This window comes from Pituophis catenifer, unplaced genomic scaffold (genome assembly GCF_029215685.1).
Source record: "Pituophis catenifer annectens isolate HBS135680 unplaced genomic scaffold, rPitCat1.0.hap2 SCAF_3, whole genome shotgun sequence".
Taxonomy (NCBI): domain Eukaryota; kingdom Metazoa; phylum Chordata; class Lepidosauria; order Squamata; family Colubridae; genus Pituophis; species Pituophis catenifer.
In genome coordinates, this window is record NW_027256883.1 from 179,001,483 (window position 1) to 179,073,571 (window position 72,089).

A 72,089-nucleotide genomic window follows, 5' to 3' on the forward strand; every position below is an offset into this window, starting at 1 on the left:
CGGACCACCCCCACCCTATTGGCCTTCCAAAAAGCGGTAAAGACCTGGCTTTTCTGGCAGGTCTGGGGCTGTTTATCTCGCTGTTGTGATCTTGTGAGATCCGGCCATGAATGGTGTGAATGGGTTTAATGTTTTAATTTTTAAATGTTTTTATAATGGTTTTTTTTTAAAATACATTGTAAACCGCCCTGAGTCTCCAGAGAAAGGCGGCATATAAATTGAACTAATAATAATAATAATAATTAATAAATAATATTCATTAGCTTCTTCACTGATGATGTTACCTAGTCAGGTAATGAAATGACTGCAAGCAAACATCCAACCTTAGAGAGCATCTGTGACGTTCAGTTCTACCTTGAACTACGAATATTCTCTTCTATTGAAAAATACATTTATTTAGAGGATAATCAAAATCCACTGGAATCTGAAGGATGTACCCATTTTTTCTGTTTAGTCAATCTACTGATAAAAATTAACACTGCTAATACCAATCAAACTTCTTCAATCAGAAGAAACATTTTGTAGTAGCCAAATAGTAATTAGGAAAATAATTGCTTTTAAAAATTTCATTGTAGTAAAATATACCAAACAAACAAGAGCAAAGATAGAAAATAAAAAATAGAGAAACAAATAAATTGAAAAAAAGAAAAGAAAAAACATACTAATTATTATTATTATTATTATTATTATTATTATTATTATTATTATTATTATTTTATTTCTATACCGCCCTTCTCCCGAAGGACTCAGGGCGGTGTACAGCCTATTTAAAAACACAAAACAAAACAACGATTAAAATTTAAAATCATTAAATAGATTAGGCTCCAATTAAAATCCCAGAAATTTAAAATACCCCAATTTAAAATTATTATGTTGATAGACCGGCCTGGCGGAACAACAGGGTCTTCAGTGCGCAGCGAAACACCCGGAGGTCGGAGATCTTACGTATTTCCGGGGGCAGTTCATTCCACAGGGCTGGGGCTCCCACAGAGAAGGCCCTCCCCCTGGGTGTCGCCAGCCGACATAACTTGGCCGATGGCACCCTGAGGAGACCCTCTCTGTGGGAGCGGACTGGTCGGTGGGAGGCTATTGGTGGCAGAAGTCGGTCTCGAAGGTACTCAAGTCCTATGCCATGGAGCGCTTTAAAGGTGGTAACCAACACCTTGAATCGCACCCGGAAGACCACTGGAAGCCAGTGCAGCTCGCGCAGGAGGGGTGTCACGTGGGCGCAACGAGTTGCACCCATAACCACCCGCGCGGCCGCATTCTGGACCAGTTGGAGCCTTCTGGTCTTCTTTCTAATGAGTAATTATCAATTTATATTTTTCCCTAACCTCTTAATCTCATATTTAATCCCCAAATCCCAAAATTATAATGTCAGTGTTTTCTTCCTTCAGCAAAAATTCCATTTAAGGATTCCAGTCTTTTAAAAAAGACTGCATTTTTTCTGATTTTTTTTTTTCTCAGGCCAAAGTGGTCAAATTCACCTTTTCTTCAAGTTCAATTAATTTTGTGATATAGTCTTCCACTTGTAATACATTACTTGGACTTAATGGATTTTACTTGCTTCAATGTATGGAATAGTTTACATCCAAGAAGTTGGATGTTATAAAGAAGTTATAAAACAAAGTTTACTACAAAACAAAAAAAACTTTTTTTCTCTTTTATTAACAAAAATTTTAAAAGAATAACTAAGAGAGCAAAATAAGGAAATAATGACCAATATAGAAATTAGAAGCATTAATGCTACATACTAATTTTTAAATTCTAAGCCTTAAATTTTAAATTAATTCTACATCAATATATGCATGCAAGTAGTTCTCAAATTGCAACAGCAATTGGGACCAGAATTTCTCTCATTAAGCAATGCAATTTTAAATTTAGCTTAGCAATGACAATCTCTACAATCCCTGGGGCCATTGTTAAGAGAGGAACGTGAGTCATTAAGCAAGCACTTTGGGTGGCTGCTATTGCTCTGTGGGGGAAGATGCATGATGAGGCATGGTTTGAGTTTAGAGGGGCTGGGAGAAAGTGTATGGGGGGGGGATCTTACCTAAGTAACTTGTGACTTTCCCTGACAGTTTCCCCATTTACTTTGCTTGTGAGAAGCTGGCAAAGAAGGCTTTAAATTGTGATTATATGACCATGAGATGCTACAGCTCTTGTAAGTGCAAAATGGTTGCCAAGGACCCAGATTGCAATAATGTGACCCCAGGGGCATAGGCATGGCCAGGACATGGAGAACTAGTAATACCACCACTCATTCAGTGGCATCATAACTTTAAAAGTCATTGAGTGATTGATCATTAACTGTGTAATACCTGTAGTCTTACCTCAGGGGTGAAATCTAAAATTTGTTACTACCGGTTCTGTGGGCGTAGCTTGGTGGTGGTGGGGTAACGTGACTGGGTAGGCATGGCCAACTTTTTTTTTTTACTTTTAAAAGCATTTTTTCTACAATCTTAAGAGGTTGCAGAAAAAATGCTTTTAGAAGCTTCTGATGATCAGGCAAGTCAGCTGGGATCGCCATAGGCTTTTAAAGGCATTTTTTTTCCTACAACCACTTCAGCTGAAGGGGTTGCAGAAAAAAATGCTTTTAAAAGCCTCTGATGATCCCAGCTGAGCCGCGCGATCATCAGAGGCTTTTTTTTTTTACTTTTAAAAGCATTTTTTCTACAACCTCTTCGGCCGAAAAAATGCTTTTAAAATAAAAAAAAAAAGCCTCTGATGATCGCGCGGCTCAGCTGGGCATGGGGGGAGCGCAGGGATTTTTGCTACCGGTTCTCCGAACCACCCGCCGCTATTGCTACCAGATCAGGTGATCCGGTCTGAACCGGGAGCATTTCACCCCGTCTTACCTACTTTAAACCCAACTGTGGGTCGAGGGAAGAAACTGACAAAGATGTCACATGCTCTCTGTGTGGGTCTCTTCTACTCTCCCTGTTTCGTGGCTGTGTGTGAATTTGTGGCTCTTATGTGTTTACTGAAAAATCGCTCCTCATAAGATCTGTTTGCAGAGAAAACCGTGGAGAACTTTTTGAGGACATTTGTACAAAAGTGCCCTCAAAACAGTACAAAAAAGAGGACTTGCCCAGGGTGTGTGTTTCAGCATTTTACCCTTGGAACTCCGGACTAAACAAAGTCAAATTTTTAATGATTTATGCTTTAACTGTTTCTTAAGGAGGATTCCCTTTTGTATATCATATCTAAGTTTGGGCTTTGTCATTTACAGTTTGTTATCAAAGAACACCTGTTCTTTGGTAACAAACTGTAAATGGCAAAGCCCAAACTTAGATACTTGTGAGTGATGTGCAGAAACAGACCTGGTCTAGCTTTGCTTTTCCTGGAAAGCTGGCCTGATGAAACAGCAAAAATAAAATGGCTAATTTGTTGTTTTTTGAATATGATTTTCTAGCAATAAGGAATCCTGAAGGCTTCTTGTTTCAGATGTAATTTTGTTTTGTCCTCTAGATGTCAAATGCAATGAGCCAAATAATTGCCTTAAAGGAGAAAGGGCTGCCCCGCATAGCACGGCTCCTGCAATCCAATAATGCTGAAGTTGTCCGATCTGGAACATCTTTACTGAGCAACATGTCTCGACATTCTATTCTCCACAAAACCATGGGTAGGCGTTATTTTCTATTTCATGGGGCTCTTGATATATCATTCCTATCATCTCTTCCTTCCAAAATGCAAAAACCCTTATGTTACAGATAATTAAGATGTTGAAATTTTATAAATATATCTTTTTGTGGAGACTTTTATTTTTAAAAAAATCAACTCTAATTAAATAGGTATCACATTTCCTGTTTTATAATAATGCTTCAATAGTTGAAATTTACCTCAACCTGTTAACTTTCTTCAACCTGTAATCTTGTTATTGGGCTACAACTCCCAGAGTTCCTCAAGCACACTGGCTGGGAATGTTGGGTGTTGCAAATTTGACACATAATGAGCAACATGAAACGATAGACTTCTTTAGTAGCTTCCCTTGTTGTCCATATTAATAGTTGCTCTATCATTTATTCAACAGTATTATGGGGTTCAAGATTAAATGAGTTGTGAAATGGAAACACAAAGGAGGGAAGGCTGACTGACTGATACTTCTGGGCTGTGCTACTTTTCACATGAAGTGATGTTGCTTCATTTTTATGGGCTAAATATATTTTATCAGGAAACCTACACAAATTTCATCACTACCCAATGCTGATATGCTGGAGTCCTTTTTACATTATAATTTTACATTCAGAAAAACTAGACTCTCTTCATAAATATCTGAGAGTAGTTAATTTTTCTCCTAATCTTAGCCTGAGTAGCTCTTCTGAGAGAGTTTTATTCCATTCTTTATTTAAAGATGGCCTCTTTCTGCCTCTTTAGCTCACCAGGTGCTTCCAGATGTGACTCGCCTTCTAGCCCTCCAGGCTCCAGGTTCTAGCAACTATGGAGACATTATGACATCAGCTTGCTATGCCCTGAGGAACTTAATCATGTACAACCCACAGATGGCTAAGCCCTACTTGACTGGCAGTTTGATAAATAATGTAGTAGGCCTGTGCCGGAATGGGTGAGTAATAATATGCAACTGGGGGCACATAAACAATGATACTACGCAATGTTGACATGTGGTGTGACTCAGTAGTGGGTTTCAATATAGTTTGCTACCGGTTCACTTGCGTGTACGCAAAGCTTCTGTATTTGATCCTGGGCGATCCAGTAGCAACCAGGGGTGAAATGCTCCTGGTTCAGACCGGCTCGGGTGAGTAGGTAATGATGATGGCCGGTGGTTCGGCGAACCAGTAGCAATGGCAGCTGGAGGCTCCGCCCACCCGCCCACCCGCCCCATTCCCTGGACTCGGGGAATGCACCATTCCCGGACTCCTACTGCTCACCTTTCTCCCGCGGCTGGCTGTCAGGGAAGGCAAGCACCCAAAGGTAGCAAGTCGTTCACTCTCCTTCTTGAATGAGCTGCTCTGGTCCACACGCCGGCTGCGCAAGCACACACACAACCTGCCGCTGAATTAAGTAAATGATGTGCGCTTGTGCAGCCGGCGCGTGGACCAGAATGGCTCATTCAAGAAGGAGAGTGAGTGACTCTGGTACTTTCGGGTGCTTGCCTTCCCTGACAGCCAGCTGCGGGAGAAAGGTGAGCAGTAGGAGTCCGGGGAATGGGGCGGGTGGGCGGAGCTGCGGGAGAAAGAAATTTAAAAAGTTTTCCTACTGGGTTCTGTGGGCTTGGCTTGGTGGAACGGGGTCTTGTGACTGAGTGGGTATGGCTGTGAGTGACATTGAGTTGGCCACACCCATTCAGTCACAGGACCCCCCCCACCAAGCCACACCCACAGAACCAGTAGGGAAAAATTTTAGATTTCACCCCTGGTAGCAACCCACCACTGGTGTGTGTTAGAAATATTTAACACTTATTGTATGATTTTTGTCTATATAACATATCCATTTTAAGCCATTTTACTCAATAAATACTATATATTTTACATACAACAGGATTGATTGAATAGCCTTATCTGTACCGTCTTCCCACATACTCCTCTAGGATTGAAGAATGAGGTTGACTATAGCTATGCAACCTACAACCACAAGATAGACCAGAAAATGTATCAGTGGTGCATTTGTTAAGTGAGGCGTCACATGACTGAACCATGCCCTATTTTGCTGTGGTTGTCACAGCAAATTGTTAGGGTCATTAAGCGAAATAACACAATCTTCCCTGCCAGCTTCCTCTTGACTTTGCTTGTCAAAAGTAACAGTAACAGTAACAGAGTTGAAAGGTACCTTGACGGTCATCTAGTCCCACCCCTTGCTCACGCAGGAGACCTATACTAGGGATTCAAACCACCGAACTGCTGAGCTTTCTGATTGACAAGCTCAGCGTCTTAGCCACTGAGCCATCTAGCCAGGCAATTTATGAAGCAAATTTATGAAGCAATTTATAAAGCAAAAAAAGCCAGGTGGGAAGGTTGCAAATGGAAATCAGGGATGTGTGACAGTTGAAAATGTATGACAGTTGACAAGCACATGAATCACAATTACATGACTGCAAGGACAATGCAATGGTCATAGGTTTGAGTTCTGGTCATAAAGAGAATTGATATGCATAATCAAGAGAATTGATATTCTTAAAAACTGCATGAAATGAAGCACCTATCTCCCATTAATCCAGGCTTCATTGACATAAGATGATTCCACCAACATTTTAAAAATATCTTCTTCTCATAACTGCTCCATTCAGATCTTAGCTGGCATTCATATCTGCCAGCTAATTTAAACATACCTCAATAATTTTGAAAAGATGAAACCCTGAAAATGCATAATATATTTTAGATAGGAGAAGGAAAAGGAGAGGGAGGGGGAGAGGGAGGGAGGGAGGGAGAGGGAGAGAGAGAGAGAAAGAGGTGTCTGTTTGTGGGTGTGTATTATAGTTCTGCTTTTTTTTAATTACAGATCTTATCCCAAAGCAGCTGAAGCAGCTCGAATGCTGCTATCTGATATTTGGTCAAACAGGGAACTCCAATCTGTACTAAAACAGGTAAAGTATGAAGATGGCGTCTTTTCCCACTTCTTATAAAACAATCCAGCATACCATGCACTTTAATAAGTAAGGTTACTATGTAGTGTGCACTGTGAGAAATAGTAAAAGATAAATTATAAGACTGTTTTTGAAAGCAGGAGAACTGGGATTTTTAAAGTTCAGAATTATGGTTTTTCATCTAAGATGTCAAGATTTAATGCAGCCTCAAAATTCACCATTCATATGTACAATATGTTGGATTATAGTAAGTGTAACACATTTTCTAGAGAGCCAAGAGTTTAGCTCTTTCTCTGGAGATGTCGTGGGAGGGAGCAGACGTGGATTTCAGCAGGTTCTGACCAGTTCTGGAGAACCGATAGTGGAAATTTTGAGTAGTTCAGAGAACCGGTAGTAAAAATTCTGACTGGCCCCACCCCCATCTATTCTCTGCCTCCCGAGTCCCAGCTGATTGGGAGGAAATGAGGATTTTGCAGTAACCTTCCTCTGGATTGAGGAGGGAATGGAGATTTTACAGTATCCTTCCCCTGGAGTGGGGTGGGAATGGAGATTTTACAGTATCTTTCCCCTGCCACGCCCACCAAGCCATGCCCACCAAGCCATGTCACGCCCACCAAGCCACACCCACAGAACCGGTAGTAAAAAATGTTGAAATCCACTACTGGGAGGGAGCGAGCAGAAGAAGAAAGATAAGTAAGTAGTAGGTTTCATTTACAGGTCCATGAATACACGACTGCTTCAGAAACACATGTAGTCTTATCTCCCTGGGAAAAGATAAAATAAGCAAATTTTAAAAAAGAAACTATAGTTACAAAAGTATAATATAGTCAATTAAAGAAAATAATTGCAGAAATACAGTTCTTTGATGTATTTTGAAATTTCACAAGCTGCTTGAATATTTATATATGATCTCTATCAGGGGTCTCCAACCTTGGCAACTTTAAGACTTGTGGACTTCAATTCCAAGAATTCCTCAGCCAGCAAAACTGGGAGTTGAAGTCCACAAGTCTTAAAGTTGCCAAGGTTGGAGACCCCTGATCTATATAGCCTAGTGACTGTAAAATCTTTGGTTCAACCTCAGGTTTCCTTTGAATGTAACAAGTGACCTGAAAAAATATTTGTAGAGAACCCTTTTCAATATACCACACTAAAGATACATCTAAGTATTTAACTTATTTTAATTATGTTTAATAAAAAATATTTTCTCTTGATTTTATCTGTTTTTTTACCTTCCTTCCATGGCTCATTCTGCAGCAAGGATATGACAAGAATATGATGGGATCTTTAACAGGAAGCACTTTCAGGACTTTGTCTTCCAGATTCTAAGAGACTTTGCATATTTGGATTGCAGGTAAATGATTATATCTGCTTTTTCAAAGTTAGAAAAAAAAGTCATATTTCCTACAGTTCAAACCATAATTATAGCAATATAAGAACAATTTCAAATGTTAGATATGGGGCTGCACTTTCTCTGAAAAGGAACTGATTTTAAATTTGGTCACTACGATACTGGTACAGAGGACATGGACTATGTATACCAGAGTTGTGGAAACCACACCCCTTAACAAACCATTGGTTTGCTTAACAACTATGGTGTTCACTTAACAACCCCTGAGAGTGCATTAGGACTGTCACAAAAAAGGCGTAAAATTGGCAGGGGTGGTATTCACTTACCTTCACTACTGGTTTACAAATGTGAGCGCACATGTGCAGAGCATCAAAAACGGGACATGATGATGTCAGGGCGGGTGCGTGGAGCTTCCCTCAGCTGCCACTACTGATTTGCTCAAACTGGATAGAACCGGCTGAATACTACCACTGAAAATTGGGTCAATCTTGTCTGTGAGTTGATGTACAATGGTCATGAGTTACAACCATGATGGGAAGACTCCATTATGGTCATAACTTGAGAACTACCTGTACCTAGCAGCATTTTTTTTGGGTAACTCCCAGAGTTCTTATAGTAAGTAGGCCCAAAGTGGGAAAATTTAAAAGACAAAGTAGATACTTTAAGCCTTTCAATTGCTTAAGGCACCCATATAAATCCTCCCTGATAACTCCTGACATGCCAGGCAAAGCCTGATGCAGCCCTTAAGCCATTAGAAGTTGCACGCCCCTACTATAGACTAATTTTGCATTAACTCCCACGTTGTTTCCAAATCTAAATTAACATATTTTCTCTATAAATCCCAATATTATTTTCTCCTGGAATAATTTAATGGCTACCTGATCCCACACACTCCTATCTCTGTTACCGCTTTTTAAGGCGGTCTTCTTGGTCTTAAGAATGGATGGCAATGTAGGACAAGGACCTTCTTGTGGGACAGTGGCACTGTCTGGTACTTTCTTTCTGAAGCCTCCAAAGGACTTTTTGTTTCTCTTCTTTGAACTGATTTCCACATTACTTCTTTCTCAAACCTTTTAATAAGACACAGGCTATAATATTTCATTACTATATCATTAACAGTGATATAGCATCTTTCAGAAAAATTGTGTCAATCCTTTACATAAATGTTCAATTTAAATCCTAATATATATAAACCCAATATTTAGATACCGCAAATGTACAAAAGGTGCATAAATGTATGACTTTTATGCACAACTATAAGGAATAAGCAGAATAGGATACAGCCTTGTTAGCAGATGAAAACTACTCCGGTTTCTATTGGCAGAGTTTTCACAATTGCAACATTTAACTGCAAAACATATCATAAGAAGCAACTTTATACAAAACAGGAGATAGATAAAAAAACATCATTACTAGCATATTGTGTCAAAAATTGTAACATCCTAACAATGCAGAGCTTGATCTGCCCAGAAAACATAAATCAATTGATTATATAGAAGATTGGTATTGAATACAAACCTATTCTTAATGGGATGGAAGTAACAGTAAGAAGCTGGTTGGAAGCATAAAAGGAGGAGAATAACTGGATACTTGGCTATAGATAATTTGGTATGAGCAGCTTGGTTCTACTGCAAGGGTGGTAGCTGCCAGATAAGGCCCCCAACTGGATGAGTTCCAATTTCCTTTTTAGCCACTAGCACACACCCCCCCCCCAAATATACAGAATGAAATTTCCTGCAGTGGAAAATGGAGCTGAATATGTGATTTAAGCATCCAGTAATCATCCCCTCTATTAAAATGTTTAAATAATTTCCCATCCACCAAACATCAAAAGAAAGGAAAAAAATAGCCAAAAATCCTACCCTATCAAGATTTTGCCCATTGCTCTGATGGGCAAAAGAATGAGAAAAATAGCATTCTTAGTTGCAAAAAATAAGCAGTGTTTATTTACAGCCCCAATATCTAAGGCAAGAGCTAGAGGATAAAATGGAAATTGTTCCATTGATCCTTACCTCCAAGGTGTTCTAGGATGCATTAAAAGGAGATAATAGATCTCAAGCAATCAGTGTGGGAGTGTGGGGAGCCTTGAAATGATTATATTTGAAAATATTTTCCTTTTCTTTTTCAGAGCATGTAACTGGTTCCTGTCTGGAGTCTTCAATCCTCAAGGAATTAGTTAGGATGTTAAAAGACTTACAGTATTTTGAAAGTTCAACTAAGTTGTAAAATTATGAATGAAAATTGTATTGTCTGAAATAAGTATCTTAAAATGTTTTAATGAATATTTTAAATATATTTTTCTCTTCTGTTAAATTGGGAGAGTGGTTCTTAATGTTATGTATAAGCCAATTTACCAAAAATTGGGATTTATCATTTTGAATGACATTCATAACAATTGAGACATCTACTTCCCTAACCAATGTCAAGTCAATATATTAGGAAATGCTAGGGAAATAGTGCCTAACTGCAGCTTAATTCATTAAAAAAAAGCATGATTTTTTTTATAAGTGTGTACATTTTTAGATAGCATTTGGGTAGACAGACTACTCCTAATTTTGGATCTCTAGATATTGCTGGATGACCATTCTCATCATCCAAGATCAATAAAACTGCTTTGAATGATGAGGGCCCTTGGGCTATTTGGGAATATTTTCCATAGAGTTCAGTGGGATTTACTGCAATATAAATGCCTATAGAATGGCATCCTAAGGCCATTTTTGTACAGCCATAGGTCTAGCAGTATATCTTACTGGTGAACATCAGATAGCATTTTTATTCACTCCCATTTCAACTAATTTCTGTAAAATTAATAACACCTAACATGTTTATTTCATTTTCAATAGCGATTATACATATATTTAGTGATACATTATTCCTTTTTATTGCTGAATTTCCATTCCCTCAATGCCTCAATAAGGGAACCCTCCACTAGTATTGTCATTACAACCACCATATTTCCGAGAAGTATAATACCCAAACTAGAGAATACCAGATAGAGGAAGCCTGTCCAAATTTTGTTTTCATGGGTTCTCTTCTGCATTCATTCATTTCTCTGCTTTGCTTTCATATTTCCCGATTATTGCTAGGCTTTTTTTTCCTGTAGATCATTTAGATGTCAAGAAGCAAATTCACATAAGAGAAGTTTTTCCTGAAGAGTTTCTTAATCTTTGTTTTTGTACTATATATGAACAGAGTTCCTTCTACAGTTTTGGAAAAAAAACAAACCTAGAATTCTCAAGATAATACCTTACTGTATTTATCCATAACTACAGACTTCTGTATGATTCTCAGGTAGTATGTCTCACAAAAATGTATCTTTCCTTTTTAAAAAATAAACTTGTGCCTGAATGTGCCTGCCAAGATTATAAACTCAGAAAGAAGATAAGAGAGGTTTAAGAGATTAACAGATTAACAGAGTTGGAAAGGACTTTATAGGTCATCTAGTCCAACCCCCCACTCAAGCAGGAGACCCTATACCATTTCTGACAAATGGCAGTCCAATCTTTTCTTGAAAGTCTCAAGTGATGAAACTCCCACAACTTCCAAAGGCAACTTCTGTTCCATTGGTTGATTGTTCTCACTGTCAGAAAGTTCCTTCTCATTTCTAGGTTGAATCTCTCCTTGGTCAGTTTCCATCCATTATTCCTTCTCTGGCCTTCAGGTGCTTTGGAAAACAGTTTGACTCCTCCTCTCTGTGGCAGCCCCTCAAATATTGGAAGACTGCTATCATGACTCCCCTGGTCCTTCTCTTCACTAGACTAGCCATGCCCAGTTCATGTAACTGTTCTTCATATATTTTAGTCTCCAGTCCCCTAATCATCCTGGTTGCTCTCCTCTGCACTTTTTCTAGAGTCTCAACATCTTTTTTATAGTGTGGTGACCAAACCTGGATGCTGTACCCTAGTTGTGGTCTTACTAGGGCTTTATAGAATGGTATTAGTACCTCACTTGATCTTGGTTGTATCCCTCTATTAATGCAATTTAGGATTGCATTGGCTTTTTTAGCTGCCGCTGCACACTGCTGGTTCATATTTAGGTGATTGTCCACTAAGACTCCAAGATCCCTCTCACAGTCACTGCTATTAAATCTGATTTCCCTCAGTTTATATGTGTGCTTTTGATTTTTCTTACCTAATTTTACTTTTCTCTACACTGAATTTCATTTTGTTAGATAGGGCCCAGTGTTCAAGTCTTTCAAGATCCATCTGGATCTTGAGCCTATTTTCTAGAGTGTAAGCTATTCCTGCCAATTTAGTATCATCTGCAAATTTGGTGAGTTCCCCTTCTATTCCCTCATCTAAGTTGTTTATAAAGATATTGAAGAGTCCTGGGCCTCAGATGGAACCTTGTGGCACCCCACTGCTTACTTCTTTCCATGTAGATTTAGATCCATTAAGGACTACTCGTTGAGTACGGTTTGTCAGCCAGTTGCGAATCCATCCGGTGGTGAAGCTATCTATCCCACTTTTTTCTAGCTTACAAAGAAGTAGGTTGTGGTCTACTTTGTTGAATGCCTTGCTGAAGTCTAAGTATATTATGTCGACAGTATTTCACTGGTCTACTAATTTAGTCACTACATTGAAGAATGAAATAAGATTGGTTTGGCATGATCTGTTTTTAACAAACCATGCTGACTGCTAGTTATTACTTTACTCATTTCTAGGAGTTGGCAGATTTGTTTTTTTATTATCTTTTCCAGTATCTTCCTGAGTATTGATGTTAGGCTGATTGGTCTGTAGTTTCCTGGGTCTGTTTTTTCCCCCTTTTTTGAAGATGGGAACCACATCAGCTCTTTTCCAGTCCTCTGGTAGTTCCCCTGTGCGCCAGGATTTTTGAAAGATGAGGTGCAATGGTTCTGAGATGACATCTGCCAGTTCCCTTAGAACTCTGGGATGTAATCCATCAGGTCCTGGTGATTTGTATTCCTCAAGATCAGACAGGTGTTCTCTTACTATTTTTTTGCTTATTTTAACTTTTATTTCCAGGCTTTTTTTTTACCGTTATGTTTTTGGTAGTTTGGGCTATAGTTTCTTTTTTCATGATCTTATCCTTTCAGTGTTTTAAATGGAAGCCTAATGAAATTATGTTTTAATAAGTTATTAGACAAATGGACAAGATTTTGTTACATTGCAATATTTCCATTAGTTCATCTTGCCCAATTAACAGTGGATATGGAAGGAAAATGGTTGCATTTCTTTTAGTTTTTAATAATGCAACCATTAGGAATGTCCTATGTTTTCCAAATAATATTTCAGTCTTTCGTCCTCATGAAGACATTCCATAAGAGATAAAGAGATAATGCATAATCCAGTGATATGATATTATTGTCCTATGACTTGTTGTTATAAATCTTTATTCAGAAACGAATGTAAGAACATTAATAAGTATTTCCCCAAAAATAAGACCCTGTCTTATATTTTTTTGAACCCAGAAATAAGAACTTGGCCTTATTGCCATGTGCTCAAAAGCCCGATTGGGCTTATTATCAGGGCATGTCTTATTTTGGGGGAAACAGGGTAGAGCCCTATCTACCCTGTTAGTTTGCTATTCTTATACTGGCCTATCAGATATTGATTGGAACCCCACAATTGGGACATGAGCCCAAGATTGCCATTTTATAAATGTTCTTCAGCAGTTGATATATAAAAGTACTGTGATACTTAAAATAACACATAAGCTTTATGACTAACTGTTGTTCATAACCTTTTATTTGTTATATCTATGAACTGATTTATTTCTTTTCAAAAATATTGAACTCACAGTCATCAACACCGGGCCTTAAGATAGCAGATTCTGTAGTTTCTCTGTATGCTGCTTTCTTTTATTTCTTGGGATTTTCCACAATTCAGCATACAATAATTTTCCTTATCAAAGCAACTTAAAATAACTGAAAAGGATGTTAGAATCCAGTGAACTTCAACTCAGGAAAATAAGTTAACTATATCCAGAGCATTTTCTGCTAAGTCACTTCTAGAAAAGCCTCTTTGGAGGGAAAAGGAGTTCTCCTGAACAATACAGGATGGAACAGAGGAGTTATTAGAAAACTGAACTTTGTCCAAATTTTAAAAAGCTAAAGAAATGCATTCTGAATAGAAAGCTGGAGCAAAGAACACAGTGATGAAGTTTGGGAAAGGAAGATCAGGTGATGAGAAGGCTGCTAAGTTGAGAGGAAGGAGACTGAGATAGGTATAAAAATGGATAAATAATGGTGCCTTGGAACTGCAAAGGTGAAGGATGGGAAAATTTACATGTCGGTTTGAAATAACCAATTAAATCTTTTGACAGCAGATATCTGTGTTGACTGTATTCAGTTTTAATGAGATCAATCAACAGTAATTACTTACATTGATACAAATAACCAGCACCAAATTTAGAGACCCAGGTTCCTTCGGGGCCATGGAGTGAATATGACTACTACAACAACAACTCTTGAAATAAGAACTACCCAAATGTATAATGTTATTTTAGCAGATCCTGGGAACTTTAAATGGTGGTGCTGAAGGTTGTCTCAAAGCACAGTGAGGTGTCCTGGATCATGTCTGAGGCAATGCTGGTTTTGGTAAGGAATGACAGCACTTCATGTCAATGAACTGATAATAGGCCTCCTGGCACTTTCTTATATATGAACATACAATTAGATATCCACACATCAGATTGGTCAACAAGGTTCTAAATAACATTATTTAGAAACCCTAACAACATTAAGAATAATATTGGGATCTAAAATTGATTTGCAACTTGATTAATTTGATTAATTTGATTCTTTTAGTCAAATGATGAAATTAGTAGGAACTATCAAGTATCCATTGCTACTTCTAGAACAAATTTGATAGTTCTTTAATTCATATGATAAGACATGTTACATCACCAACTGCAATATTTAGGACAACCTTCCATGATGGCTTAATTAATTCTGTAATGTATAGTGAAAAGAATTTGAAGAGTATGAGAAAGGGGCTTGATACACGGAAACAATTATATCAAAAGCTTTATTTTGTACATACCATTGAGTCTTTTTCCCACTTTTGTATGCAGTTAAAAACATACATCTGCTGTATATGTAATTTGTGACTGGGCAAAATTGTTTATGGAGACAGACCAAACATAACCTTTGGCCTGGCTGCATAAAAGCCAAATGTAAGAAGTAATAATGGCATAGGATTTGACTAATTGTAAATAAATTAGTTGTTGTTATAGAAAAAGCATCTATTTTTCTCAACAGGGCTTGCTTTGTTTTAAGCCTCATAAAAAGCCAATAAAATGATGTATTGAATGTCCAGTGCATCATTTCAGAAGACTTGTGTACACAAGCAAAATTTTTGCTAGCATTATTTTTAGTTGTAATATTAGCAGTCCTTTTTCTAACATCTATGCAAAGCTGTAAAATATATGTGCAAGAATCCCATACTACCATTGTTGTTTTTCCTGTACTATATGTGTATTTGCTTCATTGGAACATCTAAAGTTAATAAAGTACTGAAAGTCTCTTAATTTTTCACTTTGACTGTTTCTTACTTCTGCCATGAAATATATAGATAAATAAAACACTTTGGGTATGTAATATTTGGTTTTAAAAAATTCATTTTAATATGAACAGCATCCAATTTTTATTAAAATCCAATGTAATTTCCAAAAATATATGTCTGCAAAGTCAATGAGAAAATGAAAAACAAATATTGGTCCTTTCATCAGAAGAACATTTTACAAGAAATCTCCACATAATTTTCTTCTATCATTACCCATTACCCTAATTTCTTATATTAAATCAATCTAGTTCAGGTTTATTGAAGTAATTTGTTCAGCAAGTTTGCCTTAACTAATATTCTGTCAAATTTTTAACTAAATCTCTACAGCAGGATACTTCCGTATTTTGAATTTGGAGATAAATCCTAATCTTTTTCATGAAATTCTGTAGTATTGTAGGGAAGTTTCTATAGTCACCAAATGGCTACATGGTCATAAAGCACTAATTAACAGCAAAATCCTTCTACCCCACCTTTTCTTCTGTCCCAGCCAGGATGCTCCTGACTATCTAAACTAAGTGAGCTCTCTCCCAAGCAAAATACTGGGCTACTGTCATCTCCCATTAGTAATTTTCTATGACTGTTTATGATACCTAAATCTAGTTGTACCCATATTATAGAGGTTGCCACTTTGCCACTTGCTAAAGTTTTTTTTTTTTTTTAATAGAACTTTCTCATTCGTAGCCATGTCAAAGTGTTTCAAAAACGTATAATCCATTCTCTAAAGGTTGTGGACTTGACCTGGACTACATCAGTGACGTTCATACTGTTGATTCTGTTAAGAAAAGTTTAAGTGATGGCATGAAGAAGATAGACTACACATTGCATCCCGACTCATAATTTTAGTTTATGAAGGAATTTTATTGACAGTTGTCAAGTTTGTGCCTAGAAAATGAGAGCTCACCTTGAAATATATGATTTAATTGCTGGTTTCATCCAATTGCCTATATTTCTTGCTATAATATATCATTTGTTTTTTACTTAGCACATTACGTGCATCTAACTATATGGATTGCAAACCGTGGTTTATGGATGAGCATCTTCTGCAAATCCAGCCAGTTAAATGTTTATTCAATAATGCTGGTTCATAGCACTTTTCAAACCAAGGTTCACTTTTGGCTTTAGAATAGCATTCAAGAGGCTGAACTCTAGAAAAATTGATGGGACCATCATAAAGAAGGAGATGAGTCTAGGAATAAGCTTTATTTGAATTAATGTTATTCAATAAAATTCAATAAAATTATTATCAATGTAGGTAATGTTTTCCCCTTTGATTAATTTAAATATTACAGATTAATTGTACAGTAACTTTTGCAGATACTTTGGGGTTGAATCCTAGGATTTGAGAGTCAGTATGAATTTCTGGGCCTCAGATTGCCCATCTATGTTTTAAAGTATGGCTAAACCAATCATGGCTTAGCACAATGCATTGCCCCAAATATCCCAGTTAAGAAATGGGAACTACTGGCCTACCAATTTCTGTAATTTCTTAGGATTGATGCAGCCTAGAACTGTGATTTCTTTTTTTGGCAGCTGCAGCATACTGCTGACTCATACTTAAGTAGTGATCCACTAGGACACCTAGATCCCTCTCACAGTTAGTACTGTTGAGCCAGGTACCTCCTACTCTATACCTATGCATTTGATTTTTCCTGTGCAAGTATAGGATCTTACTTCTATCAACAGAGAAGTGCATCTTATTGGTTGGGGCCCAATGTTCAAGTCTGTCAAGATCCTTCTGAATCTTGAGTCTATCTTCCAAAGGGTTGGCAATTCCACCCATATGGTATCATCTGCAAATTTAATGAGTTCCTATGTGAATTCCTTACCACTGCTTTTTGTTTCAAGAATCTATGCTGGATCAACTTCTCACCAGAAGGTATTCATTTTTCATAGACTAAAGGCTTAAATCCAACTTTGTCTGTTCTTTTGGATATATTCAAACATTATCCAAAGCTGTTTCTTGTGTGACACAGTACTACTCAGAAAAGGGGAATGCCCTGGATTGAGAGAATTGTAAATATTAATTGTGCACATACATTTGGATAGGGAGCGGTGTCAGGATTTTAGATATACAGTGATAAGAAAGTGCTGTGTTAGCATCTTTTGGAAATATTTCTTATTTTTCTTACCAAACTGGCTTACAGACAACAGTTGCTTGTGGAGACATGACAAGGAACATAGATATATATATATGTAAATATAAATTATTGCATGACATGAAGAATTTACCATTCCTATCAGCTGCCCGGCATTTGCTCTAGATTGCATCTGGTTTCACTCCAAGGAAGGGATAATTAGATTGATGCTACACCAAAGCTTGGAACCTGTAACTGCATGCATTTTGTGACAATGCATATCCCAGGAGATAGTCATAATTTTAGTGTGTGTGAATGTAAGAAAGAGTGTCAGGCAATTTTTTTTCTGTTAAGAGTCCTGCTTCCTGGCTCTATAAACATCCATGGTTACAATTGTACTTGGTTCCATATATATTTATTTCATATTGTTTTAATTGTTTTTAATTAATTAAAATTAATTATGGGGATTATGGGAGCGAGGGATTGCTCCCATGTGACACCTCTCCTGCATGAGCTGCATTGGCTTCCAGTGGTCTTCTGGGTGCGCTTCAAGGTGTTGGTTACCACCTTTAAAGCGCTCCATGGCATAGGACCTGGGTATTTGCGGGACCGCCTTCTGCCGCCGATAGCCTCCCACCGACCAGTACGCTCCCACAGAGAGGGACTCCTCAGGGTGCCGTCGGCCAGGCAATGTCGGCTGGTGACCCCCAGGGGGAGGGCCTTCTCTGTGGCAGCCCCCGCCCTCTGGAACGATTTGCCCCCGGAGATAAGAAGGATATCGGATCTTCGGGTCTTTCGCCGTGCCCTGAAAACTCTTCTTTTCCAGCAAGCAGGGCTGGCGTGAACCCCGCCCCCCTTTTTTAGTTTTTAATGGTTATTAATTGTTTAGTTTTAATTTGTTAATGGGTTTTAATTCACACTGTTTTAATTCGGGCCAAAGTATATAATTCTTTTAATTAATTTTAAATTTTGTATTGTTATGTATTTTAGTTTTGGCTGTGCACCGCCCTGAGTCCACTAGGAGAAGGGCGGTATATAAATTGAATAAATAAATAAATAAATAAATAAATTGTTTTTATGTTTTATGATGTATACTGCCCAAAGTCACTTGTTGAGATGGTCATCTATAAAAATCAAACAACTAAATATATTCATATTTTTTTCATATGAGAGTCCTGTACTAAGAGAATACAATAGAAATCTTAGCAAATTAGTTCACTGCCCTGCAGGAAATAAAATAAAACAGAATTGATTTTCATCTTCTTTGCTGTTACAGATTATATCATCCACCCATCCACCCCCAAACACTTCATATACAACTATAGGTATTGTTTTTAAGAAGGCATTACAAAGTTAGCCCTATAATTTAGCAGTGGGATTTGTTTGCTCACTTCATTGTGTGTGTGTGTGTGTGTGTGTGTGTGTGTGTGTGTGTGTGAGAGAGAGAGAGAGAGAGAGAGAGAGAGAGAGAGAGAGAGAGAGAGAGAGAGAGAGAGCAAAATGGGACAACTTGCCATGGCTAACTCACTACAGCCATCTCACCATGGCCATTTCCCTGAGGCCAACTTACCATGGCTATCTCGTCATGGCCAAATTGCCACAGGACAACTTGCCATGGCCAACATGCTGCGGGATAACTCAATAAAATAAATGTTATCCGTCACTGGTTTTTTTGATATTATTTCCATTGACAAAAATGGAAATACTGGAGAAGATACAGTGGCGGATAACATTTATTCCATTTGAGCTATCCCACTTGGATTATCCCATAGCAAGTTGTCCCATGGCAAATTGGCCATGATGAGTTAGCCATAGCAGGATGGCTGCACCAAGTTGGCCATGGTGAGTTGTCCTAGACCATGGGGGGTGGGCAGGAGTTGCTGAAGCTGTAGCCCCTTGGATTCTGTATGAATGCTGTATCACTGTATTCCCACCCTACCATCCATAGAAGAAAGCCCACTTACTAGTGTTGATATTGTCAGCGTCTCAGCGCTGACATAGAAAAGGGAGGATGAAGCCTGAACTTTTGCCTACTAACTCCCTTTGAAGATTCGGTCTCCTTGGAGATGAGGAGGGGGGAAACATTCCTGTGAACTGACGGGAAAAGGAATCAGGAGAGTGACTTGGAAGATAGCCAATGAGAAGCAGAGAATTGGGGATCGGAAGGGAGGGATTGGGGGGCAAAGGTCAGTATTGACCGCGAAGAGCCAGGATCCGGTTGCTGTGCTTGAATAAAGAGAAAATTTCTTTAAAGATTGGCACTTTGGAAGTTTATTTATTTTGAGATAGCATCGAAACCTGACAGATATACTTACTATTCACTCATCAGGCCAATGATCTTTGGCTCAAGTAACAAAATGGCAGGCGTTCATCCAAGGTGAGAATATTTTTGCATCATATACAGGAAGACACAAAATTAGAAAGTAGAATTTACCAAATTAGTCAATTTTAGAATCATGGTATCATTGAATTGGAAGGACCTCCCCCCCATACCCGCATATACACACATTCATTTTTTCTTTTTATATTACCAAGCTAAATAAAAATGCCTGCTTTAAAAGAGGAATACTTCTTTCTATCATAACTTAGCTTTAATTCTTCCTCCAGATAATGAGATATTATTAACTGGTTTAAGCACTAGACGTGGAAGTTTTAATCTTTTCCCAGTGCACTTAGCACGGACAATATGTGAAATTCCAGATGTTATTGAATGGTGACTCCCATTATTATTGCTGCACACACTGATGAAAACCAGAATTCATGACCTTGTGGACTTGTGCTGCCTTGCTCCCCACACACACACGCACCTACAGTAAGACGTCTACAGGTGTTTATTCAAACAGATCTCAGAAGCATCCCCTTGTGCAGGTCCAGATTCCAAGCTCAGCATGGCAAGAGTCCCTGGGCAACCAAGTCCAATGGGCACAAACAAAGTCCAGGAAAGCAGTCCATAATTCAAACTGTCAGGATACATGGCACAAGTACACTAGGCACAGAACTGGGCATGTTACTCCAACACTTCAGGGTGGGATTAAGTAGGCAATGCTGTTGCAGTCCTTCATGAGAGGTGAGATTGCTTCCTCATGAGTAGTCCAGCTGACTGGCATTGTGCCTGTTGTCTCTATGCTCTGTGTGTCCTTGCTACTAGGCAGCAGTTGCTCCCATTCCTAGCCTGGAGCCTCCTGTCCAACTTGCTGCAGCTGTGGCTCACCTCACTCAACCTCAGCCAGTTGCTCATCTGATTGACCCAGCTGAGGCTGCTCTATCAGGCTAGCACTTTCTAAGTCCCAATCCTGACCATTATTTGGCTCTACAGTTTTCCTCTCCAGACACAAGCTCATCCTCCTCTTCTGAACTCAAGTCTGGAGGTGGGTCTGGTGGTGGATCCATGGCAGGGCCATATGTTACCCATTCCTGTACTAAAATAATATAGTGATAATAATATAATAATAACCTCTTCAAGCTTGTTAAACTATGGTTTAAACCACATTTTATGTAAGTGAATGTAAGGATAATAATGGATAATATGTTTGATTTATATTGTAAAGATTTTTCCTCAGCCATGATTTTTTAAATATCTTAATGGAATTAAATTCATTTTAGTTTCAACTTCCCTCAACTTCTATCCCATTGTTTAGAGATATTGCTACACACAGTCTGTAATGAGTCCTCTAAACTTTGATCTGTTCATTCAGCTATCCAGTTCTAGGAAATCCAGTAAGATTTAGATAGAACACTAATAAGATAGTACTAGGAATAAAGTTTGGTTGAAATATTGCAATATCTAACTGGACATCTATATCAGGAGTCCCCAATCCCTGGTCTTTGGCTCAGTGCAGGGCCACAGTCCAAAGGGCTCAGAGGTGGGTTTCAGCAGGTTCTGACCAGTTCTGGAGAACCGGTAGCAGAAGTTTTGAGTAGTTTGGAGAACTGGTAGTAAAAATTCTGACTGGTCCTGCCCCCATCTATTCTCTGCCTCCCAAGTTTATTTATTTATTTATTTATTGGTTTGATTTATATACCGCCCTTCTCCGGAGACTCAGGGCAACTTACAATGCATTAAGCAATAGCCTTCATACCTTTGTATATACCTGCTTAGTAGGGCTTTCCCCTCCCCCAAGTGGTGTTCTTTTTTATACAAAGTCAGCTTATTGCCCCCACAAACTGGGTCCTCATTTTACCTACCTCAAAAGGATGGAAGGCTGAGTCAACCTTGAGCCTGGTGAGAATTGAACTTGCAGTAATTGCAGGCAGCTGGTGTTACTTAAGAGTGCTTTAGTCTGCTGCACCACCAAAGCTCCACCAAGTCCCAGCTGATCAGGAGGAAATGGGGATTTCGCAGTATCCTTCCCCTGGAGTGGGGTGGGAATGGAGATTTTACGGTATCCTTCCCCTGCCACGCCCACCAAGCCATGCCACACCCACCAAGCCACATCCACAGAACCGGTAGTAAAAAATTTTGAAACCCACCACTGATTGGACAGCTTGCACATGAGGGCAAGCACATGAAGTTCCATTTGTGCATGTGCGCACAAAACCATCCCATCCCTCCCCACTGCACTTGCTGGTCTGCAGAGCTGGAAAAGTTGGGGACTGCTGGATTACATGGCACCCTTTATTATATAAAGGGTCAGCTATGAAAAGAAAGATATGGTGATTTGAGAATATGACATACAAGTTACAACTGTCAGTCACAAACCAGGAAATATATAAAAAATCATTGCCGGCAGTCCTGGCAAATGTTAAAGGCCCCTAATGTGTTATATTCCACAGTTCTAGCTTTAGTGACTATCTACCATGATAGTTTTTAAATTTCAAACATATTGGGAATAAATTCCAATAAAGAGATTCATAACACCCATATTTGCACTGAAGTGAGGACTTATTCAGGGAGAAAACATGTATGAAATGCAACATTTTGGGTTGCATATACAAGCCTTAAGAATAAAAAATAAACAAAAGAGTTTTGGGTTGGATGTTGGTGGTTGTCTAAGACCTTGAGAAGAACTAGTTGTAAAAATATAGGAATGTTGAAGTCTGCAATCAAAAAGTGACAAAACTGCACACCAGTGACATGATATGGCTCAGTATTTGCAAAGCAGGGTTGATAACAGCAACTCAAAAATATTTGCTTAACACATGGGTTTTAACCTTAGTGTATTTCTGGCAATGTAAACAATAAGAAAAGATAAGTCATGAGTATTCTTTAGAGATGCTGACCAAAAAGCAATACAGCTATGTTTATACAAGGGACAAGAATTAGAAATTACTCTGTGGACTTTCCATTGTGATCTGAATTATTAACAAGCTGTAACAAGATTTTAATACACCTTTATAAACTTGACTAAGATAAGGCATGCTCTAACAATGGAAGGGAATTTTCTGGGGATCATAAACAGACATCAAAAGAGCTGCCTACTGTAGAAATGCTTTATTTCTGTACATTATTTTTTTAAAAAATTTGATTTATATGCCGTCCTTCTCCGGAGACTCAGGGCGGCTTACAATGCGTTAAGCAATAGCCTTCATACTTTTGTATATTTATACAAAGTCAGCTTATTGCCCCCACAAACTGGGTCCTCATTTTACCTACCTTAGAAAGGATGGAAGGCTGAGTCAACCTTGAGCCTGGTGAGATTCGAACTTACAGTAATTGGTGGTGTTAATCACAATGCTTTTAGTCTGCTGAGCTACCAGGCCCTGTTCTTATGCCAACAATAGTGAGAGTTCTGTACGTCTTCTGCAAATTTTTTACAAAATACCAAACTTTAGGAAAACTGAAAGTGTGATTGCTGACATATCTCATGTTAAGCCCCCTTCTTCAATGAAATTAGGTCATTATAACTACAGCTATTTATTGTCTTTCTAAGGGCAAAAATTTATTTTTTAACCTCAAGTCCCAGTACACTACCTTGCTTTTACTCTGAATTAATGTTGCATTGTTTGCACAATTATGAATATGTCTGGGTTTTTCAAGTAGAAAATATGACCTAAATTTGTGTGACAGCAAAATGCTTCAAATAATTTCTAGCACAGTGGGAACCAAAAGGGGAAAAAAGGGTTAAAGAATTATATGGGTGGGACAGATAATTGCTACTACACTCCCCAAAGTGATGACATCATGTGGCGGGATATTGTTGAACAAAAGACACACCTGTGTGGTTTTTTTTATGTCCCTGAAACTAGTCCTGTAGAACCCTACAGAAGGTTTAATGATCTTATTGTGGTTAACTGGCATGGGAAAAGGAGAGAGAGAAAAAATGAGGGCTTTGCTTAGGCCTTGGCACAGATATAGATCTGGAATGACTCACAAACTAGGCTTCAATCACACAGAATGTGGGAAAGCAAGGCAAGTGATAGATTGAGGGCTTTAGCATTGATTAAGTCAGCATTTATTCATTTCAGTGGAATTGTGCTTGTTTATACAGGATTAAACCTTAAGTCTGACAATGAAAGGGTATCATAGGAAATACATCAGAAGGCATGATCAAACTATGTTCTTCAGCTCTCCGAAATATACTGAGAGACTTCAATATTCAGCAGTATAACAATTGACATAACTTATTTGTTTCCCTCCTCATTATGGAAAAATTTGCCTGCATACCTTATTGCTTATTTGCAGTAATATACTGAGAGTGTTTAAAATGCCAGATTGATCTTGGAGGTGTGGGGTAACTTGAATTAAGAGATAAGCAGTGCAACTATTCCTGAGGGCTCTTACATTGAAATATTAGGTTTGTGGTTTAAATCCAGAAGGCAACAATTATGAGGTGTCCTTATCTGCTTTTGCTACTGCACCTTCTGGGAAAATGCATGATTTAGTAACATCTTGCCTAAAGTACTATAGCATATAAAATATATATAGTATAGTATAGTATAGTATAGTATAGTATAGTATAGTATAGTATAGTATACTATACTATACTATACTATACTATACTATACTATACTATACTATACTATATAGTATATTTATATATAGTATATTTATATATAGTATATTTAGTATATAGTATATTAACTTTTACCAATTGAAAACCATGCTAGACAAATCATTTGCTATGTGTTGTAAATATTATATAGCACCAATTTTCACCCAAAACTTCTTGTGTTAGTCATTTTCTATACAGTCCTTAAATTGCATAAGGGCAGGAATTCTAGAAGACTATTTCCCTCATTATGAATCTCTCTATATTATCTAGATACTACTAAAACTCATCATGACCATTAGCTGGATGAAACAGTGCATCATAGGGCAACAATTTTTGAACCAATTTCTGGGGTTGGTTCAAATGGGCTAACTTATACAATAGGTCCCAAATCCAGGACCTATGACTCCTTAGGGAATTAAATTTGAGAAGTTGTGCCTGCTTCAGATTAATCAATAAACAACCCAAGAAATAAATTGCAAGAAATTACTTAATGTAATGTTACTGCTTCTTCAGGAAGAACATCTATCAGTCTTAACCAGTGGTGGGATTCAAATAATTTTAACAACCGGTTCTCTGCCCTAATGATTTCTTCCAACAACCAGTTTGCCAAACTGCTCAGAAAGTTAACAACTGGTTCTCCCGAAGTGGCTGAATCCCACCACTGGTCTTAACGCCATTCCTAAAATGAAGATATTTATTACATTATTCTTTCCTGATTGATATGCAAGTGGGAAAAAAAAACCTAATTTCACGAAGCATCACAAACATACCTACTGAGAATTCTATACGTACAAAAGAGAAGAAATGAATAGTTAAAATGGACAATTTATAGACCTTGATGCCTGTAATTTAGCCTGTGTTACATTTTACCTAAGATATTACTGTACTTAAATGCATTATTATAAGTTAATCAAGATCAATATTTGATTCGTTTGGTTGTAATGTAAAAATACCTTCAGGCTAGTTGAGTTTCAGCATTGACAAGTGTGGTTTTCACTTGTGAGGTTAACTATTAGAGAAGTGTTCTACTGTTGCTGCAGCCTGCAGTCAAATGCAATTCTTCAGCACCGTCTTGCTGCCATATGTACACTGTTACACAAGTGTGGGTAGCACATTGTGGAGAATGTAATGAGCCACTGATGAATGGATAAAGAACCAGCCAACCCATCATTTGCTGAAAAGAAAAAAGGTGGGTAAAGTTGTTCTTTTTCTGTGATGTTTATTCCTTTGTTATGCCTCTTTTTTTAAAAAAAATGTATATTGTCATTCCCTGGGCCTGCATATCAGTGGTCGGTTTCTACTGGTTTGCCCCAGTTCAGGTGAACCGGTAGCAGCGGCAGGGGGAGGCTCCATGGATGCTCTGTGCATGCATAGAAGGTTCTGCATATGCGCACGCTCACAGTTCCGAACCGGTAGCAAAGGTAAGTGAAACCCACTGCTGCTGCATATGTATAAAATGAAATAATACTGCTGTTTTTATCTGCTCCTGATTTATGGGAACTTGCTGGGTTTACTTTGATGCCTACATTCACACAGCAAATTTTAGTTCCAACAATATAACAGCATTTGTCTGTGGAGCTTTTGCTGATTTAAGTTTAGATTCAGGGTCTTATTTGTGATATTAAAGAATTACAGTAGAAAACTAGTGAGTTTTAGGAAAAGGTTGGCAGTAATTTGGGCCTAGCCACTTACTCTGAGGTTTCTCCTTAAGCCTGTCTGTGAATTCATGCCACACCTTCTCCTAGAAAATCTCTGGCCATTTTTGTCATCAGCAACAGCTCCTTATGGGAAGGCAGAGATGATTCAGAGGCACCCTAGAAGACAAAAATCATCATATGAGAAAAATTTGTTTCATGCAGCTCAGGAACAAGCAAAACTTGCCTTGCATTCATCATAAAGAAACCACCAATTTTACTGATTTCACACAGGTTCTTACTTGTCTCTTATACTGTCTTGTTGGAGGTGTGTATGTGGCTGATCCCCTGCAGAAATTCTGTTGTGTCAAGCAACCATATAGATCCATCACTCTACAGCAGAGATGTGAAACTCAAGGCCCTCAGGCCAGATCCAGCCCACAGGGTGTTTAGATCTGGCCTGCAGGGCGGCCCTGGAAACAGCGAAGGACCAGCCCACAGTGCCGAAATGGAGCTGCAGACAATTGATCCCTCGAGCCCTGCCCAGGCCACCACAGGTGCCCTCGACATGAGTGACGTCGAACTGGCCATGCCCACCTGGCCACACCCACCCAGTCCCCCCAGGTCAAACACAACCCTGATACGAGGGTTGAAATTGAATTTGACACCCCTGCTCTACAGTATTTCCTTTGAGGAAAGCAAGAGAGTAACAAATATTAAGCCAAATAAAGACATGAGATGGAAAAGAAAACATATTAATATAATGAAATTAAAACTGGTTTGCACAAACCTCATTCTCTGTACCTGATGCAGTTTAAGTTGATAGTTATAATCTTTAAAGTCTCTGCAGTTTGAAGGTCCTGGTTATTTTTAAGACCATATATTTATAGAACATAGAATAATAAAGATGGAAAGGACCTTGGAGATCTTTTAGTCCAATCCCCTGCTCAAGCAGGAGACCCTATACAGTTTCAGATAAAAGGTTGTCCAGTCTCTTTTTGAAAGCCTCCAGGGGTGGATCACCCATAATTTTTGAAGGCAAGCTGGTTGATTGATTTCATCATTAGGAATTTTCTCCTTAGTTCTAAGGTTGCTTCTCTCCTTGGTTTCCATCCATTGTTTCTTGTCCAAATTCCAAATAGAAGCTTGTTACCCAAGTCAATGCGTGCCAATATGTGTACCAAAAGTTCTTATTTTCCAGCAACTTGGATCTTTGTAATCCCTATTTTCACTACAGTGCATTTGTACTCTTTATACAAACTAATTTCCATAAAAGCACAGTTATTCATGACTGTGGAACCATATACTATTTACCCTTGCCTGTATTAAAAAGTCCTCCATCAATTTTTCCATCTTTTGTAAATGTTCTAACAAGTTCTACTAATTCATTTATTTTCTCAATCACCATTTTCATTCACCTCATTTTCTCTATTCAATACAATTGCCTTGATCTTTGTCACATTAATTTTCAGACTCATATTCCTTATATGGTCTCTAATATTCACTCCCATTCATTCAGATTCTCAGCCAATGACTCAGGCATGACTCTATTTGTATATATTCACAATCCTGCAATATCACCTTGAGCATTCCTTATCTATTTATACATATTAAACAAGCAACAGGACATCACACATTCTTAACTTACTCCCTGCTCAGGGTTGAAGCATTTGCTAAGAATTCTATTCTCAGCAAATGCTTTACTTCCTTTTTATAACACATTTATTTCATCTAGTAACCAATCTTCATATTTGTAAAAAAAAATAAATATTAGAAGTTAGATCTATTTACTTTATCATGTTTGCTGTAAAGCTACTAGATATGCGGTACAATAAACCTTAGTTCTCATAATCAGAGCAAAAGTCTTAGCTGTGTATCCCCTGCCTGGTATAAAGCTACTTTCCACATTTTGCTTCTTGACAGTCCTCATAGGCTTACAATCAAAATTCTGCCAAGCACCGTAATAAACACACTTAATAAATTAGTCCCACTGTAGCTTTACATTCACTCTTGAAAGGAAGAACCATAATTTGTATTTTTCCATTCTGTCAGACAAATTCTGTCTTTACATAGATGGTAAAATCTCACAGCCATTCCATAAGATTATCCATCACTGAGGCCTTCAAATGGCAGCTAAATGGCGGTAAAATAAAGAAAATGTACACTACATTAGCAGTCTTAATCATACCTATGCATATATAGCATTCCTCGTTAACAGTAAAGAGCATACTGGTCTGTTTGAGCCAGTGGTGGATTGCCCCCAGTTTGGACCGGTTTGCAAGAACCGGTAGTAAAACCAGTGGGAGGCTCCACCCACCGACCAGGAAGTTTCTGCGCATGCGGTCCCGTGTGCGTGGTCCCGTTGCAGACCGGTAATAAAGGTAAGTAGAACCCACCCCTGGTTTGAGCACAGTTTGACTAAACTGGCAAAGGCAGAACCAAAACTCAATTTTATCCCACCATTCTGCTAATTTATTCAAGATAGTATAGGAGAAGAAGGGGCAGAGTGTGGGGGCAGAGTCAAGAGAGGAATCAGCCTGGAGTCGTTAAATAACAATCCAAGTCCAATCCCAAGAATATATTTTGCACTATTGCTTGCATCCCTGTAACTGAGAGATATATGCAGTGTACTGAAACATGCTCAATTCTAAGCATCATACTATTTACATTAGCATTAATGTAGAATAGTCTTCCTCTTTTATATGGATTGTAACAGTAACATGGATCTATTGCAATAGTATATATATTGTATATATATAGTATATATATTTTTATATAAGCTCATGTGTTTTGTTTTTATAATGTTTTTATTATTTGACTATATTGTTTGGATTTTAGTTGGGCTGAAGTTTTTGCAGTTTGTTTAGGAGTAATGGCAGAGTTATCTATTTCCAATGTGTAAATACACCATCAACAAATATGCCATCTACTGGCATTAATTCTAGATCTGATCATAACTATTTGACACGGTTGGATTTCACAACAAGTGATTCTATAATCTTTACTGATCTGCTAACAGCAAATTTGTTCTGATTTTGCCAATGAAAGATTATTTTTCTCTGTAGGTAAATACATATAAACACACATAGCAATGGTGTTCACAGCAAACCACAACAATGCCAAAATAATGCCAAATGCAGGAATGACTTTACATAAAAGCCATAATTATGCCCTTGTTTGTTGCCATCTAATACAAGTACATAAGTCATGACACTGACATAATGATGCCATTTCATGTACTCCGCCTTTTGCCACCCCCACCCTTGGACATCTATGTTCCTTGATTATGATTTGGAGTAGTGAATCTTTTATGGTTTTGGCTTATGCTTTTTAATGTGTAATAATTTCTCCTAGGTATTGAGAGAATTGTGAGTTTTATTCATATTTCTCACTAATCAAGGAAAAGCCTTTTGACTAGGAAGCCTTCTCAATGATTTTATGACATCTTGTCAGCTATATTTCAACCCTCTATTGTGTACAAGTGGAATCAAGATATCATCTCCTTCCGTAGGAATTTTCAGCTCTTTCCAGATTGTGCCAATCAAAACTCACACACCCAACACTTCATGTTCAGGCTTGATCCTAAAGCAGGCAATGACCCAATAGTTTTCATGAATTCTAGGAGAAAGTGTTAGTTATATACAACCTGAGTAAAGAATATGTTGACCCTCTAGATGTTGCTGAGCAATTCATTTGCCTTATTAGCTAGAACTTCAGGAAACTGTCCTTCAACACACAGGTTTCCTCTCCTTAATTAGTTTTATTATTCCTGAAAGCAGTTTTGATCCTCCTTGTATTAATATTTGCATAGCTGTAAGAAGGAAAGGAATTTTAAATAGTGTTTAGATTTTTAAATCACATATGGATCTTGTAAAGAGGTGCCAATTATTGTTGTTAAGTAAGGACTACTTACAGTCCAAATATATACCAACTGAAAATATGGAAGACCATAGCACCAGAAAGTACATGTATGTTTGACCATAAATTATAAGAGGAACTAGTGGGTTTGTATGGACATACCAAATGTATTCAGTAATGCCACCTTATAAGGCTTTGAAAAATAGTATTTCACTCTCATTGTCTCACTCTCACCTTTTTTTATATTGTTATGCAGAAAAATAAAATAATAAAAAAAATACTGCTGCTACAGTTGCTGCATCTGAAGCCTACATAAGGATAAATGGAGAGTTTTCATATAGGCAATAAATCTTGAGCTGGCTTTTTCAGAGATGCCTGAGCTAGGCACAAAAACTGCACTTCTTGCATTTTGTAGAGTTTCATAAAACAGAGGCAAGAGGCAACATGAAAGTACATGACTCAAAAACTAATCTTTTGACTTTAAATGGTTTCAGTGCAGCCTTTCCTTTACATGGCACTTGGCATTAGTTAAGTGAGCTACTTTTTTCTGATTTGTGATCGGGCAAGGCAATAACTGATTCTGAGAATCAAAATAGTTAATAATCAGGATGTACCAATGCTTCTAAACACAAGTCACAACAAAGCCAATAAGATGGTTCTCACTGAAACAGAAATATAGAATCATAGGGCTGGAAGAGACCTTGGAGATCTTCTAGTCAAACCCCATGCTCAAGGCAGGAGATCTTATACCATCCTGGACAAAGGGATGTCCAGTCTTTTCTTGAAAACTTCCAGTGATTGAGCACCCACAACTTCAGTAGGCAAGCTGTTCCATTGTTTAATTATTCTCACTGTCACAAAATTTCTCTTTAATTCCAGGTTGAATCGCTCTTTAATGAGCTTCCACCCATTGCTTCTTGTCCTGCCCTCTCTTTCCCCTTTTCCTCCTACCCCCTCTTCTCTGTGACCACTCCTCAAGTACTGGAAGACAGCTATCATGTCATCCCTAATCTTTCTCTTTGTTAGGCTAGACATACCTAGTTCCCTTAACAGTTCATTCTATGATTTAGCCTCCAGTCCCCTAATTATCTTTGTTGCTCATCTCGGTATTCGTTCTAGAGTCTCGGCATCTTTTTTGTATCATAGTGACCAGAACTAGATACAATATTCCAAGCATGACCTCACTAGTGCAGTATGGAGCAGTGCAATCATTTTTTGATCTTGATGCTTCTGATCTTGATGCGTCCTTCTGTTAATGCATCCTAGGACCACTGCGTTGACTTTTTTGGCAGCTGCAACAGACTGCTGGCTCATACTTAAATGGTGGCCCACTAGAACACCTCAAGCTTTGTGTGTCCCTACCCCTCAACTTTGAGATAGCATCCACTTTCTCAGCAGCTTGATCTCACCAATTCAAAAATGTTCTCTAAATAATGCCATCTAAATAAAATTATTTTCCAAGGCAGCCAAGGAAAATGCATCATAGAACAAATTAAGCTGGAATTCTCATTCAAATCTCTAATGATCAGACTAATGATCAGTTATATCTTGGACATCATCTGAAGACCCTGTTCCTTTGAGAAGTCCACAGTGTTTGGAAAAGTTAAAAGAAAAAGACAACTGGCAGAAACAAGGTGAAATGAACTGATTACAACAATTGTAAATCCACCATTGAGAGACCTAGGCCAAAATGGAGAGAGATCATTCTGGATATTACTTATGTCTGTTGTTATACTGTGATGACCTAATCAATTAATCATAACTCTTCAGAAATCTATTGGTTTTATTTTATATAAGACTGAAGGAAAAATATTTTCAGTATAAAGAATTGCCTTTAAACTCCATGATATTTCTTGATAACAAAATTTTAGAAAATTTTGTCCTGGTTGCTTTAATCAGAGAATTGAAGACATTATTTGATATTCTTTATGAGAGTGGTTCTAAAAATATGAATATCTAGATTTATATTTAACTCCCCCCACCCAACATTCATATTATTCATATGGCAACAGATAATTAAAGCAAAAAAGGCTCTACCAGTCAAGAGTAATTCACTGTACAATAAATTCACTTTGATAGAATGATACTAACATAATACAGTTTTGTGCCTTGTTGAATTAAACAGGCAAGAGTATATTTTTTTTAAAAAAATAGAGAAATGTTCATCCATAAACCAGAATTACTCACATTAAACTCTAAAAAGAATCAAAATAAGTTAAATTCTTTATTATTGCCTAGATTCCACTATTTTTAACACACTTAATGATAAGAAATACATTTCCCTCCATCTACCTGGCAGCCTTTCTATCTGGAAACATGAAATATTGCTCTATTAGAGCTTCAGATTGCCTAGGCCTGCAAAGCTTACTACGTCACATTCTGGGCTTTTCTTCCAACCCTGCCTGGATAAGCCAGCTTGTCAGGCATAGCAGGAAAAATGTGAGGTTTAACTTAGTTGTAATGTGTGCAATAATTTAGCAACCAGTTCTTAGAAACCAAACGGAACCAGCTATGTAACACACCTGGGAAGATCACTGTGACAAATGTCTGAAACTCATTTAAAATTAGTTTTAATAAAGAAACTTCACTCAGGCTGGTGGTTGGTTTGCTGCACTAAATGAATTCACTTTGATTTTTGTATCAAAGGAGACGATTACCTCCTTAATCAAAGGCATGAATAAGAGCATGCTGCCAGGACTAGTACCTTCTGCATTGCCAATATTTCTGCAAAAGATTCTGAATCTGAAGGACCAGCAACAAGTTCAAAAGGAAAATATAGTCACCAGGACCAGTTTTGAGAACGGTTATTTCCTTCTCTTATAGTCTTCAAATCACTAAACGCCATTTTCAATTTTTAGTTATCCAGACAACACTGGAATTAAAGCAAATTAACAAAACAATAAATACAAAAAGATATACAATAAAAACAGTAATTGTGCCAGAAGCCAAGACAAAAAAATATTAAAAATCCTGCCCAATTTATTAGAGATTACAGGATCAAACTCGTCTCAAGTAACTAAGTATGATTGTGAATCAGGCACCTTAACCAGGTCAGACCAGTTAGAGTGCAACTATGAATGAATCTTAGTGACTTTATCCACTTGATGCCTAAAATATTCTTAAATATCGTCATTTAATATGTAAGACAAGAAGAGCAACTTTGCAGCAATCAGGGCTGCATTTCTTTTAATTAGTCCCAAGGACTATGGTGATCAAAACAATTGTTGCACATAAATTGCAGGGCTCGGTCACTTGTTTTGGGAGGGAATTGAAAGATTTGATTCATTTTGTTACTCTTTTGCTATTTGAGAACAAACACAATTTGGGAAGCTTTTATTTTGAAAAGCAATAAGAGATGCCTTCTTATTTAGCAGTTTAATCTCTGCTTCTCTGGGGAGCACAGCACATATACAGCATTACACATAGCAGATTCTCAATCTTAACTGATGACTCTGTATTAGCAATTTATTTTTGAAAATGATTGTACTAGGCCAGGAGGTAGTCTGGATTGGTATTGCTGGATGAAACAGTGCCAGGATCTTGGCATCAACAGGCACAATAGAGAGCAAGATGAGATTATGGTAGGGAGAGGTAGAAGCAGATGTCAAAGCTCCACCTTGTGTTAAACAGAGGAAAATGTTTGACAGTAGCTTTTTGCTGCTTTTTTTTTTTTACTTCCAAGTTTTAGTTTGGCTACCAAGGACTAGTTTAGCTGATCTCAAAGCTAAAGAAGGTCAGATTTTGTTAGTACTTGCATACATATTAGTCTGAGACATAAAACAAAACAAAATTTCCCCTACAGGAAAATAGTGGCAACCTGCTTCCATATTTTTTTGTGAAGAAGAATGCAAAAACAGCAAAGAAAAATCATAGAGTCATAGGGATGGAAGGGACTTTGGTGGTCTTGTAGTCCAACTCGATGCCCAAGGCAGAAGTCCTTATACCACCCTGGACTGATTGGTTGTCCAATATGAAAAGATTGGTTGGCCAATCTTTTCTTGAAAAACCTCCAGCAATAATCACCCACAATTCTGGAAGGCAAGGTGTCCAAATGAATTGGACAGCAAGGCAAGGTGTCCAATTCATTCTCACCGTCAGGGAAATTCCTCGTTATTTCCACAATTCCCACTTATTTCCAGTTTATTTTAATCCATTTAGTCACCAAGAGTTGAACTCAGTTTTTTCCAATAATTTTATTAAATAATTTTAACAATAGAAAAAGATAAAACAAAAAAAAATTGAAAAGAAAAGTAGAAAAATTGAAAGTGCAAAAAGAAAGAAAAAAGAAAGAAAAGAATAATTAAGAGACTTTCAATCTTCTTTACAGCAAGTGTATGCAAACGTGGTAATTTCCCATCCCCTTAAAGTTAAAATATATAGATCACTTCTTCCTATCATGTTAGATTTAATTATCTTTCAAAAACTAATTTTTGTCCTTTATTTTGCTCATTTAACCTTTATTATGCAAATAGCACCATTTAATGCACGTTCTTTCACATTCAGGTGAAAAATGTAGAAATTGAATTATCTTTTTAAAATAAACATATATACCACTTTTCAAATTTGCCCTTTATTTGTTCTCAAGAAAATTTGGTCACTGTTAGTATATGCTATCAGAAATGATTTTTGGAATATTCTAAGATGGTTTTAAATCAGCAAGTGCTTACTTTAAAACAATGCAAAAATCATACTGCATATCTGCAATGCTATTCCAACTGACTGTACATTGGACCCAAATCAGTGCCTCCTACATCTGAAAAGTTGTCAAGAAATAAAGAGTATAAATTTGTAATATGATGCTGATGATGTTCTGGAAGAAAAGTGCTTGTATGACCAGCTCATTTGGACCTCAAGAAGATGTGAGAACTTTGCCAATTGGTTGGTTTCAACTTCTTCTCTGAACAAACTCCAGCAAATGCCAGAAGTGTTGAAGTTTTCCATGAAAACTGAGATGTTGTGGCATTTACTCATTTCCAAATCTTATTTCTTCTCACTGTCCCACTATTCCTTGCCTTTTGTTATTTCTAATTCTTCTGATCAATTTGCAATCTTCAATCTATCACAAAAGCGTACCTTACTTCAATTACAGTTTCTGAAATTCAGGATAATAAACATTATCTTATATTAATTTCCCTAGAGAAGAAACTTTGGTCATTTCCATACCAGCTCTCACTTCTGCTTATGACCAGAGGTGTTATTTATCAGGTTCTGACCAGTTCTGGAGAATCGGTAGTGGAAATTTTGAGTAGTTTGGAGAACCGGTAAATACCATCTCTGACTGGCCCCACTCCCATCTATTCTCTGCCTCCTGAGTCCTAGCTGATCGGGAGGAAATGGGGATTTTGCAGTAACCTTCCCCTGGACTGGGGAGGGAATGGAGATTTTACAGTATCCTTCCCCTGGAGCGGAGTGGGAATGGAGATTTTACAGTATCCCTCCCCTGCCATGCCCACCAAGTCACACCCACCAAGCCACGCCCACAGAACCAGTAGTAAAAAATTTTGAATTCCACCACTGCTTATGACCTCAAAGTACTAAGCATAAGCGACAGAAGTACGAGCCAATTGGTGCTCCCATCAGCCAATCAGTAGGAAAATGCAAAAATGTCATTCCATTAGTTCTCTCTTCCATAGTTTCGCCTGTTTTTGAAATTATACCCCAGGTGATCACATAAAAGAACAAGATAATAAATTGCTAATGTGTCCCTCATCTATGTTTTTAACTACTAAACCTTTTTTATTATTTTGCAAACAAACAAATAAAAAGCCTGAAGGATTGTTACAAGAGGAATCAAACTGGCTGCAAAGCGCAATTCACCCACTTCTATTTAAAAACCATTATGAATATGTGTTGTGAAGCCAAAGGACAGCATATTGTCACTTTTATCACATGCTTTTCACAATTATGTCAGGCGTGGGCTTTTTGCTTATTTGTTGTTGCACTTGTTTACTACAAAGACAAACATGGGGGAACACAGCCAGGATTGCTCCAGGTTTTGACTGTTCACAGTTCCTTGTGAGTCTTCCTGGGTACATAGAGGTGAGACAAAGTGAATCGGGGAGAAGTTGGCAAAGTAGTTTTATCTGCTTTCTCCTTTTCTTCAGAGGAATCTAGTTAGCTCCAAAGCCCTTATCTTAATATGGTCAAATGATTAATCAATACATTAATTGCTGTTGCTGCTGCTATTGAAAACAGTAAATTGTTGCTTAGGAAGCAATTGCCTTGAAAATTCCTTGAACTTCCTAAACTGAAGGTGTGTGGGGGTGTGTATGTGTGGGTGTGTCTTGGAGGGAAGTACTGGAGTTCAGAATCCAGTGGGTGACATGGTCCAGAACTTCTATGACATATAGCTTGGAGATGCCACATGTAACCTGGAGAACATGTCATACATGTTATAAAGCACCATATGGATAGAGAGTGTTGCATAAGAACAATCAGCTTTCAAATCTGGGTGATCTCTAAAATAAGATTCTTGACAGGATAAACGGACTTCTTCCAATAACAAAATCATTAATAGCAATAAGATTCCAAGTTGGAATGACTTTTTTAAAGGTACATTCTCTTAGCAATATATGAAGAATTCCAGGATTAAAAGAGGTCTGTTCCTTTCTATTTAAGATTAAAATTTTAAAATTTACTGTGTAAAATTACACAGTAAAAAGCAAATGATAAAATTAGGCAAAGAAAATAATTACAGCTTTTTGAGTTGCTTTATTTACAGACACAAATGTATTAACTTGAGTGACAGGTAATCTGTCCATTTCCATCGTGCAGTGCTGGAGCTGTGCAGTTATAGAGTGAGGCCTTTAGAAAGCAGATTGTTCTGGAAAATCTAGACAAGTTGGTGCAGTTATCTGGACCACACAGACTGGGAGAGTGGATCAAATGTATTGAATGGCTGTCTTCAGAGTCTCGACAGGATACACATTTCACTTCCATCGGCCACCAACCACAGGCTTTCCACGGGCAGCCTTGGAGCTATTGTGAAAGGAAAAAAACAAATGAGGAATTTCTGTGGAGTTTTTTTTGTGATTTTTTTTTTTTGCAAATGTCTCAACAAAGCAAAGGGGAGTAGGGAGAAATGGTCTGGATCTACTTTTGCTTTGAACAAAGGGGCATGAAGAGAGGCTTTTCACCAGTGGTGAAATGTAAAATTTGTTACTACCAGTTCTGTGGGTGTGGCTTGATGGGGAGGGGGTAATGTGACTGGGTGGGCGTGGCCAACTTTTTTTTTTTACTTTTAAAAGCATTTTTTCTACAACCTTAAGAGGTTGTAGAAAAAATGCTTTTAAAAGCCTCTGATGATCACAGCTGAGCCACACGATCATCAGAGGCTTTTTTTTACTTTTAAAAGCATTTTTTCCACTTAAGAGGTTGTAGAAAAAATGCTTTTAAAAATAATAAAAAAAAGCCTCTGATGATCGCGCGGCTCAGATGGGCATGGGGGGGCAGGGATTTTTGCTACCAGTTCTCTGAACCATCCGGCGCCATCACTACTGGATCAGGCGATCCGGTCCAAAATGAGAGCATTTCACCCCTGCTTTTCACAAGATTTTTTTTTTTTTTTTTGAGCTCTCAGCAGAATCCTTTCAGAGACCTTGCCCAGCCCAAGCTAACCAATCTGGTACTCAGAGGGCTCACAAATGTCTCTGAAGGAAGAGCAAGGCAAGTGCTTAGTAAAAACACATCATGTTTAATGCATAATAAGGTAAGAGTTGTGTGCTAAGGAAGTGGAACCCTAAGGGGAAAATCAGCTTGTGCCTTAAAAGCCATAACTATACCCAAGACTTCAAGATGATTCTCATTCTCTAATGAGCCTTGGGAACTATAATTTTATGAGGGAAGTGGGGCTAATTAATTTTCAGCATTTTCACCAAATACAATTCTACACTACATTTATGGTTTGTTTGTTTTTTACAGGAAGATGTTAAAAATGCTTCAGCGTGGATTAATCTGTTCTTTTTGCTAAAATTGTGAGGAATGTACGCTAAAAAGTATTTTCTTTTAAAATGAGTATGAGATTAAAGGAAGCTTGTGCCAGTAGACATTATATATAATGTGGCCTTGCAATGAATGTTTATACTCAATTGCAAATCTGTAAATTTTTGCTTTCCACAGTATTTTTCCACTTGTTTCTGATTAAGCTAGAAAATAGGTTGTTTCTTCCAAATAAATCAATACTCAATAGTTGGATGAAAGGCCAAATAGGACTAAGATTATCAATGTTGAATTCTTTTCAGGTTTAAGTCAAAAGGAGACTAGAGGGAGGTAAGATAAAATAGTTTATTGTTTATGATGATGATTAATTTATTTTAATTCTGGTTTTCATAAGGTATGGTACTCTACAATTATTTCTTTACTTATTTGTACATTTATTAAAATATTTATTTCTTACCATAAAAAAACATACAAGCTAGTAAATAACAAGTTGACATGGCGATTATCTGTGTGATCACTACCAGTTTTACAGAATAATTTCATTTTGATAAAAGATAGCAGAGGAAACAATGTATCTTTTATTAGCTCTCCTCTTGAAAGTATTTATTAAGTCCTCTCAAATTAAATTGGAAAAAGGTGGGATATTGGCAAAATTAGAGAATAACTGTAATTAATCTCCCATTATTCCAGGTTATTAAGAAGAATAAGTAAAAATATAAAAGAAGTAGTGATATAAAATATTTTTCTCCCTAATTTTGTCTGGATTGATGCTTCAGCAAACAATTAGTAACTTCATATACAGCCATGGGAAGTCTTACTAAGTGTTGTTGCGGAGAAAAAGAGGAGGATGTTTAGTGCCTTGAGTTACTTATAAAGTAATAAAATGAGATTAAAAAAACTAATGAATAAACTTTTATCACAAGTCAACTGTTCACCAAATTGAGGTCCACATATCTTAGAGCTGCCAAATTTGAGGTACACTAGTATAAATTGACATATGTAACTGTTTGCCTATGTATATACTCCTCAGTGAGTTGTGTAACCCTGGGATCTGAAAATGGTGCCCAGCTATACCATAGTCCTTGCTACTGAGGATTATGGGAATTGGTCCTGAATACCTAGAGAATGCCAGGTTGAGAAAGAATACTAAATGGAATTTTGCCTATCCAGTTTTAACACTGAGCATTCCCTTAAGTGGACTGTTCTGTAAACAAAATTGCATGGTGTTTTGGACATAGGCCATGCATGAGCCATTCGGAAAACATTTTAAAGAGCAAGAATGCAATGTCGCTGAAGCAAGCTAGAGATACCATCCAGCTTTAGATGGGCTGTGACAAACCAACTAGGAAATTTATAAACATTTGGTTTAATTCTTTATCCTCTCTGTCTAGCCAATACATTTGTCTTGTTTCTCTGAAAGGGCAACAGCTGTTCCTAAATTTGAGGGCAGATTAAGAATGATATTTATTACCCTGAAAAGATTCACAGAGATTTCCCAGATTACCATTATTATTCATTTTTGCTAGTCCCTATAACCTCATCTTTTATTGACCTGACAAAATTATCATTTCCTCCACTTTCTATAGTAGCCCAGGCTCCCTATTATCAGCCTCCAGAGCATCCTCCGATCATGCTACCAAATTTGGAAGGTAGAGAGGAAATATCAGTGTTTAATGGCACAAAACCCCTGACACTTCCCTGATTATCCAGGAATAAAACTGAAATCAGAGCATAAGAAGCATTGCACAAAACCTAAGTTGGCCATCAATAGAGATAGATAAGAAATCAGGATTTGCTGTGAAACCAATGATAACATAGAGTGATGCTTAAAGCCATTCCTTTAAGTATTTTCACAATGCAAACTAGCACAGCAGATCAATACACCCCAAAGGGCACAACATGCTACTTACCCTTTCCTGAAATAAATGAGGAGACAAAAGAAGAAATATAGTTTAGTAGTGCTCAGTAGATTAGTCTAACCAATAAGTTTTATCTGATGAATCTAAAATCCAAGACATTCCTAATCAAGATGCCATTTGTTTCTGGGTTGAAATAGGAATCTGGAACTATTCCAGTCTACAAACAGCTATATTTTTTGCTCACATCAATAAGAGAAGCAGGATCCATATAAAGATAAAAAGTATCAAGAGCTTCCACTTGGTGTAGACTGACTCCTACAATCCATGCATATAACACCAAGGCATTTTTAGCCTCTTTGTGCCTTTATTCTCATCTCTGAACTGATAGGCATAGCCAAGGAAAATGGAAAGATACCAATGTTGGCTGATAGTTCATAATTGAGTAGAATAGTTCTGACACATCAGATAAGACACAGAATGTTCTGGGTCTCAGAAAATGAATTATATGATCCATAGGTGAGGAATGGTTTCCACTTCAAAGCTGAATTTTGACAAAACACATACTGTGGTAAAACTGAACTGAAACAAGCCATGCCACAGAAAAGTATTAGAAATGCATCTTAATTAATGCACCTTTCTTGTACTTAGTAAGGAGGTGCACTGAAAGAATGAGAAGAATGAGGTTCTATGAGAAAGTAATGATGCTCAGAGATGAAAAGAAAAAGGTGGTGCAAAGGAACTTAGTGAAAACTGCAGCTGGAGAAGGAAAATTAGAAATGAACATGAAGAAATAGAGAAAAATGTGGGAGCTACAAATTAGATTGGGATGGGAAAGAATAAAACAACCTTAACCAACATGTCTCTTCTCAGATGTGTTTGACTATAATGTCTGTGATAGCTTAGAACAGGGGTGTCAAACTCAAAGCCTGTAGGCTGGATCCAGCCCACGGGGTGCTTAGATCTGGCCCATGGAGCTGCCCTGGAAACAGCAAAGGATTGGCCTGTGGTGCCGCTACCAGCACAAACAGAGCTCGGGAGGGCCACTGATGGCAGAGGGTTGCAGGAGGCCGTTGCAGGTGAAAACGGAACTCGGGAGCCCAATTTCACTGGCGGAGCACTCGGACCACACAGGCACCCCCAACATGAGTGACATTGAGCTGGCCATGTCCCCCTACCTCCAGAGGTCAAATACAACCCTGATGCTGCCCTCAGTGAAATCAAGTTTGACACCCCTAGTTTAGAATTTTGAGAGTTATAATCCAACTTTATTGGAGAATACTAAATTGTCTGGGAGTGGATCTAGTCAGCTAATTGGGAAAGATCCACTAATGGCAAAGGTAGGATATTGTTGCTGACCCATAAAAAATTGTCTCATACATCATTGCAGTGGGAGCCTTCTTGATATCACTCTGTTTCATAAAATTTTTTAATGTCTCTCCTACACCCAATATGTAGAATAAATAGTAATAGGAAAACAAAATTTATAAAAATGGTAGACAGAAGAGAAAGTGAGAAAGCTCAATTGAAATAAGTGACAAAGAAATTAAATAAGAAAAACAATAAAAAAGTAGCAGTGAATGATATAAGTTGCCAATAGTAGAAGTGCTTCATTCAAGACACCTGAACACCAAGTTACAGAAGGTGTTGTCTTCATTCATTAGCCTTGGGTAGCAATAACAGAAAAGGCAAGAAATGAAGAGCAAAGGATTAATAGAAATGAATGAAGCAGAACAGGAAAAGAAAAAAAAAGACAAAAAGGAGAGCACACATTAAAGTTGGAAAGATTTGTGAAGTGCAAAGAAAAAAAAAGAGATAAATGTGGAAGATCTACTGGGACTGCTTGATGCTATGAAACATGGTAGACCTTTTACTACATGTTCTGAGTACTTACACCTTTTGATGATCACTAATGCGGTTCCGTAGAACATTAATCTGGAAGAAAAATAAATAGGTAATGATGTTTCAAGAAGAAGAAAGCCTGAGAGCTACTGTGTCAGCACAGTATGAAGCAGCAGTGAAATCTGGCTGGATTTATCCAGCTCGTGTAAACTGGTAGCGCCGAAGGCAGGAGGTTCCGTCCACCCACCTGGACGTCATTACATCCTGTTTTTGACCCTCTGCGCATGTGCAGAAGAGGCGCATGCGCTCACATTCCTGAACCAGTAGCGAAGGTAGTGCATTTCACCACTGGTATGAAGCCAAGAAAAGAACATAGACCAAAGACATTATCCCCAATAGTCAGGAAGGCCGTAGGCGGTAGCAGATGTCAAAGTGAGAACCAGAAACATATTTGGTTGGTGTATGTTTATTTACCTCCATCCTTATTTCCTTTTTTTTGGTTATATCAGTATAACTTTTTCTTACAATATGCCTTCTTTCAATGAAGAGGAGATTTAAATTCAGTTGCCTGCTCTACTATATCTCTGAGGGCTTCATTTTTCAGATTGCTTCTCCGACGTGTTCCCATTGAGTTCTTTTCTAGCAACAGAATGGCATGTGAATATTCTCCTTTCAGGTGTGCTCTGCTATTTGTGGCAGGATCTGCATTTCTTGAAACTGTACTTTCTTTAGCACAGCTCCACAATATTCTCCATTTTGAACATTATGCATTTTCTCTGTACAAACATGTCCTGTTCATGGAGTTCACTCAAAGCATTCATAAAAATGGGAGGAATACTAATAATACCATAAAACTACGTTGCATTACTACGTGGGTAATTGAAATGTCAGCCAGTCATAATTTATGTTGATTAATTTTCAGAATTCCAAAAAGAAGAAATCGCAAAGCAACTAAAGATACATATACAACATGAACAAACAGTTTAATGTTAGTTAACCTACAACATTTCTAATAATTTGTGATACATAATGAAGTTAACAGGAAAGGATCTTGGAACGTTCATTGCCAAAAGCAAAAGAATCACAATACTTCTATTTAGGAGAAGGATCAAAGGTTGGAGTAAAAGAAAGGGAGAACTGGAAAAGCAATATTTGTTTAGTTAGGTTAGGCTGCTTAGTTGCTGCTGCTTCTGGTACAGGGTTCCAATTAGAAAAGAAAGCTTCCAAAATATTTTTCATGTCCATAGCCCTGTCGATGGCTGAAAAGACAAAAGACTGCTTGACCTCACAGGACTTAAATTTGATTATAGGAATCATTGCAAACCAAGCAGGCAAACATGCCAAAGAACAACGAAGTTATCTGAAAAGGCATTGATAGCATCCAGACTTCACAGGACAATTGAGGACACTATTGAGAGCAGCGAGTTGCATACATATCTCCACACCATATATGATGTTTCCAGGAAACAGGCTATACTTACTACTTGCTTAACTCATCACAGCGTGCAGTAAGTATGGAAATCTGGTTAGGGTTAGAGAAAGGAGAATATTATAGCCTTTCATGGATAAATCCACCTTTTTTTAAACTTTCACCATCTGAACCTCTGGAGAATTCAGCCATTTCAAACTATTGATTAGTTCCTATCTTGGTGTCTCTCCTGAATTATTATTGCAGTTTGCTACCTAGTTTCTTAACTCTGCTTTCTGTGTTCTGGATTAAGTCCAGAATTGCATGGTCTCTATAGGCTTGGATCTCTCCCAATTCACCCCTTTTTTGCCAATTCTTAAAGTGGCTGAATATATGGGTGTTGTCAGACCTAGAAGCAGTGGTGGGATTCAGCCAGTTCGCACCACTTCGGGAGAACCGGTTGTTAGCTTTCTGAGCAGTTTAGTGAATTGGTTATTGGAAGAAATAATTAGGGCAGAGAACCGGTTGTTAAATTATTTGAAACCCACCACTGCCTAGAAGCCATCATTCTACCTTTGTGCCTTCAGGCTGCAGGCCTGCCACAAGCCTACTGTGGGAAGTTGGGAGGGGGGATAGTATAGAATGAAGAAGATATGTAGCCAAAATAAAATTCTTTATAGAAAGTCAAGGCCAAGATGCCCTGCAGCTGTGCTGAGAAGAAGAGGAGGATATCTTCTGTTCCGGACTGTATATGATTGGATGTGTGGTGAACATGTGGGTGAGGGGCAAGGACTTGAGCTTTCTTTTGGGTGTGGAAAACCCGGAAGCTCTCAGATTCGGGTTTTCCCAGATGTGTCAATATGACATCTCTAATAAAAGTTAGCGTTGAGGAATTTCAAGGCTCGGAATTTGATTTCGTTGGGGATGTTACTTGGAACTCTGACAGATGTGTTAGTAGTTTAAACTGCTGGTGCTGACTTTCCATATCCATAAGAATGCCACTCAATCATAATTCATATTCCCACAGACTGGACTCACTTATGCAATCAGGATTACTTAATTTTTTCTTATCTTAGAATAGGCACCCCCCATTTCAAAGCTTTCTTCCATCTAGCTCTTACTCTTTAGAATTTACTCCATCTTAAGCAATGCAATTTTTAGAGGCCTTTAAATATTTAATATATTTAAATATTTTAAGGCTTTTATGAAGCTAGAAGAACTTTTCAGGACAGTACTTGTCAGTGATTTAAATTATGACACTACTGGGATTAGGTATTGATTATATTAACACTGGTTTATGCCATGCTGTGTTTTTATTGCTTTTTTGTTTAGATCACAGATAGTATAGGTGAATATCAAATGAAAATACTATTAATAAAAAAGTATGAAACTTGTATGCACCTGATTCTCAATGGCTCAAACAAGTAAATTACAATTAAACATTTTTTAAAAGTGGTGAGCAATTTTTATTGACAATGAAGTGAAGGGTTTCATTCTCCTTCACCAAAGGCTGAATGAAGAGCTCATTACTTCTATAAACATTAAAACATTTGCAAAGGAAATATTAAAAGAAAGATAGGGATGGTGATCCTGAGAAACAGATCTTAAATATTCAGTTTGATACCTGAATAACACCAGTATCCATGAGGAGAAGGAGAAAGATAGCTGATCATAAATGTTAACAGCAAATTCATTTTTTGAATGTAAATTCTGATGTAGACAAAATGGATCTATGTATGCAGAAGATAGAAGTCCCATGAGATTTGTAGAAAACCTCACATTTGCAAAATGGGACTTCAGACTTGCAAGATTCTGTTAATGGAGCTTTACAATGTATTTGTTTCCGTTTGGTCTGCCTGGGAAAGCTGACGTCCATTTTGCAAGTCTGAAGGTTCAAATCTCCTACTGCCACTTTTACAGCCTGAAAAGCTAGGGAGGGTTTCTTCTCCACCTCTTTCCCTGCCCATTGCGCAGTGTGGGCTAGGCCTTATCTTATCTTACTGTTATCTAAGCAGCATTTTTTACCCCATTTCTCAAGGTCTTTCTCCTATTCCTATGCCTAAAATATCCTTTGCTAACCTGGGGTGCACACATACATTGGGAATACAAATCTTAGAATTCCCCTTGCCAATTGAGAAATTCTGATAATTGTAGTCCAAGCACAAATAAAACTCTTCAGGTCAGGGAAAGCAGGTTTAAACTGTTACTTGAAGCACAGAAGTAACTTCACTCTTCAGTACTGACTTATGATGTTGGTTCCAAATGGAAATAAATCTAGATTGTCATTTAGATGGTCATGACAGATTACTCATGCCTATCTGTTCTTGTTTGGGGGGGAAATAGGTCATTTTGCAGTGAAAATAAAGGGGAAAAAAAGCAAATACCAAGATTGTGTTGAAAGCTTGTCCATTTTCATTTTCAGTAGTGACTTCAGTGCAAAGAAAATATTACTAGAACACCCAAATGAGGAAAATATTCAACTTTCTCTGAGATCAATCATCAACATGATTCCTTCAGTCCATTCTGCTTCAGTCCACCCACTTCCTGATTGATATTTCTTGATCACAGAAATATGAATAATACCAGCCAATGAAGGATTTTGTCATTAACAGTATTTCATGAAGGCATGACACAATAATATTCCTCAAAGCAAGGGAAGCTAATTGAGTATAAAAGCAATTCTTATTCTTCCTGGATCAGTTGCACAGGTGATCCCAGCCAATTAGGGATCATGTACTTAAAAGAATAACTATCTTCCCATTTAGCTCCCTTGTGATAATTACAGAGAGGAATGGAAACACTGCTCTACTTGTTGGCGGATTGCTTTGTGGTTTCAAAGCAGTTATAAAAACTTTTGCACTATACAAATGACAGTACTGAATCACAGGCCTGTATTCAGCTGTACAACAAGTTTTACTGAGACATCCGCAATCATTTACGGACAGCTCATTTCCAGGTCAAATGGAAAAATTCTTTGAGCAGATAACTATCCCAAGATAACTTTTATGGATGCATAGCTTGCATTTGTGTCCTATAGAATTTGTACATTGTTAACAGCGCAGTACACTATTCATGACTACAGATCTTTTAATAATGCATGCTGCTACATTGACATAACTTGACTTCAATTATGAAAATATTCTCAAAAAATTAAAAAAAAAATTCTACAAAGCTCCCAAAAGATCCAATATATTTCCTTTAATTTCACTCGGTCTTAGTAAGAAGTAGCATTTGATTACCCTATACCAGTGATGGGGAACCTTTTCGGCACCGAGTGCCCAAACTGGAATGCGCTGGAGCGCCGGAAACCCAAAGACCAGTTGGCTGGCGCACATGCGCGCACTGGCCACCTAGTCTTCAGGTTTCCAATGCACACATGTGCACCAGCCAGCTGGTCTTTGCACAAGCCGGAGCGCCGGAAACCCGAAGATCAGGTGGCCAGTGCGCATGGCGGAAACCCGAAGACCAGGTGGCTGGTGCATAGGAAGACCAGCTGACTGGTGCACATGCATGCACTGGAAACCAGAAGAGCAGCTGGCGACAGTGCACGTGCCCACAGAGAGGGTTCTCCATGCCCCCTCTGGCACGCATGCCATAGGTTCGCCATCACAGCCCTATACAGAAGCCAGAGCTGTAAAGAGATTGATATCGATGTTTAGACTTACCTCGTATTTCTGCCTTTTGAACTTTTCCTGTAAATCAAATTTCTCAGCCTCGAGTTCATGAATGCTCTGCCACAGTTCCTTGGCCTTTTCCCTGATTTGAGAAGACATGACATTAATAAAGATACTAGTCATGTTAGTTCTAAATTAAGTGAAATATATAATGGGAGCATGTTGCTCTAGAGCAGCCTTTCCCAATCTGATGCATGAACTATAGCTAGCATGACCATTCACCATAGCAGAAGGGACGATGGAGATTGTATTGCGTTCTAATTTAATGAGTTTATATGCTGACCGGTTTTTCAGAATTTAGCCTTTTGATAAGTAGGGAACAGCTTGAACAAACCAGTGTAGCAATATCTAAGATGGTAAACAGTATCCAGTGGTTGGTTCCTTGGGATAACCTTGTAAGAAGCACATGCCTCCTCACATTTTCTGGCCCATATGAAAGTCCAGCCCTGTAGAGGAAAACCTGACCACCTCTCTTTTTCTCCTTTTTCATTGGTCTACACCGGGGTGAAATCTATTTAATTTCCCAACCGGTTCAAAAGTGCACATGCCGCACGTCATGTGCGTGCTTGGACCCTCTGGGAATGCGCAAACCCTTCTGCGCATGCACAGAGAATAAAAAACAGGTTACTTCCTGGTTAAAACCGGGCAGGTAGGCGGAGCCTCGCGTTGCCATCGCTACCAGTTCTCTGAACCACCGGCCACCATCACTACCGGTTCAGCCGAACTGGTCCGAACTGGGAGCATTTCACCCCTGGTTTACACATCTGGTTTTGTTCAAGCTCTGGAAATCACAACTCCAGAAAGCCCATGTAAACCATAAAATAATTGTAGAAGGATTCATATAAAAGTCCACTTAAATCTTGAGCTCTGATGCACTTTCCAAACAGTAGACTAATTTGTACTACCTCTTTAAGATGATTAGAATTATTCCCTCCCCTTAATTATTATGGAAAGGACACTAAAACAAACAATCAAAAATAGGAAAAGACTGAAGAGAGAAAAAAATGAGAATCTCTCCTTTCTGTAATGTGGTCCACCCTTGGCAGGACACAGCGTTTTCTAAAACCCTCAACCAGTCTCTTGAAGTTGTGTATTTTTTCTATGTGATCTTTGCACCCTCTAGTGGTCTGTTGTTGTTGTTTTTGTTGTTTAGCTCAGATGCCAGCAATAGTGTACATTCTTCGGCCTGACGCCCAACCAGTCATCATTACAATTATGTAGCACCTATTTAAGATATAATCCTGCTGGTATCTCTTAAGGCAAATTGTGGGCAGTCAAACTGACAATTCTGTTTAACGAACTGTAAACATGTCAAAACCCTGATAAATTACCTGATGAGAAAAACATTAGTATATACCAGAGATCTTCAACTTTGGCAGCTTTAAGACTTGTGGACTTCAACTCCCAGAATTCTACAGCTGGCTGGAGAATTGAATCTGGATATACTAACACTGATTTAGGAAAAACTAAAGAGTCTCTTGGCTTGAGCTTGACTTCTGGTGGACTTTATGAATACATCCCTATTGTTTTCATAGCAACTACACAGAAGTAGTTTGCTACTGTTTTCTTCCCAGATTTTTTTTTTTTTTACTTCCCAGTGTAAAACTCTGCCCTGGACTTCCCTGATGATCTCAATCTAAATACTAACAAGGTTTGATCCAATTCAGCTTTATTAAAAATCAAAGTTGTTTGGCTACTGCCATTTGCTTAGGGATCTCTAATATATATTAACATTTTAACACCAGCTTGGCTTTGTACTTTGCCCACATTGGAGTTACATTTGCCACATGGCAGTTAACCAATTTCTGGAAGACCATAGATTCCTCACCCCTTTTCAGAGACTGAGTGTATGTTTACTTTTATTGTGCTTCTAGAGCAGGGATGTCAAACTGGCAGATGCATCACATGCAGACCCATCCCAGTTCCACGAAGGGAAAAAACATTGTGATACGTCACGTGACAGCCATGTGTTGCTGCAAGTTTGATAACTATGCTCTAGAGTATTTCTTACACCATTTGTTCCCCAATATTCTCCCGCTATGCAAAACTGCTTGGTATGCATGGATATAACCAAAGTAAATAGGATTTACAATTATTTATCTTGGAACTAGAAAATGGTTCAGCATCAGCTCTTTTTTGGTTGTAACAGGATCATGCCATCCTCTGAGAGAGTGACATTAGTGACAGAAATTAGGCTACATTTGCTTTGTGCCCGACCATACATCATATCTAAGAAATAGAAGGAATAGCAAGTAAAATCCAGTCTCATTTCTTGCTTTCTATTCCTGAAGAAAAGAAGACCCTCCAGCAATGTCTTCTGGCTAAGGCAGAGGTCTTCAAACTTGGCAGCTTTAAGACTTGTGGACTTCAACTCCCAGAATTCTCCAGCCAGCATAGCTTAAAGCTGCCAAGTTTGAAGATGTTGTGACCCCAACTCCCGAGCCTGTCCTAACAGAGGAAGAGGACTCAGACGGTGATGGAGAGGAACTGACAAGGCCTCCCTCTCCAGGACCCGCCTTTCTGGCAATGCCTCAGGTTCCATCCGAAGGCCAGGAGGAACAGCCTGGGAAGTGCCAGGAGGAAGGCATATCGGAGCACCAATTGATAGGGAGCGAGGATGATGAATCCTGGCTTGATCCCAGGCAGCGTCGGAGGGAGAAGCGTGCGCAGCAACGGAAGAGGCGTTGGAGGGCCAGAGTTGAGTTGAGTTACGGAGCCACGCCCCACCAGGAATAAAAGTGGGTGGGATTGCTCTTCAGGCTTTGTGACGGACAAAGTTAAACCCTGAAAGTCACATCGTGATCTCTGAAATTCAGCTTGGATATATTTTGGACTGAACATTGACTAAACTCTTGCTCGTGGATAATTTGTTGCTCCTGGAACGGACTGAAGATAAGTCCTCTTCTGCTTTATGGGAGTGAAAACGGTCTTGGCAGGCATTCGGCAGTTTGCTGCCAAAACCTTGGTCTGCCAAGAATTCTAATCTGTTTACCTAATAAAATATTGGCAGGCATGCTTGGTATTACATTTGCCTGTGTGAGGAAGGGGGACAGAACAGAAGACCTCTGGACTAAGGAATGAGCTCCCCTCTCACCTCAACTTGTCTTCATTCAAATGATCAATATTCAGGGGTTTACGACGCTCAGTGAGGATCTTTTTCTTCTTTTCCCGCTCTGTTTGTTTCTTCCCACTTTTCTTCTCTGTCTAAAGAAATCAATTCATGAGTGACATCAGTGGCTGTCAAGTTCAACCAAATTGCTTCTCTCCAGTGGTGAATCTGAGAAGTCACATATGCATTAAGTGGCCATTTCATGGGCAAAATGTTATGTGCATGTGGATTAAAAGTAAAAATAAAAAAGTTTCAAAGGGCACTGCAATTATGAAATTATTTTTATACATTAGTGCAGATCTTTCTAAGAGCAGAGGGAAGATGTTGAGTTCAAAATTTGTGAATTCAGCCTTCACTTGTTTGACAAAGCAAAGCAGTTCCTCCGAGCAGGTCTTTTGTTTGAAGGACTAGGCAAATCAAATCCAGTTCAAAAGTTTTAAAAAGAAGAATAAAATAATTGGGGAGGAGAGGCTTTGAATTTGTAGTTAGAAACTGGATAATTAGAATGTGGACAGCAAACAGCTCAGATTGCATCACCTTAAACTAAGATATAATGTAAAGGTAAAAGTTCCCCTCGCACATATGTGCTAGTCGTTCCCGACTCGAGGGGGTGGTGCTCATCTCCACTTCAAAGCTGAAGAGCCACTGCTGTCCGATGGTCTCCATGGTCATGTGGCCGGCATGACTAAACGCCAAAGGCACATGAAACGCTGTTACCTTCCCACCAAAGGTGGTCCCTATTTTTCTACTTGCATTCTTTTTTACATGCTTTCGAACTGCTAGGTTGGCAGAAGCTGGGACAAGTAACAGGAGTTCACCGTTATGCACTAGGGATTCGAACCACTGAACTGCTGACCTTTCGATCGACAAGCTCAGCATCTTAGCCACTGAGCCACTGTGTCCCTTAAGATATAATGTACATCTGTTTAAATGACAAGTATTTGTGAAATGTGTCTTCATCCATATAATTTAATGTATACACAGTTTATACAACTTTTTTTTTTGCAATGGAGTCACCTGTTACAACAGTCATATACCCACCTTCTGAAGGTAGCCTCCAAAATGAAGCATGTTGGAGAAAGCTTTTTTCTTCCTCTCATCCTCTTCAGCCCGCTTCCTAGCTTCTTCCTCCTCTTTTCGAGCTCTCTCTTCCTACCAAGAAAGGAGATGTGTCTTTCAGAAGGATAGAGAATGTACAATAAAGTCAAATGTTTACCCAGTAGATGCCACTAAGAAGACAATAGCAGATAAATGCAGTCTAATTCTTGCCATAAAGTTTGCCAGAACAGTGATAATTCTGAATTAGTTCTTGTTTAAGTTGTTCAACTGCACCAAAAGACAATTAAAAAAAGATTTAATAGTTAACAATGGCTTTTCTCTCTGTGAATCGAACAGCATTAGGTTTAAGATTCCAGTTCCCAGACAAGAATTAAAGAATCAGACTGGATGTACAGAACTCTTACAGAACCAAATATAAATATATAAATGGGACAACAATTGTCATGTATTTTCAATAGTGCAAAAGCTATCAGTTATAATGTTTGCATGTATAGACAGTAATTGGTCAATTATTACCAACTGATGAAATTTAGCACTTTATATTTATAAATATAGCAATTTATATTGTCAGGCATCTAGCACCATCTTGTCCTCTGAATTAAAAAAAAATCAAATCAATAGCGTATCATTTGGCATTTAATCATATCATTATATAATAACTATGGGACAATAATTTTATCAAAGCCAATGGTCGCCTCCCAAAACAGTTCAGCTTGATGTTGAGTTAAACATTAATGTGAAAACATTGGCGAGTCAATGTGAATGGAATATTAAGCATTAACCCAGAATATTTGCTATGACTGATATTATTGATGAGTATTGACCAATGACTATTATTAAAGAGTGAGAAAAGGAAGTTACTTCACTAGTAATGCTTAGGAAAGTACACCATAAATGTTAGATAGACTCACAGCCAGACGGGCCTGGCGTTCCTTCTCTCGCTCACTACGGATCCGTTGTTGTTCAGCTCGTTCAGCTCGCCGCTGCTCCTATATAAAGCAAGCTTAATTTTTAATATATCTTCCTGAACAAAGACTAGTGGCCCAATCAATTAGGATTTATGTTAAAATTTGATGTTGTCAATGGAGAAGGGACAAGAACTGTTGACACCTGAAGTACAATTTCGTTAGTTTAACTGAAGTAGCATAGAAGTTATTGTTGTACATAAATCAAGAAATTAATTGTGAAACATTTCTCCTAACAATAAAGATGGTATATTATAACGAGTGTCTTAAATGTGCTTACTAGGGACATAAATTTCTCTACGAATATTATTTCTTACTAAAAATGAATAGAATTGCTTTAGCAATAAAGATCTGCAATTTTATTTCCCCTTTAATACAGCAGTCCCCAACTTTTCTGATCCATGGACCGGCAGTGGTGGCAGTGATGTGGGGGGAAGGGATGGTTCAGTGATGAAATCCAAATTTTTTTACTACCAGTTCTGTGGGCGTGGCTTGGTGGGCATGGCTTGGGCATGGCAGGAGAAGGATACTGCAAAATCTCCATTCTCACCCCACTCCAGGGAAGGATACCCCACTCTGGGGCCAGCCAGAGGTGGTATTTGCTGATTCTACAAACTATTCAAAATTTCCGCTATCGGTTCTCCAGAACCTGTCAGAACCTGCTAGATTTCACCCCTGGGATGGTTTCACACATACACCCACCCTTGCACAAATGAAGCTTTGTGTACTCGCACACTCGCCTGCCGCTTGTGCGGTCCAGTTCCCAGTCATTCCCTATTAAGAAGAATTGCTTAGCATTGCCTAGAATTACATATTGTTATAATCATCGATTCACAAGCTGTCAATAAACCCAGTCTTGATGCTACATACGAACAACTGCAAAATCAGTGACTTTGATAAAACAGTTAAATCATTAGAGGGTTAGGAGAATTGGGTCTGACCATAAAGAGTGTCTAAATAAAAAGTATGCCATTATGACATACAATTCTGTCCTTGAGGAAGATCAGCTCTTCTTCTTCCTTCTTTCGATTCTCAAAATGAGCCTCAATTAGAGTTTGTAATTCATTCAGATCTTTTTCCATTCGTTTCCGGTGAATATCCTGCAGGGCAACAAAAGCGTAAGCAAGATTTGGCACTGTTCTCTCAAAGACCTTTAGTGGTAAGAAAGAACTAGTTTGGGCCAAGGCAATGGCCTAAGAATACGCACATCAAAGTCTACTCTCTCTCCATCAGGGATCTTTGGAGGGACCAGATTAGGCATGAACAATCTGAAATTAGAGGGAAAAAAACAGAGTAAAATACAGATCATACAATACCTGACTTTGAAGTCATTCCATACTTTGAATTCACTCCATCTCTTCCTGCATACCTACAAATTCATTGATTTTGATTGCATTTCTCACATCATTGGGCCAAATTGGTGTTGAGGAGTTTTATCTCCAAATTGAAATAAAATTATCGAAGACAATATAAGTGAAACTCACACATTGTAATATTCGTTTTATATTGTGTCTGCACATAAGGAAATGCATTCATTGTCACTTTTGCAGGTAAAAAAATATTTAATCTAGAAAATAGCATACCACGAACTAGGTGAATATCTGTATAACCTACATATTGCTTGTTACAGCTCATTTTTATTTTTTATTTTGGGGAAGTCTTCAATTATATAATTCTCTTAACTATAAACTACATGAAACAGTTTAGGTCATGTGATGTTTATCTAATTGTATGACATTGATATAGCTCTTTCTGTAAACAAAAATGATTAAAAGTTACAAAATTTAGAGTAATTGCATTGTTTCTTAAAACCTCTGTTGTATTTACTGGTAGGTTTTTTTAAAAATGTTTTTAACATCTTTCTTTAGCTGTGAAAAAATAATTGCACAGTGCTATTTAAAGGGCATTATCTTCCTAAAATAATTCCTAAGATAATTCCTAAGAGGTCTGTAAGGGGCATGCATAAGAGCACCAGCGTGCCTACCGTCCCTGTCCTAATATTCCTTTTTACTTACTCTTTTCATGTATTCAAATTATGTTTATACTTTGACCTGTTATTTTATATATGCTTGACAAATAAACCTTATGATCTTATGCTTTAACCAAATGTGTCCATTACTAAAATATTTCTTAAAAACAGAAAAGTCTCAGTATCACATTCAGAATGTTAAAGGAATAAAACTCATATTTTCAAATGCAAATCTAGAAAAGGGCTAAAAGTATAGTAGCTGATCTCCAAACTCCCCACGCATATTGTATTTTTATTATTTTTTTAAAAAATAATATTTATGGTCACTATTTCATTAGTGTGGGTTATTTATTTAAACTGATTGCCAATGTCACTGTAATTCCAATTTAATTTTGAGTGGGGGGGGGGAAAGGAAGCACCAAATAGAACGTCACAATGGTTGCCAGGTATAACATGGCTCCACCTGTCATTGCAGTTTTATTTTTCTTTACCCAATTTAGATGAAGTATTGAGCAGCTGTAATAACTTCAGATCTGGCATTGGAATACTATCCTTATGAGGGTTTCATTTAAGGCTGAAAGCCGCAACTGCTTTCCATCTGTCTCATCCCTTCTGTAGCTGACATTTTTAAAAATTCTAGATAACTTCCAGAACTATCAAAAAAAATCATGTATTTTCTGTTATGGAATTCATTTTTTAAAAAAAAGTTTATTAGCAATATAATCCTATGTAATTTTACTGAAAATAAAATAAGACACTTTTCCAAAATATATAAAATAATACAAATAAGAAAATATAACAGCAAAGAATTGCATGCAATTTTGGGTTTTAGTAAGTTGTTAGCTTTTCTGTAGTAAAACATTGGTATATATATATAAATTTTTTATCAATGGTATTGAAAAGTATGGGAAACAGCATTATCTGAAAAGTTGATGCAGAACTGAGTCATGAAGAATCATTTAATTGAAGGTAAATGTTATTCACATTTAGTCTCAATTTTTATTTGTATCAGAACAATTCCTAATAATTCCTCCTAGTCCTAATAGAATACCTCTATCTATACATTTTTAAAAATAAAAATATGTTTAGTATGATGTTGTGTTTCATATTTTAAAATAGCCTACTTCCTTTCATTTTCTTTCATTTATCTTGACTCTTTTTTTGTTCTTTTTTTGTTTTATTTTCAATGTTTTATTGAACACTGTATTTTTAAACAACATAATTATTTATATAAAATACTTACATAAAAGAAAAGTAATGTAAAGTATTATGTAAAGTATTTTACATAAAAGAAAAAAAATCTACTGTTTTCGATGGAATTTATTCCCAGTTAGTACATAAGCCAACAACAGAAATATAAGGGCTTCTTCCAAAGTAGAGAATTGCAACTAATTTTTATGTGCATGCCGATAGGAGAATTAGGTTGAAGTCTGTGTTTATATTTTTGAATATAAAGGACAATCACAATTTCATAGAACAAATACATTCATAGGAATTTAAGGTAGCTGGCCTGAGCATTTATCAAACTTCTGAAGTCTAAGTGCAACCAGAACCCTGGCTGTAGGAATAAATGACTCATCTGATGACTAGAGAGAGTAAAAAACTAGCATGGAGGGATAGTTGATATCCTGACCTTAGGAGATGAAACTCACATCATTCCAGTGTTTAATGGTTAGGGTTAATTTGATCTAAAGTCTATCAACTCACAGATATATTGAGAATGCAAATGAAGGTCCTGCCATTTGTAGCAGGAATTAGACAAGGTGATAAAAGAATTGCAAGATTGCAAGAAGGTGCACAGAATATGAAGCTAAAAAGACTTAGTAGCTTAGCTGGTGCAGACAGCTGTTGATGCTGCAATGACATCTCGATAATGGAGGATCCCAAGACAGCTGCTGCATGCAGAGAACTCTGGGATCTCCTTGTATCAGGTTGCTCCAAAGCTTAGTTAATCACCAGAGGATTTCAGGTCTAAAGGACTGTGAAATGGATTGGTTGCAGCTATACTATAAATGGGGCAATCTATGCTAAATAGGACAGATTAAAGCATCTGAGTGACATGCAGCTAAGAGAAAGCAGGCTAAGAGACAACAGGGATAGAACAGCTGATATTTATGGCTTCCAACTTCAGTCATCATGTCTATGTCTCCGTTCTGTTTTTGTCTGGGTTTTGTGCTCTGGTACAGTGCTAAGAGGAGAACTAATTAAACAATCAAACCTTAGAAACCATCTCTCCTTATTTTCTATTTTCCTTATAGGCCAACTATTCCCTGAGGAGCAATGAAGCGGTTGTATGGATGGCACATTAGTTTCAGCAAAAGATTTGAGTCCAGCCCCTACCTGAGTATTGGTCTCAGCTGAGCATGAGGATAGCCATGTTAGCTGTCCTACATGCATTGATTATGGGGGTGTCCTTGTCTGGCTGTCCCACATGTCTTGATATAAGGGGTTCCCAGAGTCTTGTGATTTGCTGCAGCATCTGGCTGCATAAATAGCCACATCAGTAGCCACTGCAACCCTCTTGTGAATCATTATTCGCTCAAAAGGTTACCTATAGAATGGAAGACCTGCTGCCACTACATAAAAAGTGCACAGAAGACAACAGTTCCAGTATAATTTTTTTTCCATTTTTTGCTTTTTAAAAAAATTTATGAAAGAAAAAAAAAGAACCAATGGGGAAACATGGGCAGGTTATACATGAGACATAATGGCATCTCATCTAAATCTATAAAATTCATTGAACGTGGCAAGGCAATTGTATGACAAAAATGTAGTCTAGAAACATGTTCTATTTTAATGTATTTATGGTAACATAACACTCAAGGCATATGTACTTACTTGGGTTTGGGCTTTGATTCCCCTGCAATAAAAACAAATACAAAACTATCAAACATCATAAATACCATGCTATTTCTTTTGTGGATAAACAGTATCATACAAAAATGCAGAGAGGGACTAAGAAATGCTAAGCAAAATGAATTAAAGTCTATTAGTATAGTGTTAAGAAACACACACACCCCATTTTTTTCCTCTCCCCAACACCCATTTATTAATTCAAGTTCTTTATTGTTTACTCTTCTTCATATTTCAGGTCAAAATTTTCTATATGCCTAATCATTACTGGGTGAGTTCATGGATATTGACCTCCACTCCCATCATGACTTTGATGAGGTGAGGCTTTCACTAACTGTTAAGGTGGTCTCTGTCTCAGTAAAGAGAAGGAGCAGACTAGTTATCAGCCTTAACTAGAATCATGTAACTAGCAACGTTCCCCACTAACTGTAAAGGATATTGGTCTGTTTTGCCATATTTTGGCTAGTATACCACAATCAAATTTTACCCCAAGCTTGCTGAAGCTACTGTATGCATACTAAGATTTCTGATCTAGAGGCCAACTTAATGTTGCATCCCAACTAGAAGATTACCAGTTTAAAAAATAAACAATAAAAACCATGTTTCCAACTTCCATTGATTTTTAGTATTTGTTATACTTAGACTTATATACTCCTTCACAGTGCTTTACAGCTCTCTCTAACCAGTTTACAGAGTCAGCATATTGAATCCAAAAATCTGGGTCCTCATTTTAACTACCTCGGAAGGATGGAACGCTGAGTCAACCTTGAGCTGGTGAGACTCGAACTGCTGAACTGCTTGCAGTCAGCAGTCAGCAGAATTAGCCTGCAATACTGCAGTCTAACCACAGTGCCACCACAGCTCATATCAATGGTTCTAATTAGTGCATTATCTGCCAATGTTCAGATTGCCTTTTTCTCATTTTTGAAGTTAATCATATAGTTTGTTTGTTTTATATTTATACTCCTCTCCTCCTTTTCAAACAAGATGCTTCTTTAAGCAATGTTCGGATGTTATTGTATACCAAACTAATTCTTGGTGAATAGAATGGGTGTTTGATTCCTGATTTCCTTAAATGTAGATGCTTATTTAGTTTTTGCCTTACTCTCTCAGGTTGAGAATTGAGCTTTATTATTAAATCAAATGGTTTTCCATCCATTACTGAACACAACTGTGCATCTTTTAATATCTTTAAAATCACTGAACCACAAATTTTATACAGTATATTTCAATAGTAAATGTGCAATAATTGTATTCTGGAGTGTACTGGAATGTCTTTTAAAAATGAAATAGACAGCAAGGCCACCTTTCCTTCATGACCAAAAACAAACAAACAAAAAGTCCCATCATAAGCTATGCTACATCATCACTTATTCTATCCTATTTCCCAACATATTTTAAACTAAACTCATTCTCTTGGTCCTCTTTATCCATGGATGCTAAACAAGCCTAATATGACATATCAGCTAATCTTTATTCAGCCTAAGCTAATATAAGAGCTCTGAGAATTTCAGCCAATCACTCATTCAGACTGTTATGACGGACAGGTATTTCCTATTTACTTACCTTCTTCATGTTCTTTAGCTTGCTCTTCAGGTTCTATTTTAAAAGAGGAGCAAAGAACTTGATTAGCACTGTAGCACATTGCTACACCACCACTCCCTGTGGATGCATTTTATTGCTCATAAGCTATGCCTGAAATCATTCCTAGGATGCTTTGCAGTTCATCCACTCATTCCTGGGAAAGCTCACATTACTGACATTCTAGTTTGTTTGATAATCAGAGTCAGTAGCATCTCCTTTCCTAATTTATTGTAACATCAAAACTGGACTAGATAGATTATAATGTCATGAGCCCCTACAAATATAGATATACCATCAAAGTGACTTTCAATTAATAAAATGCTACTTTTCAAAAACATTTCAAAGTATTCGTGAAAGTAATAGTGTTCCCTTTCTCAAACCTACTTATAAACAAAGAGAAAATAACACATAGTCAGCATAGAACATTAGATATATAGTTTGTCTTTTTATGTTGTGGATATCCATACGTCTTTCTGTTTTAGATATAATAATTTATATATTTATTCATTTGTCAAGCATATATAAGATAACAGATAAAGTATAAACATGATTTTAAATATGTGAAAAGGATACGAATAAAAAGGGACATTAGGACATTATTATTATTATATTATATTATATTATATTATATATATATATATATTATATAATATATATATATATATATAATATATTATATATATAACATATATATAATATTTAGCCAGGAAGAACCTGGCTAAAGAGAAATACATATACATATACATATACATATACATATACATATACATATACATATACATATACATATACATATACATATACATAATCATTAGGAATTGCTAGTTTCAACAAAACCTTGATTTTTCTAAATTCGCATTATGCTTCTATGCATACGTGAAGAGACCTGGGGTGGGGAAAGGGTATCTGCTAATGAATGTTTTCCCTTTCACTAAGCACAAATTACTTTCTTCTGTTTCTGAGCTTTCTTGTAATACCCATGAAACATAAACCAGTAGAAGTAGGGACATTAACGATTTACATATAACTGTGAGGCTTTATAAAAGTGTAGCTATAGATCTCATACATCTCTGCATTGTAAAAGAGCTTACTGTCATACCCATAACCCCCACCCCCAAAAAAGTATCACCCAAAACTAGTTTAGCAGAATATCACTGCATGCCTTCTGCTATGGCTTCTTCTGCATCTTCCTTGATTTCTTCCACTTGTTCTTCTTCTTCTTCTACAAAATGAAACACCAGAATAACCACCAAATGCAAGTATACAGAGATGAACCAATAATTTTTTTAAAAAAAAATTAGTGTTGGGCTATGGAAGGTGGGTGAAAGAAGAGGAAGAGCTGAAAAAGAGCAGAGTTCAAAAAAAAAAAAAGAGTGGGGAAACAGCAGTCCTGTGGTTATGTGTGACATTTAGCTGAATTTGATGAGGTCTTTCCTTGGTCTAATTTCAAAAACTGTTTTCAAGCAAGCAATTCAGACCTCTGAGAAAAGCAATATGTTCAGTATGAGGAAAAAAGAAAAGAAGGTGTTAGAAACAGAGAAGAGAGAAAAAGACAGGAGGATGTTGAAAAGGGGTGACAATTTGCCTCTGGTTCTACCTATCACTGATTTGTGATTCCAGTAACTCCTAAAGAAACCCAGCCCTCTCCAAAATGCCCATTAGTTACATTTTGATTCAATGATAAATATCTTTCATGATGATTAAGGAAAGGAGGTAGAATTCTGGGATGAACTGAGATCTCAATAAGTCATTCTTTAAATATCTAGTCCCTTACTTAGTACAGGATCCACTATAGCATCTATAACTGATGTCTATCCAGCCTGTCTGAAAATCTCCAAAGAAGGAAAACTCCACAGAAGAACTCCAGAGAAGGAGAACTTCGTGTAGGCGCTTGGTCCACTACCTGACAGTTCATATGGTTAGCAGCCTAAACTCGCTTCCTTATCATTTTTAGACAGTGATTCTAAGCCTCCTTTCTGGAGCAACAGAGAATAAATCCATTCCATCCTCTGTATGATAACCATGTAGATAGTGCCAAGATATTAGGTAAGTTAGATACAGTTTGTCAACTTTCAGTTCTGAAATGGAATATTAGAATTTTCTAGTTCTATCTTATTACAAATGAAAATGGCTTCTGTTATATGGAAAATACTATTTTCCTTCCTCAGTATTACACTTCCCATTCTTAGACCTCGTGATGTTTGTGGTTTAAATAGTCCTACTGATTATGTACTGTATATTTCAGTTACATATGGTCCTTCCAGGCATGAATACATGATAAATATTCCTACTGTAACATGAAGAAGTACTTATAAAGTAAAATGAAAATAAAGGTTCTACTACCGTCTTCCACCTCTATCCATTCTTCCTCTTCTTAATCAAGGCAAGCAGGGTGGTGAAAGGGAATAAGTACACAAGGTTAGCAAGGATTATAAGAAGTAGTGGCATCAAAATAAAGTATCTATAAACAACTATGGTAGGTGATATGCTTCAGTGCTGGTTTGTTTGTTGCTGTTGCTGTTGTGCACATGACTAGAGCTTAGGTGCCAAGCATTTATGAAGCCAGACATGAACAAGAAAATGGGATATTAAAAGCCAAACAATCTAGGACATTCACATATACAAACAGATATGTACAAACATATCTGTACAAACATGTACAAGCAGATATCAGTATTTTGTCATCACTCCAATAATTAGAAAATATACATGTAAAATTGCAAGTGTCGGAAACATAATTTCAGACTGAATTTAACGTACTTGTTTCAATTCATTTTATATAAAAGTAACAGGACTGTGCATGCTTCAAATACTACTTAGAAGTGGTTCATAACTTATGTGAATAAAGCCTTCTCTGCTAAAGCAGTTGGATTTTGTTCAGTCTTCTGTGGAGCCTGAAAAAGGAGGGGGGGTCATATGACTTCCCAGATTGTTGGGGGCAATATGCTGACTCTGCAAACAGCTCAGAGAGTGTGGTAAAGCATTGTGGAGCGGTATATAAGTCTAAGTGCTATTACTACTAAGTTAAAGGAGTCTCTTTTCAGTCATAGCCTGTTATTTCTTTTTGAAGATCTGTGCCATTTTTGGTACATCATTATTGTTGAATGAGGAGGAGGGTTGCAGAAGGTGTACTAAAATAAGGAAGAGTGGAGTATATTTATATATATATATTTCAAACTTTGATAGAAAAACATAAAGACTTAAAAAGCTATGGTTTCATTTTGTCATTTCCATGAATTTACTATCTTTATTTGACATTGGGAGTTATAATTTGCAATTTTCAGTTGTTTGTTGTGGAAACTGAACTCTTCTGATTTTAATGAATTCTGATTGGCCAATAGATACTAGCTAATCTACAAAAATATTTTTAATTGGTTATTTGACCACAAGAGGGAGCTAAAGAACATCAAATACATCTAAAACAGAAAAATTGCAAAAATTATTTTTGAGGAATAGCCCTTAGCAATAGCACTTAGATTCATATACCATTTCATAGTGCCTTACAGCCCTTTCTAAGCAGTTTATATAGTCAGCATATTGCCTCCAACAATCTGTGTCTTCATTTTACCAACCTCAGAAGGGTGGAAGGCTTAGTCAACCTTGAGCCTGTGAGAATCAAACTGCTGGCAGTCAGCAGAATTAGCCTGCAATACTGCATTCTAACCACTGCACCACCACGGCTCCTATTTAAATAAAACAATTCATTTTATAGATCAACTATGTTCTAAAGATGTCATGAAAGAGGAACAAGGGGAAAAAATATCCAAATAATTGGAAGAAAGATGAGTAATCCAGAGATGCAACCAAGCACAGAAAGTTATCAAACTTCTGAAGCTACTGCACAAGTATTTGACAATACAGAGGACGTAACCCTAATTTTGGAATATAAATCTGACAGCAACAGTGCCTACTATGAAGAAGATTTAATTACAAGTCCCCCAGTGCAACTGAAATAAGAAGAGTTGCAAGTAAATCTACAATCCTCAGGAGAATAAGTTTGGGAATCTCCACTTCAAAATCAAAGTGGAAATTGGCAGCATTGACATATGGAGAATCTCTTAAGAAAAACAGAAGTTTATATTTTATAGACATTCTGAAGAAGAAAAAGGTTATATTTTATCAGGATAAACTGGAGGGAGTGACATAAACTTAATAAATTAATTGGAGTTAGGATGATTTTCTATTGGTTTGACATATGTAATTAAAAGAAAGTTCCAAATGCATTGTTTTGTGCTTATAAAGTGGGTTCTAAAATGAAATGAATAGGTTATTGTTAATGTAAAAAATGTTGAAATTAAATTTGGAAAGTATTTATGTTGAAGAGGAAGAGAGAAAGAATACACTCATATACACACTTTTTTTTCTCTCTCTTCTCTTTTTTTATCCTGCTTTTTCCCCACGTAAGAGGAGTGGCAGAACTTGGGGGTGGAAGGGATTAGCCCAGAATCTCTACATAGCCATAAGCAAGCTAAGTCCAACCTCCCTTGAATTCCATTAACCCTCATCTAACTCCAAGCAGGTGTTAATTGTTGAATAAATTTCTGTTCATAGGTATGATTATAGCAATCAGTTTAATTGAATCTTCATGTATGGACCTGATCATTCGTGCCTGAAAAACGAACACCTTTCTTAATCTTTATTTTCATTGTATTTTATGCTATAATATACCTTAATAATACTTTCATTCAAAAAAACCATGGAAAGTGTCACAACACAGGAGACAAAACAAGTGACATGAAACAAAATACATTCAGAATACAAATGTATTACAACAAAAAAAACAAGCACAAGAATCAGAAAGGTATGCAATACTAATTATATTAACAATTCAAATCCAACTTATTGTATTAAAAAGAATTTTCTCTTATCTGTGATAAGGTGCCTGGACTTACATTGATAAAACCTCCCGCTCTATGAAATATTTCCTCCAAATCTGCTTATTTATGTTGTCAGGAAGGATTTTATAAACATATTAATAATAATGATACCTACTAACTTTTGAATACCTTATAATAAGGCCAAATGTTATAAAACTGAAAAGTACTTAGGCCAGCTCGTATTTCTCTCTGCCTATACCTACCAATACTAATAAGGCATTCTTGTAATTGCAAATATCCATTTCCTTCCACTTTTTTCCTTCCAAAAAAAAGGAATAATTGAATCTTTCCTTTTGAGCTGAAATAATATTTATTAAAAAGTACATAGAATTTTGCTCTTGCTGTTTAGGGGAACTTGTGCTAAATGAATTACTGCCTTTCCTGTATCACAACACTTCTTGTTTTGTATCTTGGGGAAATCTTGTTTTGCTGTTCACTGTGCTTCTACATTCCTTTAAAAGACATAAAACTATGACTTTTCTAATAACAATAGAAATTTACCTTCTTCAATACAGTCTTCTGCAGCAAGATAAACCAAGAAAGAAAGGAGAACAACATTAGAACTTGTTAAGAATATAAAAAAAACCCTACCAAACATGATTTTTTTTCATTGCCTTACCTTCCTGTTCCCTGTAAAGCAAAAAAGAAAAAAGCTAGATTAGAATAATGTCTGAGCTTTTCTTTTCTTAAAGCAGGACAGAAAACAGTTTTTTTAAAAAAAACAATCAGCTTCAAGTTAAGGAGTCTTGCTGTCAAAACAAAAGGTTTTACAAAGCAGAAGCACATCAGCTTATTAGTAATCAATGGGCCAAGAAGTCTTTGAGCACTTCCATAGCAATTCTTGCCATCACTTTATTTTATTTGTTAAGTAAATTTATATTTGTTAAATAAATGTATTTGTTAAATAAATTTATAGTCTTCACCAAAAAATGAACAACAAACAAAACAAAACAAAACAAAACAAAACAAAACAAAACCAAAATTACATAATATTAAAACATATACTATATATGAAATTCGAAATATAAAATTGCAACCAAATACTTTGGGATTGACTCCTGATTGATTGCATATCACAATGTCTATTTTTGTGGAACTGACTTGATTTATTTGTCCAGAACTCTACCTGGCAGTAGCTTCTATAAACATACTTCTGCTAAGGTAGACGTCCTCCTATCTCAGAAGTTATCCTCAAATCTCATCTGGACTCCTTATTTCAGTTGACTCTGAAGCAAAAGCAAAGCCAACATCTATTTGCAGGTTGTAGGTTCATTGAGAGTACAATATGGGGTCTTTATTCTTCCTCCCTCTATTCTTGAGCAATCTTGTGAGGTGTTTCTTTGTGTGAATTTTGTAATTGTATTATACACATACAGACATTATGACTGTGTATGTGGGTATTTTCAAATAGTGCTTGGTGCTTACTAGCGGATGGCCTATGTGCGGTTTCTGGGCCACCAAACTGCCACCAAACTTCAGCAACATCCTAGAGCCATGATGGTGAACCTATGGCACGTGTGCCACAGGTGGCACTCGGAGCCATATCTGTGGGCACGCAAGCGTTGCCCTAGCTCAGCTCCAGCGTGCATGTGCACGCCAGCCAACTGATTTTTGGGCCTTCTGGGCCCACTGGAACTCGAGAAATGGGCCATTTCCAGCCTCCAAAGGGCCTCCAGGGGGGTGGGAAGGCCGTTTCTGCCCTCCCCAGGCTCCAAGAAAGCCTCTGGAGCCTGGGGAGGGTGAAAAATGGGCCTACCGGGCCCACCAGTAATCTTTTTGTCGTTGTGTGCCAAAAGTGAGGGGAGTGAGAAGCAGGGGGTCGCACACGTATGTGTGGGGGGGGGCGCAGGGGGGAATTGAATTATGGGTGTGGGCACATGAGTGCGCGACCTGCCCCACACTTTTGGCACGCGATAGCAAAAAGATTAGCCATCACTGTCCTAGAGAATCAAATCGTGTGATTAATATAAATTGGAGTTCAGGGACATTAGAAGTTTCTTCTGATGTTGTATATCTTAAAGTCACTGTCTGCACTCACCCAATAGTTAAGAAAGAATGGGAAACTACAGCGAATTCTGGCAGCATCTGCTCCCACCTTTGCGGTGATAATTTAAAAATAAAAAAGAAGCAAAATCTTGCAAGTGAAAAGTGGCCTCCCTAATAATGAACGGATCTGCTTATAAGTACTTTGCAGATCAAGAGCTCAGTCTTTTTGTAACAAAGCCAAATTACAGTTGGTTCTTCATCTGAGAGTTATGAGACGGGAGGAGGCAGATGTAGCAAGATAGTCCTGATCTCATCCCTAAAACTGTGCGACTTGTGTCTCTGAAGCTTTACTACTTTAAGATAAGGTGCTTTTAGGCTTCACTGTTACATTCCTTTTTCTGAACAGTGTAACTATTCGCTAGGAAGTTAACTAGTTTATATGAAATCATGTTTAATATTTATATTTTGGACTTCAGAGGAATAATCATTAGGCTGGAGGTAGCATAAAGTCTATTGGATATTTTAATGCATGAGTTCATGTTATGCATCAACTGGAGATGCAGCTCAAGTAACAGGAACAGGTGTTGGTTACATGGAGCCAGGAGGAGCCAGACAGTTCTGAAAGATTCCCCCCCCCTCCCCTCCAGTAGTCTGGTCAAGTTTTACAGCTGAAGTCAAGACCACATGAGAAACTGTTCAGTGAATTGGATTGAAGGTGTACAAGAAACTGAGAAAGTGTGAAAGAATGGGAGGAACTGGGCATCCAAATGATATGAAGAACTTCTAAAATTGCAAACATAACCAATTGAAAAGCAGCCTAATGACTGCCAAGATATGAAGAGTGCTGTGACCTTTCAGTGGTTCCTGATTATTGTATTTATAGTTTTTCCTGAAGACAAAATATTTCAAACTACTATAATCTTCCCCACTTGTGAAGACTTGTAATTACTACAAAGGATCGGTATCAGTTAAATTATTTTTAGAGTAACCTGGAACATGTAAAGGTATATTAGGGGTACTGAAATTTTATTCCTATTTGCAATTTAATATTAATATAGTCAAGGCTAGGCTTTTGGATCAGGCTGCATGCCTTGTTATCCTCAAAAATGCATTACCCAGTATTGCTGTGATTAGCTCTATCAGTGCTGAAGGCTGATGCTGGGAATAAACCTCACAGTCATCATGACTTAAATATGAGTTTCCCATGTTCACCTGGCTACCCAGAGTTGAAGAGAGTGAACTGAATGGACCATTATGTTGATTACAGTGTCAGGCAATTTTTATGAACTTGTTCTTTACATGCTTTCCTCAAAGGGGTGTTTTAGAAAGAAATAAAAAGAGGGCAAAATTTGCATAAAGGTATGTATATTAAGTTATATTTATATATTACAAATTTAGAAATAATATACCATTTAAATGACACTGGAATATACTTTATCTTGGCGGTTATGACTGTGAAAAGGTCATCCTTGCTCAGTCTACCATCAAGAACTACTGGTGAAGAACATCAAGCTCCCTTTTCTCCCTCACAATATTTTTTATATTATATCTGATTTGTAATGGATACAATACACAGACAACACTGTCAAATAGAGACATATCATCTCTGAAATAATACATCCTAGCCAGAGGTAAAAATTAGATCAAGCTTCAGAAGGAGGCTTAAAGCCAACCCCTGGAGCTACAAGGTCCTTCTGTTCCTCCTCATTTCTGATTCATGTTGCTGATTTCTATTTCTTTTTCTCTTTCATGTGCTAGCTACTGACAAATAAGCAGAGAAAATAGAAAAAAAAAAAACTGACTTGCGAATGTTTTCCAGTGACGTTGGTACTTGGATAGATTAGACTTATCATGTTTAGAAAGTAAAGGCTCACCAAAAGTATTGCACCAAGGACTTGGTGTTACAGTAGTTAATATGCAGTATTGCAGGCTAAGGTGGTGGTATATACTTTCACTTTTGCTGAGTCCATAGATATACAATAGTTAGTGTCTTCCTCAGTCATCAATCTTTTTCTCAAGGCATTTGTTATTACTCAAACTGTCTCATAGTTGTAATTCCTAACCATCATTTATAAAGGAACTAACCATAACTACATTCATAATTGTGAGTAATAGCAAAACAATAGCGTTAATGGCCTGCTGGCCTTCTGAATTTGAAAAGGCATGATAAACATTTATTTTATTTATTTTTCACATTTATGTATTGTCCATCTCCGTCAAAGTGGAACCTGCACGACAAAAATCACTTACTCTTCATATTCCTCAATGATTTCTTCAGTGTCTGACATTTTCAGTTACCTGCCATTAAAAAAGAAGCAAAATAAAGTTTCAGGAGATATGAAAATGCTGGAATATGCTCTGAGTTCCATCTAGAGCAGGACTGTCAAACTCGTGGCGTCATGGCGGTGTCACGTAACATATCAGGATTTTTTCCCTCTTCACTAAACCAGGCGTGGGCATGGCCAGTGTGTGATGCATCCAGCCTGTGAGCCGCGAGTTTGACAGCCCTGATCTACAGGGTGCTTTTAAAAACAGAGATATGGAAAATATTGAAGCAATCTAAATTGGACTTGATATCTGGACCAATAGTCACCAAATGCCTGCTTGACCCAAAAATGTTATTGAATTGACTGCAAAAAAAGTTTTTAATGCATAGTAATAAGCCAGATATATATGGAGGCTGAGTGCACTAATGCTGTATCTGTTATATGAATACTTCAAACTGAGGTAAAGTAGCTTTCATCAACCTGATATTCTCCAGATAAAACGGATTTCAACTCACATAATTTCTTCCTCCTTTCTGGGAATTTTGACGTGCACCATTTGGGAAAAGCTGAAATAGAGGATGCAGGATTTGACTGAACCTGTTCAGTGATATAATAGTGACTGGGTGAGTCTCAGCAATGACTGCTTAACTTTGGTTCCTGAATAGTGAGACTGCGTTCACATATGGGCTGGCTCACTAGCTAACAGTTCATCCATGTAAAAGTCTCCTGAGAAATTAATGGTCAAAATTTTAGGCATAAGCTAGCCTTCCAAAACTAAAAGTTCAGCATTTGTTATAAGAGTTTTTTGAGGACTTGGTGAAGAAATAAGACCCTGTAAGTAGATCAGGACCAAGCCATAGAGGGTTTTATAGGTTAAAACCTGAATTTTAAATTTAAATTTAAAATTTAAATTTTAAACCCAGAAGTAATAGGAAGCCAGACCATGACTCACAGGGCAGATGTATCATGAGTACACCATTAAATACCTGTGATCACGCTCACTAGGTTTTGCAACAACTGAAATTTTCAATTGAACTGTTAAGGCAGCCCCATGTAGGATGTATTGTAGTAGTCTAACTGGGTGATAATAAGGGCATGAGCTACAGTAATCAGATCTCCCAGTCCTGAATAAGGCTGTAACTGGGCAAAGGCCTCCTGGGCCACAGCCTCCAACTGTGAATCCAGGAGAAAGTCTAAGTTGCAGATCTGCTAATTCAGAGGCAATACAATCAGGTCCATAAAGAAAACAATGGGTGTAGAAGATGAAGAAACATCAGCTCCATCTTTCAAAGGTTCAACTTAAACTTGTTCTATCCCATCCAGATCTCTTAAGCCAGAGAAAGACGGAGGGAGGGAGAATGATCCTGTACCACCACTAAGGGAGAACCCACTGTGCCAAATTTCTCTCCCAACAAAAACCAACTAGAGGCAACCACTAAGTGCCAAATCACTGAAAAACAGTGCTTCAGCCAACCCAAAAGGATACCATGGTTGATGGCATCAAAGACTGTAGATGTCCAGAACAGGTCCCAACACAGTAGAGCAATCAATGCCTTTTCTGCTTCTTGTAGAATGCTTTGTAGTTGGTCCTGAACCACCATCTCAAAAATCTTTACTAAGAAGGGAATGTTAGAAACCAGATGGTATTTATCTAATACATTCAGATCTCTTAAAGAAAGGGAAGATCCACACCTCTTAAGGGCTTCGGGCATCAATCTCTTTTACAATGAGACATTCACAACTTCCCAAATATAACAGAAACAGGGCATTTGTAACAATTTGGATCTATTCTATCTATTTTCATGATGATAGCAAAGTGCAAGAGCTAACTAAATCTATGACTAGTTCCACAGCAGTATATGTGAAAGCTAGACAAAGGTAGCCTTAGGAGAAAGGAAGTCTATTTGGGGATAAGAGATAAAAGGGGGGAAGGGAGGATGTTCTCTCTAAAACCCCTGCCCAGCCAAAGGTTGGCCCAGCCAAATACTTGATTATTACCCATAAAACAGATAACAAGAGAAATATAAGACTTTAATTAATCTGTAAAACTCAAAACCATAAGATTATGATGGACACTAATTTGGATTGCTTTAAAAAGGCAATCAAATAAAATCATGGAGGACAGCTCTATGAAGATGCTACCTCCAGCATTTCTTTAAATACCATTGGGAAGCAAAAAAAGGGATCTCATATTTATATCTGATTGGCTATTCTGAGAAATATAATGCCAAACTAAGATGAACACAAGGCTATTGTATTCATAAGCACAAAACTGCAAGCTCAAATATTTATCTGGAATCTCAAGTTCTTAGTTGACACAACATTTAACATCTACCATTTCTGGAATACTGAACTGTAGTCTCTATGCTTAGTAAAATGTGTATAATGTCTTTGGGAAAGGAAACAGCAAAAGATATTGACAAGGAGTGAGAAAGCTAAGACTTTAGCGCAATGAAGTCAGAATAAAAAGCAAGCACCACCAATGCCTAATAACTCGTATAAATGTAACTGTTGAATTTGGCTTGAGGTCTAAAAGCACTTCTTTGCTGATAATACTGACAGCAAAGCTTGTTTTTTATTTCCATTTCACATCTTGGCAGCATAGTTCTTCTAAAATAAGTAGAGATTAGCAGCAGAACTGATAAGAAAGAACAAGCAGAGACATCACAAGTAGTCATGTCTGATATAACAAACTAAGGACACAAGCCTTGATAGTACAGTGGTCTAAGCACCCTGTTATTAACACAGCTGCCTGCAATTTACTGCTGGTTCGAATCTCTCCAAGGCTCAAGGTTGACTCAGCCTTCCATCCTTTCTAAGGTAGGTGAAATGAGGACCCAGTTTGTGGGGGCAATAAGCTGACTTTGTATAAATATACAAAAGTATGAAGGCTATTGCTTAACGCATTGTAAGCCGCCCTGAGTCTCCGGAGAAGGGCGGCATATAAATCAAATTTAAAAAAAAAAATGTGATGTGAAAGACAGCTGTTTTAAATGAGGTCAAGAAATATACTGAGAAAAAAAATACATTATGGTTCAAAATTATAATCCTGATATGTTTCTTTCATCCTACATTTCCATTATTCTCTTTATAAAAAGAAAACCAATGCTTTTTCTTACTTCCATATTTAACAAGTATAGCAGTACTGGTAACCTCACGGTTACACCCTATAGTCTGGAGACAAGAGGAGGAATTTTTCTTCGCAGTACTGCCTGAGGCTAGAGTCTGCGGAGCTCAAACATCTTAAATTTCTAGCAACTAGTGCCAGAAACAACATTGATAAATAAGTCCATAATCACATCTAAGCTATTATCCCAAATCAAACAGTATTTTGCATACCCAATGCAATGCCAATGGAGAATCGTAACTTATTTTATTTCTAGAGGGTTGTTGCTTGCACAGTTTACCACTGTCAACTCTCATATGAGAGATAATAATGGCAATTATTAGTTTCTTCTCTTTTCCAAGAACAATACAATAATTTTGGAGTTTTAGCTTTGCTCACAGCTTTCTGCAGCAGAAAAAAGAGGACTAATTAAGGCAGAAGTGTCAAACTCATGGCGTCACATGATGTATGGGAACGTTTTTCCCCTTTGCTAAACTGGGCATGGCCAGTGCATGACACATCTGGCCCGCAGGCCAGGAGTTTCACAGCCCTGAACTAAGATCTAAGCAGTTTCTCTCTTCCCTCTGAGCTTCATACTTAAAACCAGTTACCCCAAGCTCACCTGCCTGCACCTACAACAATATAAGCATGTGAACCTTGTTGTTCCTTTTCCTTGCTTAAAACATCCCTGAATCTTGGCAGTTGCTTTCAGCAAATCCAATCCTGCTACAGTAAAACAACTGTGAAGCAAATCACCAAACTGAGGGGCATTTTAAGCAGGTTCTGGGGAGTTCAACAAATAATTCTCAATTGTCAGACCAGCTGTTCTGTCCCTTAAGTCCTTGTTTCTCTTCTTACTTTGGAAGATTGTCACAAAGTCATTTGAATTGTCCGTAACAGCTGTAAAAGAATAGAATCAAGGATGTTGCTGCACAAATTCACAAAGGCATTATGAGAACAATAAAGGAAATGGCATAGGGAGCTGCATCCTGGTCACAGATATTGCACATGTCCAGTTATTTGAAAATTGAATAATAGGTTGACTTAGTCACTTCTAAATTTTCTCTAAATTTATTCAAAACTTTCCTTATCTAGACATCAGTTTTCAAATAATCTGTCACTCTTAATGTACTAAATGTAGATAGTATATTTAGTACAAATGTTCCCTGCTTTATACTAAAGTACTGTAGACCTGTGATTATTTCTAAGTTGAGTCCACACTGTAGTCTTTTATGTTTTTAGGACTGTAATCATCCTGATAAGAATTTTTGGTTACCTCAGGATGACACTAGCTATATTCTTATGCAGTATTTTCATAAAATTTTGAATCCACCTACCTTAACTAATGAAGAATTAGAACTCTATATGTGTATATGCAGATCATATACACATATACACCTCAGGAATTTACCAGGAAAATTAACTGATCTTAGATTAAGAATCTCTGTCTTTGTGATAATGGCAATGTTACAAAAAGCAATTATTGTGCAATGCAAAAGCATACTTTAAACAGGCTAGGTACTCCTGCTACTGACTTCCCTTGTTCATCTTTGAATGGTTTCCAGCATTCAGTGAAAATTCACTCTTTTTTTGCTACCTAGCTTACAAAGGAAAAGAAACACTAATACCAGTCTAATACTATCTTCCCCCAATTTATACATGCCATGTTTTCTAAATGTGCA

The 72,089-nt window shown here is 37.5% G+C and overlaps 2 protein-coding genes across 3 annotated transcripts in view; one reads left to right on the plus strand and one right to left on the minus strand.

Annotated features, from left to right (window-relative positions):
• PKP1 (plakophilin 1) overlaps positions 1–7,867 on the plus strand; it is a 49,993-nt gene extending 42,126 nt beyond the window's left edge. For both annotated transcript variants that reach the window (XM_070939878.1, XM_070939879.1), the window contains exons 10-13: positions 3,472–3,625; positions 4,378–4,564; positions 6,457–6,541; positions 7,796–7,867. In XM_070939878.1, the coding sequence (XP_070795979.1) occupies positions 3,472–3,625; positions 4,378–4,564; positions 6,457–6,541; positions 7,796–7,867 (498 nt within the window). The remainder of the gene's footprint in view (positions 1–3,471; positions 3,626–4,377; positions 4,565–6,456; positions 6,542–7,795) is intronic.
• Positions 7,868–41,572: 33,705 nt separating this feature from the next.
• Positions 41,573–59,362, minus strand: TNNT2 (troponin T2, cardiac type). Its single transcript, XM_070941587.1, has 10 exons — positions 59,334–59,362; positions 58,154–58,186; positions 56,573–56,594; positions 52,973–53,033; positions 52,749–52,865; positions 51,712–51,789; positions 50,783–50,893; positions 49,727–49,836; positions 46,624–46,714; positions 41,573–41,643 (listed from the first exon to the last, which is right to left on the minus strand). Exons 4-10 carry the CDS (start codon positions 53,024–53,026, stop codon positions 41,599–41,601), a joined length of 606 nt encoding a protein of 201 aa, XP_070797688.1. The 5' UTR covers positions 53,027–53,033; positions 56,573–56,594; positions 58,154–58,186; positions 59,334–59,362; the 3' UTR covers positions 41,573–41,598.
• Positions 59,363–72,089: the final 12,727 nt, after the last annotated feature.

Coding starts and splice junctions, on each gene's coding strand:
- TNNT2 (XM_070941587.1), bottom strand. CDS start 53,026: ATGCCTAATCTGGTCCCTCCAAAGATCCCTGATGGAGAGAGAGTAGAC. Junction 52,866..52,972: donor GAGAGAGAGTAGACTTTGAT/GTGCGTATTCTT, acceptor GTTGCCCTGCAG/GATATTCACCGGAAACGAAT. Junction 51,790..52,748: donor TCTTCCTCAAGGACAGAATT/GTATGTCATAAT, acceptor TGCTTTATATAG/GAGCAGCGGCGAGCTGAACG.